At 42.5% G+C, this 72,089-nt stretch overlaps 2 protein-coding genes and 1 pseudogene across 6 annotated transcripts in view; 1 reads left to right on the top strand and 2 right to left on the bottom strand.

The window, feature by feature from the left end:
* The window catches only part of klhl7 (kelch-like family member 7), a 46,883-nt gene extending 44,966 nt beyond the window's left edge, over positions 1 to 1,917 (bottom strand). The window contains exon 1 of the mRNA XM_043689754.2: positions 1,438 to 1,917. Within this exon, the coding sequence (XP_043545689.1) occupies positions 1,438 to 1,560 (123 nt within the window). The 5' untranslated portion in view covers positions 1,561 to 1,917. The remainder of the gene's footprint in view (positions 1 to 1,437) is intronic.
* Positions 1,918 to 5,653: 3,736 nt separating this feature from the next.
* LOC148149894 (ferritin, middle subunit pseudogene) lies at positions 5,654 to 5,974 on the bottom strand (annotated as a pseudogene).
* A 13,110-nt stretch (positions 5,975 to 19,084) lies between these two features.
* Positions 19,085 to 54,191, top strand: LOC122550279 (uncharacterized). Of its 5 annotated transcripts, none has more exons than XM_087986824.1 (6): positions 30,528 to 30,623; positions 30,767 to 30,922; positions 33,867 to 33,909; positions 34,010 to 34,064; positions 44,166 to 44,366; positions 53,252 to 54,191. In XM_087986824.1, the coding sequence occupies exons 4-6, from the start codon at positions 34,022 to 34,024 to the stop codon at positions 53,620 to 53,622; spliced, it is 615 nt and encodes a 204-aa protein (XP_087842950.1). In that variant the 5' UTR covers positions 30,528 to 30,623; positions 30,767 to 30,922; positions 33,867 to 33,909; positions 34,010 to 34,021; the 3' UTR covers positions 53,623 to 54,191. The 5 variants fall into 5 exon arrangements, with proteins under 5 accessions (XP_043546959.1, XP_087842953.1, XP_087842951.1 ...); XM_087986826.1 differs by lacking the exon at positions 30,528 to 30,623 and adding an exon at positions 38,931 to 39,024; XM_087986827.1 differs by lacking the exons at positions 30,528 to 30,623; positions 30,767 to 30,922; positions 33,867 to 33,909 and adding exons at positions 19,287 to 19,348; positions 38,931 to 39,024.
* Positions 54,192 to 72,089: the final 17,898 nt, after the last annotated feature.

Genomic DNA, 72,089 nt, shown 5'->3' on the forward strand with positions numbered 1-72,089 from the left:
CTCAGTGATTTACTTCAATTCCCACTGCCACACGTGCACCTCTTTTAAGCTCAGGATCCAACAGCATTTATGATGTCTCAACCTTGTGGCCTACCATGAGTTATATATACCCGGGAGTCTAACTTTGGTGATAGATAAGTTGTTGGAAGTGATTCTGAAAGATAGGATTTGGAGAGTAAAGGAATGATTAAGGATCGTCAGCATGGTTGTGTCAGGGAAACTGTGTCTCACAAATTTGATTGAGTTTGTTGAGTAAGCAACCAAGAAGATCGATGAGGGCAGAGCTGCAGACATTGTTTACATGGACTTTAGTAAAGCTTTGACAAGGTTCTGCATGATAGACTAATTAGTGAAGCTGGATCACATGGGATTCAGGGTGAGCTTGCCGGCTGGATATAAAATTGGTTTAACAGCAGGAGACAGAGACGGTGGAGGGTGGTTTTTCGGACAGGAGGCTGTGACCAGTGATGTTCCACAGGGATCACTGCTGGTTTCACCATTGTTTGTCATTTGAACAAAATGATTTCAATGAGACTATAGAAAGCATGCTTAGTAAATTTGTGGATGATACAGATTGGTAGTATAGTGGACAGTGAAGAAGATTATCTAAGATTACAAGAGATCATGATCAATTGGATCAATGGGGTGAAGAGTGGCATGTGGATTTCAATCTGGATAAATGCAAGATATTGCATCTTGGTCAAACAAACAAAGGCAAGATTTACACATGTAAATGTAGAGACACCTTGCACAAGAGCATCCTAAATAGTTTTACAGCCAATTAAGGACTTTTAAAATTATTGAAATGCAGGAAGGATGCTCATCAATTTGTTTATAACAATGAGACAACATTCAGATTATCTGTTTTAATATGGTACTGGAGGAGGGATAGATGCTGACCAGGACACCAGGAAGACTCACCTGTTCTTCAAATGCTGGAGACAGGAGGAGACAGCTTTAACAATGACACACTAGTGCCAGCCTAGATTAATATACTTCAACATTACATCATCCTTTGACTCAGTGGTTCTCCCAGTGAACCAAGCTTAAACATCTTGCAATGCCATTAATTTAATTACACATTCCCCCACAAAAAATTGTTATTCAAGTAAATTCAACAAAATGCACAATGCGCTCTTCGTTCCTAATCATGACAGTTCATCCACATTTTCAGTACCATGTTACACGTGCTCTCCGAACCCTACCAAATCTATTCTGAAAACAGTAGACCTGAATGCATCTTCAAATAACAATTAGCATTGAAAAACGTCAACTTGCCAGTATAAACATCATTCTTACATTAAATGTTTCAAGAAAACGTGCATCACTGGACACCTTTTCTCCTTTTCCAAACATCTTGGACACGTTGGACCGAAGGGTCTGCTTCCGTGCTGTACATCTCTCTGACTCCAACATATATACACATGAAATCCTTACCTGCTTTCGCATGTTGTTCATGACCCCCATGAAAGTTGCCAGGAGCTTGGCCTCCTCCCTGGCTGCGAATTTCTTCTCACTTTTCTTCTTGATGGAGCTTTTCTCTGTGCCCACAGACGCCATGGCAACATTGAAGGGAGACTATGATTCAGGTCAGGTCGGTGCCAGGCGGCGCTGACACCCCCAGGGATCAGCAACGATTCAGACACACCGAGGGGATATTTCGAAACGTGATCCCTGAGGACGTCAAAACGTCAGCGCGGGGCCTCGGCACAGCTGCGGAGGTGCTTTGACTGCGGGGTGCATTCGCCCATGCCCCCCAGAGGAAAAATAAGGTGTGAAAGGAAACATCTAATTCTTGCCGTCCGAAGGAACAAGCCGCGCCGTGGTGCTCTGGTCTCTTCTCTTCTCTCTCTTTGGAGGGAGGTAGCTGGTAGGATTTGGACTTGCGCTGGCGACAAGCGGCAATCTGTCTCTCCGCCCCTTCACCCGGACACCAACAACAGGACAGCGACAAGACAGACCCGCGGCCACTGAAAGAAATATCCAGCCCCAAATAAAACCCCTCGTCAAGCTGCTCACTCGCGCCCTCTCAGGAGGTCCCGGCTCCGAGGGCATTGCAGCTCGGCGCGTCCGCTGGGAGTGAAGTCTGTCTCTTCAGCAATCTTGCACGAGCCCTTCTTCATTCATTCATCTACTTCTTCAAGTTCCTCCCGCAACATCTTCCAGAAATCAGTGCACTGATGTTGAAAAAATGTCGCCCACTTCTTTTTATTTGCACCTGCAGGCTGTCAAGTGACAAACACACAACCTGAGTGTGTTCTGAGGAAGAGTCACCCGACCTGAAACGTTAGCTCTGATTTCTCTCTGCAGGTGCTGCCAGACCTGCTGAGCTTTTCCAGCAACTTTTTTTTGTGTTTCTGATTTACGGAGCCCGCATTTCTTTCGGTTTTTATTTAACACACACTGCCCAAGTCGATTAACAGAAAGTGACCACAAAAAAAATTACACACAGCTTAACACAGTAAAAGCAGCTGAGATGATTTTGAGCCACAAATAGCGAGAAGAGTCAAATTGACCCCAAGCTACAGTCTTAAAAGACATTCAGCTTTCAGGTGTTGCTGAACAGGTTACAATGCCGCCACTGCCCCCCAACACTATCACCAAAAAACTACTACAAGAGGGGTTTCATTCTTGGAAAAGTTTAGCATGCCTTGGATGGACGGGTGAACACTGCTGTTTTTAAATATGAAACAAACAGATGTCAGTCGCAAGGGTGCGAATGCAGTGATACATTTGGATTATCATGGTATCTAGAGATAATAACTAAGTGCCAGGAAATTGAAGGGTTAATTTCCACAAGGTTCTCCAAAACGTCCATTCTAATTTTGGCAGTAAACCTGTCAAAACCCAGAGATGGTCTCCAAAATGAGATCACTTAAAAGTCTGTGTGAGACATTCTATGACACAGAGTTAGTATAGAAAGAGATAATACATCTGTGACCGTCTGCAGTGACAGTAGAAGATGACAGAATTGACAGGTGATATTTAATGCAGGCAAAGGGAATGACACTCACTAGCTAAAGCGCAGCAAGGTTCTCACATCGAATACAAGAGCAAAGAGGTTAACATTAGTTAAGCCACAGCTGGAGTATTGTGTACAGTTCTGTCTGCCACACTATAGGAAGGATGTGATTGCACTAGAGAGGGTGCACAAGAGGTTCACCAGGATGTTGCAAGGGTTAGAGTGATTTAACTATGGAGAGAAACTGTATAAGTTGGGATTGCTTTTCTTCTGAGCAAGCTGAAAGGGGATCTGATTGAGCTCATTGAGGTATACCAAGTTCTTGGTGGTGTAGATAGGGAGAAACGTTTCCCCTTGTAGAGGGATCAATAACCAGGGACATAGTTTTAAGGTAAAGAGAAGGAGGATTAGAGGGATTTGAGGAAATATTTTTCACCCAAACGTTCATGTTCACTCCGTAAAAAGGTAGTAGAGATAGAAACCCTCAGGACATATAAGAACTAATTCAATGAATACTTGAAACACCATAGAACAAAACTACAGGCGAAATGCTTGAAAATGGGACAAGAATAGATGGATGTTTGAGGACTAGCATAATGTGATGGGCTGTAGGATCTCTTTCCAGGCTGTTAAAACTCCAACTGTGACTATGACATCACCCTCCTTCAGGAAGGCCTGCCAAATTAAATGTCTATTAGGATGTCTCCTTTGTCACATAGCATTGTGCCCACATCTAAGAGTTGAAAATTCAAGACAAACTGGTTGAGGAGACAGAAAGTTCAAGAATTTGTTTTCTTAAGCTTTTCAGAACACAGTTTATTGCATATTAATCCTAACTATTCTTATACATGTTCATCTATAATATACCAGGCTCTGATCTTGCTGTCACATTATTAAAACTACTCCCAACATGTATTTCTCCCTATATATGTCACACATGCATACCTCTAACTAACTCTGTCTACACTGTGCTATTTATGCCTAGTGAGGAGCATCTCCATGACATCATCACACATTGCTCCTTTATGCAACATGAGCAATGTCAAACCTTTCCCAGGTTAAGATCTCAGAAATCCTACCCTTAGAAATCCCATCCATTGTCAATCACATCAAGGATATAGAGGGTAAAGGTAGTAAAATGGTTCCCTTGGTCAACAACAGGGGAACAATTTAAAAAAGGGGGTTTTCCATTTAGGACCAAGATGAGGCAAAATTATTTTACTCAGTGTTGTGAAATTTTGGAATTCTCTACTCAAAGGACTATAAAAGCTCAATCATTGAGCATATTTAATGTAGAGGTTAGTGTTTCAAAATAGCCAAATTTGTCGTCTCCTAATCAGTGATGCGCATGAATGGGATTGCCATTGTCTAGCAATTGTCTACCTACTATCTAGCAAAACTACAGCCAACAGTTTCAGGCTTGGCAGAATCAGCAGGGAAAGAAGATCCTATTGAGCTTGACTCTAGTCTGGTACTGTGATAATCAATAGTATAAAGGGTTATAGGGATAGCGGGTGATGTTGAAGTATTCAATCAGCTATGAGTGTAATAAATAGCAGAGCAGGCTCAATGAGCTGAATAATATACTCCTGTTCTATGTTCCTAAAGAATGAAGGTGGATGGGATCAGATGTGGGTGTTAGCAGGGATTTGTTAACAAAAGAACAACTTGATGATTACTCAAATTTATTCAGATAAAATATTCATTTAATTATTTTATAATAAAATAAATTATAAATCTAAACTCTACTCTGAATGCTGCTTCATGATTAATCTTGCCTGCTGAATTGCAGTCCTTGCAATTTCTCAAACAGTGCAGAACAAGTACCCTTCAACATTAAAATGACTGATTTTTGAAAAAGCGGTAATAGGTAGATTAAAGAGTGTTTCATATATATTCTTTGATCTTGATGTCATGACTTATTAAAGTAATGCAGTTAATATATTGGCACAAAGATCTATATTTGTGTAATTACTGTAATAGCTTCTATAGATGTACATTGTTATAAAACTAGAAATTCTTAAGACTATATCAGATGGTTATTATGAAGATCATATATTAAAATATGGTGATTAACTTCTAAGGTGTTCAAAAATCTTACAAGTTCCATTTGTATGCTATATAAACATTTTGCAGAAGGAATAAAGTAAAGGTCTAGATAAGGTCTTCCAGCTTGTTGAAGCTTGAAAAGGTTGTATCCTACCTTTTGCAGCTGAAAAACCTACTACATTTCAAGCACCTGTAACACTTGCAAATCTATGACCATGCTTTCATTGGAACCTTACAGTGTAGAAACAAGCCATTCAGCCCAACAAGTCCACACCAAAAGTATCCTACCTAGATTCACTCCTTCACTTTATCTCTGCATTTCCCGTGGTTAATCCACCTAGCCTGTAAATCTCTGGACACTATGGTCATTTCAGCATTGCCAATCCACCTAACCTGAACATCTTCTGATTGTGAGAGGAAATCAGAGCACCCAGAGAAAATCAGAGAAACCCAGAGAATGTGCAAACTCCATACAGACAATCATCCGAAGCTGGAATTGAACCTGGTTTGCCGGCCCTGTGAAGCAGCAGTGCTAATCACTGAGCCACTGTGCTGCCCTTTTTTTAAAAAGGATTTTCAATTCAATTTTTGGCTGCATGTTCTTGTACTCCAGGTGTCTCAGTGCAACAATATGGTACCACACTAACTGCTGTCCTCCATTGAGAGCCTGTCAAACAGGTACTCTGTCATCCCATTCTCAGGAGCTCCCAAATGCTTCAGGTTAGTCCCCAAGTTGCTTGATGATCTTGACCTGCTCATCCAAATAGCGAGTCTCCAGGAAATCACACAGATGAGGTCAGTCTGGGCACTGGCAAGTTGGTGTAAATCCAGCAAACTCTGGTTCACATTTTTCTCCAGATCCAGGGCAACCTGCATTTCTTGCAGACTGTTACCCCACTCATCCCCCTCAGGCTTCTTCATATCCTCCAGACCGACTCTGGAATTTCGGCAGCTTGTCTGCATGTTCGTGCTTCTCCTGGGACCGATCTTTGAAAAACTGGGAGAAATTGTGGAGGACAACAACATCCTGGTCAAAGTTTGACATCAAAGATTGATAAAGGTAGGAGGCAGTGAGCTCCATATTAACCCATTTGTTGACTGCAGCTTCACAATTCTAGTTCTAGTTTTGACAAACTTGGGAGTCCATTTTTGTCAGTGAAAACTTCTCCTAAGCACTCAAAAACAAAACCTACCACAGCTCAATACCTTGTAAGATTATTTTGGATTGATATTCTCTCAGATTGATATTCCTCCTATGCTGCCTTAAATCTGTCAGAAATTTATAGAATTCTATTTCAACAAACATGATTTAGTTCTAAGAATTACTTTGCATTTATCCAATTCAAACCTTTAAACATTCAACGCACCTCAGTAAGATTTACCACCTGTTTGCACTTCTGAATCTGCAGTAAATACATTTCCAAAGTTTTTCTCAAAGTTCATTTTTTGTACTTATGGAACCATTCTTTACATTCTCCCCCACAGTAATTCTAAAATTAATAATATGTTTCCTACTTAACAACAGGGTCTACATGTCAAAAGCACTTGATTGGTTGTAAATGTAATTCTATTTTTTCTTGATATTGAACATCACTTTTGTCGCATGGCAACAAGAACTAAATGCTGTGTAGTCTTACTCATGCATTGGACAGCCTGACTGAGAATAGCTTCAGTGGACTTGTAATACTTTTGGTTACATAATTATAATTCCTTAGTTACTGCATGTTTAGACAGCACTAACACTGCTGACCTTACTAAGTCCTTTTTGATGTCATCTTTTACAGATGTTTGATTTTTGCAAATGTGTCGCACAGAACTTTGCCAAACAACAAACAGCTTCTGTAAATCTAAATGAACTATAATAAGAGCAATTCCACTGTCAGCTTCATCCATAATATAGTCAGCATAGATCCCTGAAGGACTCCACTCCTCATGTGCTGACAGTGCCAACCAGAAATAGACCCATTTATGCATACTATTCATGCTAACATGTTACCCCTATTCCAAACCTCCTACTTTGTGCAATAATCTTTTTAAGTGGCATCTTATAAAGTGCTTTTCTCAAAATCCATGCAGAGCAACCTTTTTCTGGGTTTCCCTCCAATGTTCTGCCTACAGTCTTCCCTTCTGGGGCGGACTGTCCTCTGGGTTCAGGTGGAGTTTCAGCGATTTCCATCTGTGGGAAGTGCTCCAATTTTGGAAGGGAGTGAATCTGAGTGCTGATGCCAACTTTAAGACTTGCAGTCCAGGTAGCGCCGCGGGGATTCTGTCCAGAGGATCTGCCAGCGGTCTGCCCTTCTGTGGCAGAATGTCCTCCGGGTTCTGACCAAGTTTGAACAATTTCCCATCTTGGGAAGTGCTCCAATTAGGGAAAGGAGCAAATCTGAGCATTCATACCGACTTTGAGACTTCCAGGCCGGGTGGTGCTGCCGGATTCGGTCTGGAGGTTCTGCCAATGGTCTTCCCTTCTGGGGCAGACTATCCTGTGGGTTCTGGCCGAGTTTCAGCAGTTTCCATCCGTGGGAAGTGCTCCAATTTTGGAAGGGAGCAAATCCGAATACTGATGCTGACTTTGAGACTTGCAGGCCAGGTAGCGCCATCGGACTCGGTCTGGAGGATCTGTCAACAGTTTGCCCTTCTGGTCCTGACCGAGTTTGAGCGATTTCTATCTGTGGAAAGTGCTCCAACTTTGTAAGGGAGCAAATCTGGGACCTTACGCCAACTGGGTAGACGTCCGGGGTGGCGAGCAACGCCCGGACGCGGTCAGCTCGGTATGAAAACGGTATGAAAATTGTTCAAACTTGGTCAGAACCCGGAGGATATTCTGCCACAGATTCCTACAGATATACACTTCAAAAGGATTTGAGATATTTTGTGGCTGTGAAAGGCAAATTTAAATAGAAGACATTCTTGCCGACCTAATCACATTACGTATACAACGTCAGCATATGGACTTTAAGGGTTCAAGGACAGGTTAAGGAGCCTATCTGTCAGTCAGTTCTGATATAATGCAATCTGTTCCCGTGCAATCTTGCATTATAAGAAAATCATGCAATAGCTGCGCCATGCAATCTAATGGGGGTAAGAATCACGTTATAGCTAGTATGGGTAAGGAAAGTTCACGTTCTGCAAATAACAGTCTAAATTATTCAATTGCGTTAAGACCAATTCACGTTGAAGAAACGGACCTTGTAGCAGAACTAACTGTGCAGTTCAAGGAGCCCATCATCTCTGTCTCAATAAGTGCTACCTCATCAAAGTGACTCACATCCTGATAGTAAATTTTGTTTTCAGTTGACAATTTCTAAAACTTTGTCTAAAGAGTTCAACATACAGGTCATTCTGCTATAACGTGCGAATTGGCTATAATGCAATTGACAAATTGCGGATGCAGTTTGGATAACACAAACTTTCTACTGAACCAGTATAGCAATTTTCCATTAGCAATCCTCTACAGCACAAATTTCTGTAACAGTTTTCCACAAAGGGATTTTCTATAGCATGAGGTCGCAGAGGAGCACAACTGTTGCATTATAGCAGAACGAACTGTAAATCAGAGATTAATTTTCAGGTCTCAGTATCTGACCTTCCAGTCTGCCAGCACCCAGAATGATACATGCAGCATTTTCCTGATTGCATGGCAGTCACACATATAAGTGATCTTGTGAGAAACAAAAGCTCACTCACTTCAATAATTTCAGTCCGAGACCAAAAATCTGAACTAGTAGTGCCGTTTTATTTGTACACTTGCAAGTGGGTGCAATGTCTAATGCCAGGTAAGACAATGACAAATACACATCAAATCCAACAAACTCTCGAAATTTATACAGTTTGAATCCCCATATTTTTTCTTATTTCATTGTTTGCCCCCTCCTCCGCTTACGTCACTCATTTCCTTAAGACTGATCCCACAACTTCTGTTTATCCGGCCTTGTCCGTGACAAATGCCTATCTCTGGCTCCCATAAGCTTGTTTGACGTCATCCCATCCTTTGCTTACCATTATCTACTCCCTCCATCTGCGCTGCCCCTCACAGCATCTTATCACTAAGCCCTTTTAATTGGGGTTTGTTCCTGTGTCCCCATACAAGTGGGAAAACAGATGTTTATACAGGCCTCTCTTCACAGCATTTTATCTAGTGCCTGTATTTCTACCATTGTTTTGTAATCACGTCTCATGCTGACATATCATTTTTAACGGATTATATATTTCCTCATTCTTGCTAAGTCAGCTCTCGGCCGAAACAATCCCAAACTAATGTGAATTCATTTACTTTGTATCAGAACTTATAATTGCAGAAATAACGTTAATTCACCTATATCCCACAATCTGTTTTTTTTTAGCTTTTAGCACATTTATTGGCAGTAGCAAATTTGTTGTTTCAAAAGTACGGTGTGAAAATATTGAGCTTTAATTCCTGAGAGGTGAGTATATTGTGGGAAGGTGATTCTGCCAAGCTGCTACTTTTATCTGCAGTTGAGAGCAATGTTAATCCAAGTCACAATTGGATTGACAGACTTGTCATTGAAACTTTCAATTGTATGCTGATTTATAAATCATCTATTCTTCATAAATTTCTTGGAGGCCTGCTGTTTTAAGGAGTTCAAAATTTGTTTCCTTTTTTGGCCTTTGCACAATACCTTTTTGCTGCTGAAGACAAGGGTTGGGTTCAGTATTAATTTGACTAATGACTATGCAGGTTTCATAATGCAATTTAAAGATAGGATAAGCTGTTCTCTACTTCAATTATCTTTAGCTCCTAAAGGGAAACAAAATAAAAGCAAAAAGAAACTTCCTGCTTTATGTGATACTGGAAACTGGACAAGAGCAACACACAAGTACAATGCACCATTTGATTTTGACTCATTTATACTGAATTTTGAAACAAGGGGAATGACAAAGGAAACTATGGCATAAGTGGGTACTGCAGACGCTGTAGGTTAGAGTCAAGATCATAGTGGTGCTGGAAAAGCACAGCAGGTCAGGCAGCATCCGAGGAGTAGGAAAATCAAAGTTTTGGGCAAAAGCTCTAATCTTGAAAGGAAGTCCTATACAGATTGAAAGTCCTGAAAAAGGACAGGGGCAGTTTATGTGCAGCAAATCCAACCATTTCAGGCGAGGAAGCACAAAATGGGATTGATTTAATTTCAAATATTTAGTGACCTGTCCTAACCAAGAGTTTAAACTTGCATGTGAAGTAATTCAGCTTGCCAAATCACATCGTAGTAGATAGCCTTGTGACAATTAAGTGGCCAAAACAGATGATATGTGCAAACCATGAAAACCTATATGGTTTGTTTGCCATAAACTACTTCAGAAGTCATGTATTGTAGTGATTGATTGCCACAAATCAAAGTAGTGCTGTGGCACTGTGTGTTGTTTCTTTTCTTGGATGAGAGATGAATGTTTATATTTGGGATCACATTTGATGCCATGGAGAGGCACCATGAATTGTACAGGAGGAAGGTTGCTCTCCTGCAACATAAAGAGGCCAGATAGCACAAGGAGAATTTCATTGAAAAAACTGTTTAAGTATTGTTAGGTTATTGATTCTATGGAGAAAATTCCCTTCATACGAAAAGAATAAAAGCTTAAGACGTGTGCCATGCAACTCTGCAAAGTAATGAGTAGTATCAATTGGTGTGTGAAGAGTGAAGTACAGCAGAAAGTAAAATGAATGTGCAACTTTCCTTTCCTTTGCTGAAAAAGTTATGTATTCTTTGGTTATTCTATCATTCGTTGATTCAACAGAGACTTGCTGACCTTAGGTATGTTGCCTTTATATCTCTAGTGCGTTTGTAGCAGTGAAAACACCACAGAGGAAGGAGATCACATCTTTAAGTGGAATCTATACATGAGCACTTTCCAACAGGGATCACTAGATGATCATTTTGATCTCACTTGCTTTTCCTTTTATATTTAGTTGATTCTCTTGTTGCTGGTGTTTTTAATTGTTCATGTGGCAGCTCGACTTTGTGTTTTTGATTACCATATTATTGCCTGTGTGTCAAAATGTCAACAGACAGCAGAGTATTATTTGGATATATCTGGATAGATTTGTACAAAGAATGTTACTGGTTACGCATATTAGAATTCTGAGCTTCTCAAAAATCCCCTAAACTTGAAAGAAAAGTCATAGAAAGTTATTTTTCAAGTTTTTTTATTATTCACTTGTGGACATGGACGTCCCTGGCTAGCCAGCACTTTTGTTGTCGATCTCTAGTTGCCCTTGAGGAGAGGTGAGCTGCCTTCTCGAACCACTGCAGTCTATATCATAGAGTCTTAGAGTCATAAAGATGTACAGCACGGAAACAGACCTAAACTAATCTGGTCCCATTTGCCAGCACTTGGCCTATACCCCTCTAAAACCTTCATAATCATATATCATTCTTTTATTCTGTGGTTTGATCCACAGTGCCCTCTCCCTTACCACAATCTAGTTTCTGAACAGATGTTGTAACTGAATAGAGGACGTTCTGCTCAAGTCTGAATTTTGCTTCCAAAAACTGAAGCTTCCCTATGTTGGCCTTCTCAGTACCTCCACCTCTCAGATTGTCTATTCCTATCCCTTTTTCCCACATTCTATCACAGCGCTCTGCTCTGTCCTCGCCTGGAAAATTCTGCAGTTAAAATTGACAACCATAAGTTAAGAAAAATATGATGCATGATGTTGGATTTGCATGTTTGGATTTTGGTTTCAATCTAAATGAATTGTTCCTCTCTTAATACTGTATGGATTCTATGTGAAAAGTTCTTTGCAGCTTCAATTCATGTTCAAATGAAGATGAATCCATTGAACAAAATAGCAAAAGGTGTCCACACTGGGCATGAGGGGAAAAACATGTTCTATTGTCAAAGCACTGATATTCTCATTATGGAATGACCATAAAGTCTCACAGAAAAAAAACATATTGATGGTGCTTGCCTTATTAATTTGAAGCACTGAACTGGTCCCCCTAATCTATTGCTACAGTAACATTCACTCCATGTTCTTTTTGTATGGACAAACATAATTACCCCTATTAAGATAGAGCAGAAATTATGTTGAAATAAATTATTTAATTGTTACATTAGGCTGAATTTTACTAGTCCTTGAGTGACATAGGCAATGACAATCCAGTTGGGAAAATGTGGCGAGATTGGAAAAATGAGATACTTTAAATTGAGAAAAGATTTCCACCCTAGGTTTTAACAGCAAGACAAAATCCAACCGGGCTTTTTATATGATATTTTAAAATTTAGTTGCATAGAATTTACAGCACATAAACAGGCCATTCAGTCCAACAGGTCTCGGCCAAGGCAATGCTCTTTACAAGCACCCTTCAATCTTACTGCATCTTATATCACCAAGGTCTTCATCTTTGTTCTGGGCCTGAATTTTGGTTAAGAGAAAAGCCATCTAATGAAAAACATTGGAGGCTGAAACATACTTTTCTTTCAGTTAAGTCTGAGTTGTTTCAAGTTTTCTGGCAGGATTGTTTGACGCAAGGCCAAATGAGTTCTCTCAACTCAATGGGCTAAAATTTACCAAAAATCCACTAAGTGTCAATTTTGGAGGAATTTAGTCCATGAGCTCTACCAGGTTTTCTCATGCAATTCTGTGCTTCTTTCCTCATTATGTATGCACCATGCTTCTCTTCAGTGCTCTCGTGCTGTCTTGCATTCATCAGCATCAGAAGTACTTTCCAGTGCCAGGATTTCCACTGCAGGTGTCATATTTAAAACCCAGCAATGCAGCAGTTCAGTCACTGCCAGCTATGAATAGCCCTTCACAATGCACATAGTAAGAGAGAAAAGCAAAGCTTCAAGGAGGTGGCACAGGTGACATTTCATTGTAAAACAGAAACTCACATTCAAACACGTATTGCCACTTTATATCATTGACTGCCTGATCACCTGACATTGGAACTGCCAGCACAAAAATCAAGCTTCACAAGCTAGCTGCCCTTAGTGCCTAACCATATCTGAATCTTGTCTAAGAAAGTACTGCTCTTTGCCAAGCACTTAGCGAGGCATAAGATCTTGTCATTATTCAAGGCTGACCGTGGCCCACCACCTGACTGACTTGGATGGACAGCCTGAGTGAAGAGTGACCATATCGCTGACCAATTTTTGTTTAGCTGCTGACTGACTAATCACTTGTCTGGTTGCACTGGATCTGCAGGACTGACTGTGTCTCATCTCCTGAACTGCAATGACTTAGAACCTTGACCCTATACTGAATATCGGGGACTTCTGCTTTGATTGCAGTATAAGCATTTTCCTGACAACAGAACCTTTTATGGATTTTCAGTTCATACCATTTCACATGGTCCTTCTCCCATGCCAGTTGATTCCTAGCACATTGTACCACCTGATCTTGTTTCCCACATTCATTGGCATATCTCTGCAAGAATACCAATATGCTGCCTGGACTACTGGGTGACTTTGCCTTCATTGTTTGCAAGGTGAAGAGTACACTGGTGCCATGGTGAGCAAGAAATGGAAGTGAGTGATTTGTGTTGACTTGTTTGCCCTGCCGAAGCTATGGAACTACCTGCAGAAGTATTATGGAAGAGAGGGAATGGTAGACAATGAAGGTGCCATTTCTCTTCAGGCAGCACACTTGATAATTATGGTAGAATTGATGGCACAATTGTATCTTAAAGTTGTGTGGCAGACCAGGGCAATGACCCAGTTACTATAGCAGCCTTAGTTGGGACAAACAGATGGAGAACACCCATTTGTCCTATCCTTAATGTTCTCAGTGAGGACTTGAAGGTTTAACAGAGTAGTATTTCTTCTCTGTCATGATGCTCTGTCCTCTGGGCACAATGAGACTCAATTGGTTCTTGAATATTCATAATTCTGCCCATGTGTCATTAAGAAATGTGGAAACCTTGTGTGAAATAATTTGTGAAAGAAATGAAAGAACAAAGCAATGTTCCTACCTTATATTGCAGTGCTCAATGTTCTGCTGAATAGTGCAAGCTGAACAAGAGATTTTAAACACTCTAGAGATTACTGCTAGTTTAGCTATAAGCATAAGTGTTATACCATTGGGTGTGCAAACAAACATGGCCAGGAAATCAACATATATCTCCTATCAACATAATAACAGTTTAACAATGTTGTATATCATATTGAGGAAATTTTGGAATGATCAAGTTTCAGGTAAACAATGACAATGGAGAGTGGTTCTGGTTATTATGGCACCGTAGAACAAAAAAAACCCACATCCAGGAGCAGGGTGGAAGGGTGAGGGAAGAGTGGCAGTAGTGGGTGATACTCTATTTTGGAAGAAGTCTGTCTTTCATTCAATCATTGTGGAGAGTCCTGAATGCAATGGAGCATTTATGGAGAGTACAGCTGATCACCTTGATATACGACTGAACCGTTGATTTCAACCAAAAGTATGCTTGAGGTGTTGTAGAGTGAGTTCAAAATTAGGCACCAAACAGAAAAACAAAAATTCAGGGATGCTCATCTCCAGATCGTATCCTGTCCTGGAAGTGGACAGGTGCTGAAAGCTGAACAATGCAAGACTGTAGTGGAAAGGTCTGACTTTCCTGGGCACTGCAGCAAATTTTGTTACAAGGAAATGTTTCACGAGAGCAAATGTTTCTACTTAAATGAAAACAGCACAAACATTGTTGTGGACAGAGTGAAAAGCAGTGGGGTAGTATTGAAATTGCAGAGAGTGAGAATAATCTGAGTTATCAGGAGAGGCTAGACAGGCTGGGACGTCCTTCACTGGAGGGTAGGAGGTTGAGGGGTGACCTTACAGAGGTTTATAAAATAATGAGAGGCATAGATAAGGTGAATATTAAAAGTTTCCCCCCCCCCCCCCTACTTTAGGAAGTTCAAAACTAGGGGGCATATTTTTAAGGTGAAATGAGAAAGCTTTAAGAGGGACCTGAGGGACAACTTTTTCACACAGAAAAAGTAGTTTGTACATGGAACGAACTGCCAGAGGAAGTAGTCGATGTAGGTACAGTTACAACATTTAAAAGACATTTTGACAGGTATGTGAATAGGAAAGGTTTAGAAGGATATGGGCTAAATGCAGGCAAATTGGAACTAGTTTAGTTTGGGAAACCACGTCAGCATGGATGAGTTGGGCTGAAGGATCTGTTTCCATGCTGTATAATCTATGACTCTATTTAACAGCATTGCACTCACCGGAGATCCAGAACTGCTGAGTGACCTCAGGCGAAGGGTGAGTAGTGCAGGATGGGAACTGTGGCACTAGTCAGAAAATTTTAGGGCACCTAAGCTACCTCAGCTATTTCCTTTATTTTAATGTTTCTTTTTCTATTTGCTTGCTTTTCTCCTTTCATTGTATCAATTGCAATGGCATTTACAAATCTAAACATAAATGCATACAATTTTTAAATTATTCTTGTCAGATAATTTTGGTGAGTTAGTTAGCAAAAGTTCAAAATTCTTCCTTTGTTGCTTTCATATTCTGCTGTTTCTGGTAAAATTGCGAATACATGTGGCAGTATTAAGAATGCATGCAATTAAACTCAAATATTTGCAAGTCTAATAACAACCACTGTGCATCAAAATAATTGTTTGCATGTGAAGTGTTATGAAAAGTTTCTGAGTAAAGTGATTGAGGACTGTATAAATGTAAGTTTTCTTTGAAATGTATTATTTGGAAATGCTTGCTTTGAAATTATACACAGGTCCCTTCTTCCAACCCATAATAGGCCCCTAGTTTGGAACAGAATCAGCTCAGTAAGCTGCAGTAAATGTTTCTGTTCTCCATCTCCCATACTGACCTGTTTTCTCCAAAAGCTCATAGGGCACATATAATAATTGCTGCAGTTAAATAATTTTTTTTAAAAGGTATTGATGATTGAATCATTCTGTATGATAAACATACTTAGTATTATAAGCATATTTGGAAAAAGCGATAATCGTTTTCATACTTACTACCCCTGATCATTTTCTTCATTGAGTTGGCTCTGCCCTTTACAGTAACTGTACCAACTATATGTTCATCAACCACTAGGGTGACCGTAAGTATATTTTTAGAAAATTTACAATGAAAGCCAAATTGAATACTACTAAGAACAAGAAATAAAAAGAAACAGCTGAGTAAATTCACTCTCTGTTTCATAAATCAGAACTTTTTTTGTTTTGGTAAGGAAATTTTTAATTTTTTTTCTTTCTTACTGTTAAGGAATAGACCAAATCCCCTCAAAATATATTAAAATGATAGCCTATCCCCTAACGTTTTCTTATTTTAAAAGTAAGTTTAAGGCCTTGTGTTCCAAATGCAACTCGGTTGGTGAAACTACTTTAAGTAAAACACACTTTATTTTTACACTGCAGTTAAAAAACAGACAAATAAAAAAAGGGCTTAACTGTAATTGTTAACATGTTTAACAAAATAATATATATAAACTACTACAAATTAACCATTCCAATATAGTAACATTTCATAAACACATACTAGACAAAAGGCAAATTCAGTATAATAGATTATCTTACATGCAATTCTAGCAGCAGCAAGAGGACCCCAATTTTTAGCTGTAACAGAGAGATGAATACAGCCTCCACATCAATCTTCAAGACCCCAGCAACGGCAGAAAACTAAAACTAAAAATCCTGGTTCTGTGGGAGCTTGAACCCACCCGTTCAGGCTGTTTCTTTTGTTCCAACTTTTAAGAAAACCCAAGGCCTTATAAGCTGTTTACATTTTTGACATTAAGCAGGCCACTGGGTACCTCTGTCTCAACCTTTCTTCATAAAAAAAGCCATGACACCTCTTAAAGCCATAGTATCATCACACTATTCAGAGGGAGCATTAAATGGCTTAGATTTTACAGTCAAAATAACATTAAGGCTAACTGTGTTCAGAGTTATCAAACGATAAAAATGAATGCAATTTCACCTTTTCAGTAAGCATATGTGAAGTTGAAAGTGTGAATCAACACATGACTATCCTGTTGTACAAGAAATGGTATGATACTGGTGCCTCTCTGAGAGTTCTGAAAATTAAATTCCTGATGAAAATTGCAGTCTACTTACAAGATATTTGCAAAACATGCTACTGAGAAATATGATATCTCATTTCTGGAGATTTTAATCAATGTTGCAGTTTCTTTTCAAGTAAAATTTTGCTTTCTGCCTTCTTTCTTTCTCTCTGTTCATCCAGTCTTTCTTTCCCAATTTGCATTTTACTTGCTGTAATTTGACATTGAATTATATTACAGCCTAGATTTCGTGGTTTAAATAACAATGTGGCTACCAGTGCTGACTTATAATAAAGTGAAAGCATATTGGCAAATTCCGACATCCAAAAACGCACAGGTGAACACACAATTGGGGATGTAAGATATTGGGATGTGCAGCAAAGTAGACCTGAAGTTTAAATCAGATCAACCATGATCTTAATGAACAATGGACTAATGTGAAAGGAGTGACTGGAGGACACTGGTTGATATGTAGAAATCAGGAAAACGTTGTTTGAGCTGTCTTAGTTCTAAAACTTTGCTATAACAGACTCGCTTGGAAAATTAATATTCATATACATGCAATCGCATTTAAAAGTGGTTTTGTTTCTGCCTTTTATTTCTGACTGAATGCTGCTTTCTTTTTTCTTGCTTTAGTTTGCTTTCTGTACAGAGTCAACACTGAATTAATGCATCATCATCGGCGGTTCCTTGCAGATGAGCATGATTGTTGTCCACTCTCAGAATGAGTCCATAGGTGGCCATACAGATCCATGAGGCTTCTGCAGGTTCTGTTACATTTGGCGGCGGGTGGTTGCTACAGGAAGAGGTGAGGTGTTGGAGTGGCAGGGTGCTCCTTTCGCTGTTTATACTTGGCTTCTGCTTTTTCCAGATGGCAAGTCTTGAGGTGTTTGAAGCCTGCCCAGATGCTCCTCCTCCACTTGGGCGAGTGATTCCCAGGTGTATGTGGGAATGCCTTGAGGGTATCACTGAAGTGTTTCCTGTGTCCACCTGGGACTCACCTGCCATATCAGAGCACAGAATAGAGCACCTGCTTGGGGAATCTTGTGTCAGTCATGTGGACCATGTGCTCAGCCCATCATAGCTGATCAAGGGTGGTCAGTGCCTCGATGCTGGGGCTGTGGGCCTGGTCAAGGATGCTGGTGTCGGTGCGTTGTTCTTCCTGTGGATTCATAGAATCTGGCACAGGCAGCATTGCGGTACAGTCGATTCTGCTATACGCACATATCTTCAACACAAATTGGCTATAATGTGATTGAAGCATTTGGACTATTATTTGTAGAACACAAACTTTCCTTACCCTGTATTGACTATAACATGATCCCAATCCCATTAGTTTAGCTGCCTGCCATTACACAATTTTCTTATAGCCCTGGATCGCACGGGAAAGAAACTATTGTGTTATTTCAGAATGACTGTAATGCCCCCAGTGTATGCTGTAGACAGTGCACACCTCAGAACCATATAGGAAGGTGCGAACTACCACAGTTTTGTAAACCATGATCTCGGTGTCAGATCTGAGGTTGTTGTCCTTGAACACCCTTTTCCTCAGATGGCTGAAGATTGTGCTAGCACACTGGAGGTGATGCTAGATCACTTCATCAACTGCTGCTTTGGCTGACAGGACACTCCTGAGCTATTTGAAGTGGTTAATGTTCTCTAAAGCCTCACTGTGGATCTTGTTGACCCGGGGTTCACTCCACAATGCTGGACTAGCTTACGATGTACAGAATGGACTCATGTAACTTCCACATATGGATTTGGACTGTGTAGCTCTGCATGGATCTATCAAACCAGGTGGCTTTTTAAATTTAAAAAATCATGAGCAACTGTTGAATTGCAAAGTAGGGGAATGGGTCTGGGTGGGCTACTCTTTGGAGGGTCGGTGTGGGCTTGTTGGGCAAAAGGGCCTGTTTCTACGCTGTTGTGATTCTAGTTCATTGCATTTATATCTTTTTGGTATTGCCTCCTGCAGGTATTTTTTTAAGCCCAACCCTATTTTGCTAATTGGCAGGCAGTTTTGTTATTCTGTACATTCTGTGCTGACGTGCAGCTGGACAGGCACTGCCAGAGTGCTGCCAGTTTGCTGGGATGCTTCACCGCTTTCCACACTTATTGCAGGAAGAATATCCCTGAACCTGACGGATTTAACAAGACAGACCGCGCAGGGCGAGAGATATCGGTGCTAATCGATTCAAGGTTCTCAATGTACAGATTGGTCCCATAATTTTGATGTGGAGCTACTTACTTTGCGCATTCTGAGGAACGTTGGGGGAAAATTTCCAGATCTCAGAAGATGTCACACTGCTGCAGCTCCTGCTATTGTTGCTGCTGTCCCTGGCACCCAGCGCACAACAACACTGAAGCTGAGGTTGGTGCAGATGCTTAGAAAAACCTTCAATGATTAGCCAAGGGGAATGAAAAACATAAAGGAGGCCAGGTTCGCTTTTACATTCTTCCGGCAGTAAACTTAGCATAAACAAGGATTCCCCAAGAAGGGGTGGAGGACTGCAGACTGTCAAATGTTGACTTGTGTAGAAAACAGACATTGTCTTATTTGGGCTCAGTTTTGCGAGAGCATGGAATTTCTTCCAACTTTTAGTTTATCCTCTTTTTTTTGAAGAATATGCATGCAGTTAATATGTTCATTAGTTAATATTTAGTTATTTGTTGCCATGAAATTGTTTCCAATCACTGTCTGCAGGCGAACATTGTGTCAGTGTTTGGTCTGGTGCTGTCACTCCTTTAACTTTACTGCCCTAATTGATTGCAAACAAACATGTTTGCAACTGGTTTTGTGCTCAGTACTTTACTTTTCCCTTTAGGTTGTAATGAATTACAGGTCATTGGAGTCAGATTCTTTAGTACCAACAGAGCATAGCTTTGTAGACTGGCATAATACCAAAGCCGTGCAGAAAACAAGCATCGAGAGTGGGTCGCAGACTGAAAATTTGTTGGCAAAGCAATTGCTTGGGAACTTGAACTTTTCAGACCTAACAGGACATTCCACCCACCCACCCCCTCCCCCCCAACAGTTCTAACTCGACTACCTAGTCCCCTCGCAGCCATCAAACCCAAACTCTACAGAGTCAACCCCCACCCTTCCTATATCCTGCTGGACCCAGTTCCTCTCACTCACTCACTCACTCACTCACTCACTCACTCACTCTCACCTATCCTTGTCATTGTATCACTTACCTTGACAACTTGCACCATGGCATGCTACCCACATTACACCCTATCCTGTACCCAGCTGTCACCCTATTTACCTGGCAACATACCCATCATATGCCCTTCCAACTGGATACTCTACCCTTTTCTAATATGGTTTCCTATCCATGGCATCCTATCTCCTCCAGCATTGCCAATGCCCTAACGATAATCTTCCAATTTTTCTTGATTTGGAAACATTTAGTTCAGGTTGGAAAATTGCATGTCACTACTATTTTTAAGAAAGGCATGATGGTGGGAACCAAGGAATTATAGAGCAGTTGTCAGCTGTCAGGAAATGATTAGAGTCTCAGCTTAAGGAAAGGCTATTTCAACACCTTGAAAATTAAGTTATCAAGTGATTAGATAGAGCCAGCATGAATTTGGATAGTACAGGGTTTCACCAAAATGGATTTGTGATCCTCAGTGGGATGCAAGATGAGCTTTTGGGTAATGAGCTTCAAAGCAGCAATGGAAGCTGTGTGCCTCCTTTAAAATGCTCACTATTTTTTCTACTGGAAGTTATGGCCTAACCAACTGCGCAGTAGAGTCATAGAGTCATAGAGGTGTACAGCGTGGAAACAGACCCTTCGGTCCAACCCGTCCATGCTGACCAGATATAACAACCCAATCTAGTCCCACCTGCCAGCACCCGACCCATATCCCTCCAAACCCTTCCTATTCATATACCCATCCAAATGCCTCTTAAATGTTGCAATTGTACCAGCCTCCACATCTTCCTCTGGCAGCTCATTCCATACACGTACCACCCTCTGCATGAAAAAGTTGCCCCTTAGGTCTCTTTTATATCTTTCCCCTCTCACCCTAAATCTATGCCCTCTAGTTCTGGACTCCCTGACCCCAGGGAAAAGATTTTGCCTATTTATCTTTCCATGCCCCTCACAATTTTGTAAACCTCTATAAGGTCACCCTTCAGTCTCCGACGCTCCAGAGAAAACAGCCCCAGCCTGTACAGCTTCTTCCTGTAGCTCAGATCCTTCAATCCTGGCAACATCCTTGTAAATCTTTTCTGAACCCTTTCAAGTTTCACAACATCTTTCCGATAGGAAAGAGACCAGAATTGCACGCAATATTCCAACAGTGGCCTAACCAATGTCCTGTACAGCCACAACATGACCTCCCAACTCCTGTACTCAATACTCTGACCAAAAAAGGAAAGCATACCAAATGCTTTCTTCATTATCCTATCTACCTGCGACTCCACTTTCAAGGAGCTATGAATCTGCACTCCAAGGTCTCTTTGTTCAGCAACACTTCCTAGGACCTTACCATTAAGTGTATAAGTCCTGCTAAGATTTGCTTTCCCAAAATGCATGTAGATCTAAAAATGTCACAGCATCATACTTTAAAGGCCTGTCAACCATATTAATAAATTGGAGTGACAGGAGGCAGGTATTTACACCCCTAGCGTGTAGACAGACTGCCTTCAGTGTGGAATCTATTCCCTTTGTTGGCAGATTTTACTGAGCAAACTCCAATCGCTATAGTAATCTGAAATGTTACTGTCAAAATGGGGGTGCATGCTGAGCAAGTATCATGATTTTGGGGACATAAAATGCTGTACATGGTCTAGAAATCAAATAATCGTGATTTAAGATCAAACATATTTATTTAGAGTCAGAGAGATAAACAGCATGGAAACAGATCCTTCGGTCCAACTCATCCATGCTGACCAGATCTTCTAAATAAATGTGGTCCCATTTGCTAGCATTTGGCCAATATCCTTCTGAACCCTTCCTATTCATATACCCATTTTATATGTTGTAATTGTACCAGCTTCCACTACTTCTCTTTCCCCTCTCACCTTAAAACTATGCCCTCTAGTTTTGGCTACCTCATCCCTGGGAAGGGACTATTTATCCTATCCATGCCCTCATGATTTTATAAACCTCTATAAGGTCACCCCTCAGCCTCTGATGTCCAGAGAAAATAGCCCCAGTCTATTCAACCTCTCCATATTGTTGAAACCCTCCAATCCAGGCAACAACCTTGTAAATCTTTTCTGAACCATCTCAAATTCCACAATATCCTTACGCTAGTGGGGAGGCCAGAATTGCATGCAGTATTCCAATACTGGCCTAACCAAAGTCATGTACAGCTGTGACATGACCTCCCCACTCCAACACTCAATACACTGACCAATAAAGGCAAGCAGAACACCTTCTTCATTATCCTGTCTACCTGCGTCTCCACTTTCAAGGAACTATGAACCTGAACTCCAAGATCTTTTTGATGAGCAACACTCCTCTGGACCTTACCATTAAGTGTATAAGTCCTGCCCTGATTTGCCTTTCCAAAATGCAGCACCTCACATTTATCTAAATTAAATTCCATCGGCCCCGCCCAATCCCCCCCCCCCCCCCCCGCCGCCTTTGGCCCATCTGATCAAGATCCCATTGTACTCTGAGGTAACATAGAGCATTCAACATAGAAAATTACAGCGCTATACAGGCCCTTCGGCCCTCGATGTTGCGCCACCCTGTCATACTAATCTGAAGCCCATCCCACCTACACTATTCCATGTACGTCCATATGCCTATCCAATGACGACTGAAATGCACTTAAACTTGGTGAATCTACTACCGTAGCAGGCAAAGCATTCCATACCCTTACTACTCTCTGAGTAAAGATACTACTTCTGACATCTGTCTTATACCTATCTCCCCTCACTTTAAAGTTGTGTCCCCTTGTGTTTGCTGTCCCCATACTTGGAAAAAGGCTCTCCCTGTCCACCCCATCTAACCCTCTGATTATCTTATATGTCTCTATTAAGTCACCTCTCAACCTTCTTCTCTCTAACGAGAACAGCCTCAAGGCCCTCAGCCTTTCCTTGTAAGACATTCCTTCCTTACCAGGCAACATCCTAGTAAATCTCCTCTGCCCCCTTTCCAAAGCTTCCACATCCTTCTTATAATGCGGTGACCAAAACTGTACACAATACTCCAAGTGTGGCCGTACCAGAGTTTTGTACAGCTGCAGCATAACCTCCTGGTTCCGGAACTCAATCCCTCTATTAGTAAAGGCTAAAACACTGTGTGCCTTCTGAACAACCCTGTCAATCTGGGTGGCAACTTTCAGGAATCTGTGTACATGGATACCGAGATCTCTCTGCTCATCTGCACTCCCAAGAATCTTACCTTTAGCCCAGTACTTTGCATTCCGATTACTCTGTCCAAATTGTTTCACCTCACACTTGTCCACATTAAACTTCATTTGCCACCTCTCAGCCCAGCTCTGCATCCTATCTATGTTTCTCTGCAAACTACTACATCCTTCGTCACTATCCACAACTCCACCGACCTTAGTGTCATTCGCAAATTTACTAACACACCCTTCTAAGCCCTCATCCAGGACATTTATAAAAATGACGAACAGCAGTGGACCCAACACCGACCCTTGCGGTACGCCACTAGTAACTGGACACCAAGATGAACATGTTCCATCAACTACAACCCTCTGTTTTCTTTCAGCAAGCCAATTACTGATCCAAACTGCTATGTCTCCCACAATCCCATTCCTCTGCATTTTGTATAATAGCCTACTGAGGGGAACTTTATTGAACGCCTTGCTGAAATCCATATACACCACATCAACCGGTTTACTCTCATCTACCTGTTTGGTCACTTTGTCAAAAAACTCAATAAGATTCGTTAGGCACGACCTACCCTTCACAAAACCGTGCTGACTGTCCCTGATCAGATTATTCTTTTCTAGATGGTTATAGATCCTATCTCTTATAACCTTTTCCAACACTTTACCAACAACTGAAGTGAGATTCACTGGTCTGTAATTACCATGGTTGTCTCTACTGCCTTTTTTGAACAAGGGAACCAAATTTGCTATCCTCCAGTCCTTAGGCACTATTCTTATAGACAATGATGATTTGAAGATTATGCCAAAGGCTGAGCAATCTCTTCCCTTGCTTCCCAGAGGATCCTAGGATAGATCCCATCCGGCCCAGGGGGCTTGTCTATTTTCACACTCTGCAGTATTTCTCATACCTCTTCCTTGTGAACCTCAATCTCTTCTAGTCTAGATGCAAGTATCTCTGTATCTTCCTCGTCAACATTTTCATTTTCTATAGTGAACACTGTCGAAAAATATCTATTTAGTGCTTCCCCTATCTCCTCTGACTCCACACACAACTTCCCACTATTATCCTTGATTGGCCCTAATTTAACTCTCGTCACTCTTTTATTCCTGACATACCTATGGAAAGCCTTAGGGTTAACCCTGATCCTATCCTCCTGGCTCTTCTGAGCTCTCTTTTTAAGTCTTTCCTGACTTCCTTGTAACCCTCAAGCGCCCTAACTGAGTTTTCACATTTTGTCCTAACATAAGCCTTCTTCTTCTTCTTGACCAGGGATTCCACTTCCTTAGTAAACCACGACTCACGCATTCTATATCTTCCTCCCTGTCTGACAGGTGCATACTTATCTAGGACACACAGGAGCTTTTCCTTGAATAAGCTCCACATTTTTAATGTGCTCATCCCCTGCAGTTTCCTTCCCCATTCTACGCTTCCTAAATCTTTCCTAATTGCATCGTAATTTCCCTTCTCCCAGCTGTAACTCTTGCTCGGTGGAGTACACCTATGCCTTTCCATCACTAAAGTAAACCTGACAGGATTGTGATCGCTTTCTCCAAAGTGCTCACCTACTTCCAAATCTAACATCTGGCCAGGCTCGTTGCCCAGTAGTAAATCTAAAGTGGCTTCGCCCCTTGTTGGCCTGTCTACATACTGTGTCAGGAAGCCCTCCTGTACACACTGGACAAAAACTGACCCATCTATAGTACTCGTACTGTCGTGATCCCAGTCAATATTTGGATAGTTGAAGTCCTCCATGACAACTACCCTGCCTCTCTCACTCCTATCGAGAATCATCTTTGCTTTCCTTTCCTCTACATCTCTGGGACTATTTGGACGCCTATAGAAAACTCCCAGCATGGTGATTTCTCCTTTCCTGTTTCTAACCTCAGCCCATACTACCTCAGTTAACGAGTCCCCAAACATCCTTTCTACAACTGTAATATTGTCCCTGATCAACAATGCCACACCTCCCCCTCTTTTACCATCATCTCTGTTCTTATTGAAACATCTGAATCCTGGAACCTGCAACAGCCATTCCTGTCCCTGCTCTATCCATGTTTCCGTAATGGCCACAACATCGAAGTCCCAGGTACCAACCCACGCTGCCAATTCACCCACTTTATTTCGGATGCTCCTCACGTTGAAGTACACACACTCCAAACCAGGTTCTCGCTTGCCAGTGTCAGATACTTGATTTTGAAACTCCCTACTCTCATTCTCTTCTGTACCTGTCCTACAATTTTGGTTCCCATTCCCCTGCTATATTAGTTTAAATCCACCTTAATAGCTTTAGTGAATTTCCCACCCAGGATGTTGGTATCCCTCTGGTTTAGATGAAGACCATCCTGCTTGTAGAGGTCCCACCTACCCCAGAAAGAGCTCCAATTATCCAAAAACCCGAAACCCTCCCTCCTGCACCATCCCTGTAGCCACGTGTTCAACTCCTTTCTCTCCCTATTCCTCACCTCACTAGCATGTGGCACGGGCAGCAAACCAGAGAAAACAACTCTGTTTGTCCTAGCTCTAAGCTTCCATCCTAGCTCCGTGAATTTCTGCTTCAAGTCCCCATCTCCCTTCCAACCTATGTCGTTGTTGCCAATGTGGACCACAACCTTGGGCTGCTCTCCCTTCCCCCCGAAGGATCCCCAAAACATAATCAGAGACATCATGGACCCTGGCACCCAGGAGGCAACACACCAACTGTGAGTCTCTCTTGTCCCCACAGAACCTCCTATCTGTCCCTCTAACTATCAAGTCCCCAATGACTACTGCTCTGCTCCTCTTCCCCCTTCCCTTCTGAGCAGCAGGTGCCCCACTGCTTTCCCCTGGTAAGTCATCCCCCCCCAACAGTATCCAAAACGGTATACTTATTGTTGAGGGGAATGGCCACAGGGGATCCCTGCACTGCCTGCCGGTTCCCTTTCTGTCCCCTAACTGTCACCCACCTGTCTTTTTCTTTTATCTGGCGAGTGACTACCTCGCTGTAAGTCCTGTCAATAACCCCCTCTGCCTTCTGAATGATCCAAAGTTCATCCAACTCCAGCTCCAGTTCCCTAACGCGGTATTATCACTAGACTATTAATCCAGTAACTCAGGTAATGTTCTATGAAGCCATGTTCGAGTCCTGCAGATGGTGGACTTTGAATTCAATTTTAAAACATCTGGAGTTAAGAATCTACTGATGACCATGAAATCATCGTTGATTGTTGGAAAAAGCCATTTGCTTCACTAACACCCTTCAGGAAAGGGAAATCTGCCATCCTCACCTGGTCTGCCCTACATGTGACTTCAGACTCACAGCAATGTGATTTACTCTCAATTGCCCTCCGAAATGGCCTAGCATGCCATTCAGTTTTATCGATCAATAAAAAGTCTAAAGAGATGAAACTGGACAGGCCAACAGGCATTGACTGGACACTGGACAAGACAACGGCAGAAACAGCCCTGTCAACCATCCAAAGTCGTCCTTACTAATATCTGGGGGCTAGTGGAAAAATTAGGAGAGCTGTCTCACAGACCAGTCAAGCAACAGCCTGACATAGTTATACTTACGGAATCATACCTTACAGACAATGTCTCAGACACCATTATCACCATCCCTGGATATGTCCAGTCCCACTAGCAGGACAGACCCAGCAGAGATGGCGGCACAGTGGTATACAGTTGGGAGGGAGTTGCCATGGGACTCCTCAACATTGACTCCAGATCACATGGAGTCTCATGGCTCATTAAACATGGGCAAGGAAACCTCCTGTTGATTACCATATACTGCCCTCCCTCAGCTGATGAATCAGTACTTCTCCATGTTGAACAACACTTGGAAGAAGCACTGAGAATGGCAAGGGCAAAAATGTACTCTGGGTGGGTGATTTCAATGTCCACCATCAAGAGTGGCTCAGCAACAATAATATTGATAGAGCTGGCCGCATCCTAAAGGATATAGATGCTATACTGGGTCTGTGGCAGGTGGTGAGGAAACCAACAAGAGGGTAAAAACATACCTGACCTCATCCTTACCAATTTACCAGCTGCAGATGTGTCTGTCCATCAGTAACAGCGACTACCACACAGCCCTTGTAGAGACAAAGTCCTGCCTTCACATTGAGAATAACCTCCATTGTGTTGTATGGTACTATCACTGTGTTAAATGGGACAGACTTCAAACAGATCGAGCAACTCAAGACTGGGCATCCATGAGGTGCTGTGGGCCATCAGTAGCAACAGAATTGTACACCAGCACAATCTGTAATCTCATGGCCTGGCAAACTCCCCACTTAACCATTAACCATCAAGCCAGGGGATCAACCCTGATTGAATGGAGAGTGTAGGAGGGCATGCCAAGAGCAGCAGCTTAAGATGAGGTGTCAAGCTGGTGAATACACCAAACAGGATTTCAGGAAAGCCAAACAGCATAAGCAGCTAGTGATATGTAGAGCTAAGCAATCCCACAAGCAATGGATCAGATCAAAGGTCTGCAGACCTGCCACATCCAGTCATGAATGGTGGTAGACGATTAAACAACTTACTGGAGGAGGATGCTTCACAAACATTCCCAACCTCAATGATGGAAGAGCCCATCACATCAGTGCAATAGGTAAGGCTGAAGATTTTGCAGTAATCATCAGCAAGAAATGCTGAGTGGATGATCCATCTCAGCTTCATGCAGACAATATCTATGTTTGGGTTGACAAATAGCAAGTAATATTTGCGCCACACAAATGACAGACTATGACCGTCACCAATAAGAGACAATCTAACCATTGCCCCTTGACACTGTTACTATCACTGAATCCTCCACTGTCAACATCCTGAGGGTTAACATTGACCAGAAACTCAACTGTACTCACCACATAAACCCATTGGCTACAAGAGCAGCTTAGAGGCTAGGAATACTGAGGCAAATAACACACCTTCTAAACCCAAAGCCTGTCCACCATCTACAAAGCATAAGTCAGGATTGTGATGGAATACTCCCCACTTGCCTGGATGGGTGCAGCCTCAACTACACTCAAGAAACTTGTCACCATCCAGGACATAGCAGTCCACTGATTGGCAGTATATCCACCACCGATGCTCAGTAGAGATGCACTGCAGAAATTCATCAAAGATCATCAGACAGCATCTTCCAACCCATGACCATTTCCATCTAGAAGGATAAGAGCACCAGATATATAAGAATACCACTATTTTCGAGTTCCCCTCTAAGCCACTCGCCATCCTGACTTGGAAATATATTGCTGACCCTTCATTGTCACTGAGTCAAAATCCTGGAATTCCTTCCCTAACGGCATTGTGGGTTAACCCACAGGAGGTGGACTGCAGTGGTTCAAGAAAGCAGCTCATCACCACTTTCTCAAGGGCAACTAGGGATGGGCAATAAATGCGGGCCAGTCACATCCCCCAAAATGAATAAATAAAACAAAAGCCCATGCTTCTGCACCAAATTCATGAGCAGAGGGTAGGCTGCTTGCCCAGGTGTTCAACTGATGCCTTGAAGTGCTAAATAATGCCTCATCCACTGCATCACTGTTTTAATTTAATAAGTGACAGGCAGAGGTCTGCACTTGACATACAACCCAGTGAAAGTCTGAGGGACAGACTTTGAGGTTGAGATTGAGGTTTCTAAAGCTCAGGTGACAATTGGGGCTTTCCTCCTGCCCTCCAATTTTCACTTCAGTATCCACCCAATGCCTGGAGAATGATGGAAATCTCGTCTCCTAACTGTTTAATTCCCATCAGCTGTAATAGTAAAGTCAGTGCAGCAGAAGTGGACTCACACTCAACTCTTTTGCTGGGGTTTGGAGGTAGGTGGGAGCTCATCTTCACTGTGGAATCCCACTATATTTGTTCCAGCCACAAACAGTTAGTTAGCCTAATAATGTATATTTCTTATTTTTTAAAATGTGATGATTGTTTTTGTCTCTTTTATCCTTTCAGGCCATGAGTTCCAAATTCTCACAACCCTCTGCGTGAAGTCTTCCTTTCAACTTTGTTATCATCTTTTGGCCAATAAATATAAAGCCTTTGACACAAAACTTTGAATAACTGTGAGAAGTACAGTGTGGCATTCCAAAGGACATTAACAAATTGGTGGAGTGGGAGATAGGTGACAGATGAGGTTCAATGCAGAGAAGTGTGAGGTGATGCACTTTTGCAGGAAGAACATTCAAAAACTAATAAAGTGGGGTGTACAACTCTAAAGGGTTTGAAGGTGCAGAGATACCTGTGTGTATATGTGCACAGATCATTAAAGGTGACAGGTCAGGTGGAAAGCACAATAAATAAAGCACACAATATCCTCAGCTTTATTAATAGGGTCTTAGAGTACAAGAGCAAGGGGGTGATGTTAAACTTGTATAAAACATTTTTCGACTTCAGCTGGAGTATTGTATACAGCTACATTATAGGAAAAATGTGAAGGCATTGGAGAGCTTGCAGGAGTGATTTAGAAGAATGGTTCCAAGAATGGGAAATTTCAGTTATGACATTAGATTGATGAAGTTGGGACTGTTCTCCTTGAAGAGAAGAAGGTTTAGAGGAGTTTGATAGATGCTTTCAAAATCATGTGTGGACTGAACAGAGTAAAGTGGGAGAAGCTATTCTTGCTCATAAAAAGAACAAGAAAGAAAGGACATAGATTTAAAGTGATGTGCAAAAGAAGCAACGGTGATGTGAGAAAAGACTGTTTCACACAGCAAGTAATTAGGGTATGGAATGTACTGACTGGAAATGTAGTGGAGGCAGGCTCAACTGAGGTATTCAGAAGGGCATAGAAATAATATGCAAAGCTATCAGGAAAAATACAAATGTGGTCTTACTATAGAGTTGTACAGCTGTATAGTGGGCGGCACAGTGGCACAGTGGTTACCACTGCTGTCTCACAGCGCCAAGGACCCGGGTTCAATTCCCGCCTCAGGCAACCGACTGTGTGGAATTTGCACATTCTCCCTGTGTCTGTGTGGGTTTCCTCCGGGTGCTCCGGTTTCCTCCCACAGTCCAAAAAAAATGTGCAGGTGAGGTGAATTGGCCATGCTAAATTGCCTGTAGTGTGAGGTGAAGGGGTAAATGTAGGGGAATGGGTCTGGATGGGTTGCGCTTCGGCGGGTCAGTGTGGACTTGTTGGGCCAAAGGGTTTGTTTCCACACTGTAAGTAATCTAATCTAAACATGATGTCTCAACTCCTTTGCTCATTGCTCTGACTGCTGAAAGCAAATGTACCAAATGCCTTCTTCACCACAGGCAACTCCACTTTCAAGGAATTATCTACCTGCTTCCCTAGATCTCTATGTTCCACAATGCTCCCCAGGCCTGTACCATTAACTGTGTAAGTCTTGCTCTGGTTTGTCTTAACAAAATACAAAACCTTGCATTTATCTGATTAATCCATGTCTTTCTAAATGACTATCAATACTTTCTAAGAACTTTCCCAAGACTTGATGTAACGACCTGTTCTTTGGTTCCCTACAGATTGATTTTTGCAATGTTTGTGTGGCACTTATTGGGCCTGTTTGAAACAGGACCAATCTTCATCTGATGGCTGTACCTTGGCAAATGAAGTAATGCTGTCCCATTTTCTATATCAGATTCACTGTCATCTTAACTTTCACTCTAACAATCATGCTGGTAGGTTAGCATCTGTTTAAGTGTCATGCCAAGGTATTTTAAACTTGAGTCATGTGTGAGTGGTTGGCCACTAAACCAAGCATGAAGTTCTTTCAGTAATAGAGTCATAGAGATGTACAGCACGGAAACAGACCCTTCAGTCCAACTCATCCATGCCGACCAGATATCCTAAACTAATCTAGTCCCATTTGCCAGCACTTGGCCCACATTCCTCTAAACCCTTCCTATTCATATACCAATCCAGATGCTAGTACATATTGTAATTGTACCCGCATCCATCACTTCCTCTGGCAGTTCATTCCAAACATGCACCCTCTGAATGTAAAGTTGCCCCTTGGGTCCCTTTTTAATCTTTCCCCTCTAGTTCCCTCTAGTTCTGGATTCACCCAGCCCAGGAAAAAGACCTTATCTATTTATCTATCCATGCCCCTCATGATTTTATAAACTTCCGTAAGGTCACCCCTCAGCCTCCAATGTTCTAGGGAAAACAGCCCCAGCCTATTCAGCCGCTCCTTATAACTCAAACCCTCCAACCCTGGCAACATCATTGGGTTTTTTGAAGGGAAAGCCGAAATGGCAGCCTTTGCAGAATTTGGTCAAAATTACCAATCTCTCAACTAGGCTTCAAGAGAATATAAATCTTCCATTGAGTGATTTGTTAATATCCTGGAACTCTTCAGCCTCGAAAGCCAAGACCCAAGTAGTAAGAATATGAGAAGAACCATGACTTTGTGGGTATGGAGCCTATGGGTAGATGTACTGAAGAAAACCAACTCAGGATCTGATCTCTGTGAAATCCTGTTGTTGGTAATGTGGGCATAGTTGATTTGAAAGCCAAGATGCATAGAAAATTGTCAGTTGCTGATTGTGGAGTTAATTAATTGTGAGGTTTTCACACAGTAGTACTGTGCATTGACATTGTAATTGGCCTGGGATACATCAACAAATGCATGTATTATTTCTGCAATGTTGAAGCTAAATTAACTTGAGCAGTTTCCTGTGCTGGGCTACATTGAACCTGATATCCACATTGAAAACATCCCATCCCACTCAAACAACACCACTGACTGACAGCTAACAAAACACTCCGAATGACAAATAAACAAAAACGATGCGTGAATCCGATGACCTTTAGTCATTACTGTAAGTCTCTATCCCCAATGAACTGATGAAGGCCCTGCCATTTGATGACATACATCATAGTTAACTACAAATGTCACCAACTGCAAGCTGGTAACTGATCTGAGTGGCAAAGACCCAGGTTTCAACTTTCTTCAGAAAATCCAGACAACCCTCAAGTATTGAAGGACAGGCCTGGGATGATTGCTCCCCAAGTAGAAGAGCTCAAATTCGGAGTCAGACTGCTGACTGCATACTGAACCCCTGTGTGTGAGATCCGTTTTTGGTGGCGTCACAACCATGAGAGCAGAAGCTGTTGGTAACCTTGACATTGAACATTAGCTGCTTCTCCAGCCATACAAAAATATATCTCTTTGTCTACCCCTTAATTTCATGGTATAATGTTCACAGTCCTCCAGACCTCTGGCACTACACCTGTAGCCAGAATTGGAAAATGATAGTCAGAGCCTCTGCTGTTTTCTCTCTTGTTTCTCTTCGCAGCCTGGGATATGTTTCATCTTGGCATAATGAATTGCTGCTAATTGAGTCAAATAGCACAGAAACAGACCTTTGGTCCAACTTGTCCATACCAACTAAGTTTCCCAAAATAAATGAGTCCCACTTGCCTCTATTTGGCCCATGTCCCACTAACCCTTTCCTATTCATGTACCTATCCAAATGTCTTCTAAATGTTGTAACTGTACCTGCATCTACCATTTCCTCTGGCTGATCATTCCACATACAAACCACCCTCTGTGTGAAAAAGCTGCTCAGTCCCTTTAAACCTTCCTCCTTTCATATATGCTCCTTAGTTTTGAACATCCTCACCCTAGGGAAAAGACCTTTGCTATTCACCTTATCTATGCACCTCATGATTTTATAAATCTCTATAAAAATCCCCTCAATCTCCAACACTCCAGTGAAAAAAGTCCCAGCCTATGATTGATGCTAAATGCTTTAATATTCACTTCTGGACTGTGTTTGCAGCATCTGACATTTCACTCTCCTCCTCAAATACAAAGTCTGCTTTGTCTTGTTTGGGAAGACAAGGCTGCTATTCCTACTGTTCCTTAAGCCATGTTTCAGTAATCAGCATGATATCACATTTCCAAGTGTCTATCTGTGCCCTCGGCTCAACTGCCTTATTTAATATAATCCTCCCACCAAACTATACACCACTGAAGACTTTGATTTTTGTCCACATTCCAGTCTTTGTTTTCTCTGCTACTTTCTAATTTTTCATAGCTACTTTCTAATTTTCTATCATCTACTTTCAACTTTGCTCCTTTAACTCTGGTTCCTATTTTCCTGACAAAAGAGTTTCAGGAGAGAGAACAGAATTAACAAATCTCCTCACAAGGACATTGGTTCCAGCTCTGTTGAGGTGTAAGCCATTTAACTTATGCATGTGCCACCTCCTCCAGATTGTAATGCCCCAGGAATCTAAAGCTGTCCTTTACTGCACCATCACTCCAATCGTGTCTTCATCTCCGCTATTCTCCTTGAGATGATAATATTCCATGCTCGTGGTTATTCAGCACATACTTCCCACATGGCACATAAGGTGCATTCAGTGGGACCTAAATGCCCTGCCATGCTGTCCCTCTATTGTTTAGATGAGTAGCTTAACTTACAAAAATAAATTTAATATTTGATTATTTGATCTAGTTCAAGTTCAATGTGGTTAAATTAAAATTTTGAGTGTAACCTATCTCTACATAACATCTACGTGGTGCAATTTCTTCCTTATTTACTAAATTTTACTACTGCATTTACTATATTGCTTTCATAAACTTCCTTGGTGTTTGTTTTATTCATTCTGCAGATTCAATGCAGTTATTAGGATTCAATCTGAGCCCTTTTATGAAGTGAGTTGTGTTGTGTTCCAAGAAGTAATTTTTTTTCTGCATGGAAATTAAGGATAAGTGATAATATTATGTGGTAAAGATTTGTCTTCTTTCTTTGCAGCAAGAGCCTCTGATGATTCCACAGTCTGCACGACAATTGCGACGTCCAACAGAAGGTACATTTTGTTACTACCTTATTTGTGTTGTTCAGCCTTGTTACTTTCCCATGCCCTCTGTCTGGTTACTAAACAACATGCGTGATTATTTAGTAGACTAGCCAACAAGCTGAGGTCATGTTTCCATTTTTAGCTTTTCAATACTACTGGATTTCATCTTTCTTTCTCCTTAAAGCCAAATTAAGAATAATAAACTTGGCTTTGTGGAATGCTTCAATCTGTGGTTATATTTTCTGGAGTGAGGCAAATTGAGTGGATTATTTTAGGGAAACAATATGATTTCACGTCAGGCAAATGTAATCTTCGAATGTGTAAATTTTTCTGTCATTTAATTTGGAAACCTTTAGACATAATTACTTGGATTTTGAGACGGAGTAATGTTGACACAATGAGTAGACACCATTATTATGGAACAGTTTGGACAGCCCATTCCATACATTTGCAGTTCAACACACAACTCCGGAAGGTGCTGCCTGATTTGCTCTGCTCCTTCACATGTTTTGTTAGGCTAGTACCTTATTACCTTGGAATTGAAAACATGAAGGTGTGACGTTGTAGTTGAACTTACTCACTGGTTACCATTGAAAGATCCTCAGATGGGAATCTGCAATTTGTGGCTCACAGATAGATCTTGAAAGACTCACTTGCATCACTCAATCTTTTGCATTTGAATAGCATTATAATGGGAAAGGACTAAAAATAATTAGTCAAGTAAGGTAAGAGCTATGTTCTCATTGTGGAGATAAAACTCTGATCATCATGCTGCACTTTATGTTTTCAATAGATTATTTGAATGAAAAGCATCATAGATTGCTAAATTAACCTGTTCATGTGAAATAGCTATGTCATGATCATTGATAATAGGCAGAATGTTATGGAATGGAAATGTGTTGCTGGAGAAGCGCAGCAGGTCAGGCAGCATCTAGGGAACAGGAGAATCGACGTTTCGGACATTAGCCCTTCTTCAGGAATGTTATGGAAGTCTGAGCAATGTAGGCTATGGAGGAATTTGTGGCAGAATTGGGTGAGAGGTTTGGCAAGGTCTCTCTCCACACCGGGAGCATCTTGCTCCACCTTTAATGATTTGGACAAATGGCATGGCACTTTTCTTGCTGGGCAGTGGCAAGTTGTCAATGAGGGGAATTATTGCCTGTCAAATGCCGGTTAATAGCACAGTTTGCCTCATTAATATTCAGCTCCCTATCTTTCCAAAGATACCAAACAAGTTAGACATAGAGAAGATTCAACATGGAAATCAGATCAAGTGGATACCCATCAAATTCAGCTTGTTGCTTGTTTTGGGACCTCTATGTTGAAGTCCGGGTACCAACATCTCAGGGCATTCACCATGGATACTGGCCACACACACGGACCAACTCCATGGATATTGATATCCAATATGCTTCTAAGGACCATAACAGGAAATTTCAAGCAATATATTTCTGCACTTCAATGCTTCACCAACTACTGTCATTTTAATGCTGATGCAAGGATTCTGTGTGCTGAGGGATATACACTCAACTTACAGACTGGACCAGGCTGTATCTTGGGCTCTTTGCTTGGTGTTACAGCACTCACTCTAATTACCTGAATGCTTGCAGCTTCCCTGACTTGCACTGCCTTGCATCATCTTTTACAGTTTTGCTCAGGCACCCTGGCATAGTAAGTCAAGGACAATCTCCAATGTCAGACCACAGCTTGGACAGAGTCAGTCAGTCATACAGGGTAGTCAGAGTCATGGCGGCACGGTGGCTCAGTGGTTAGTACTGCTGCCTCACAGCACCAGGGACCCAGGTTTGATTCCAGTGTCGGGTGTCTGTCTGTGCACAGTTTGCATATTCTCCATGTCTGTGTGGGTTTCTTCCGGTTGCTCCGATTTTCTCTACAATCCAAAGATGTGCAGGTTAGGTTAATTGGCCGTGCGAAATTGCCCATAGTGTTCATAGTGTAAGTTAGGTGCATGAGTCAGGAGTGCATGTAGACTAATAGGGTCGGGGATTGAGTCTGGGAGGGTTACTCTTCGGAGGATCGGTGTGGGGCTGTTGGGCCAAATGGCTTGTTTCCACACTGTAGGGATTCTAGGACATTTCTATGAAAGGATCCTCTCTGCATGAAGGGTGGGGAGTCAAATGATGGACAGCATGCCACCTGTCTTGACTTTTTTTTCTCCTATTATGAGCTAAATTCCTTCTGGAAAGAGAAAAGGCAGGAATTAAGGGAGCTGAAAGTGTGTGGTGCAGGTGTTACTTTTGGTACAGGTGGGCAGATGTCCTGAATGAGTGAATAGACAATACCGAGGATATGCTGAAAACGTGTTGCTGGAAAAGCGCAGCAGGTCAGGCAGCATCCAAGGAGCAGGAGAATCGACGTTTCGGGCATGAGCCCTTCTTCAGGAATCTGAAGAAGGGCTCATGCCCGAAACGTCGATTCTCCTGCTCCTTTGATGCTGCCTGACCTGCTGCACTTTTCCAGCAATGCATTTTCAGCTCTGATCTCCAGCATCTGCAGTTCTCACTTTCTTCAATACAGAGGATATGCAGGGGTAGTGGCCTTGGGGGTTGGATGGGTGACACCGAGTGAAGAAAGATGATGCCAGCAATATTGACAGTGGTAGAGCATGAGCCTTGGTGAGTGGTGGGTACAGCAGCAGAAATAGAGTTAGTATGAAGTATTGAAGAGAAGATGGTGATACCCACGCTGACAGAGTGGAAGAGGTCATTGACCTTTTTGCTAAATTGCTGGACACCCCTTCAGTCAACTGCAACTGTTCTAACCCAGGTGGCAGCCTCAGACCAGGCTGGCATGGTCTGGTGTTATGGTCTTGCCTGCTGGTTCAGCAGGACCTCCAGAATCCTATCCACAAATTGGGGTGCCAATATCCTCTGGCCTGTCATGTCCAGGAAAAATCTAGAAGGGCAGCTCTGGACTGAGAGTGCTTTTGCAGATGCAATTAGGCTTTTAAGGATGAGAATTGCAAGAAATGACAGGATATTTTAACAGTGTTGAGTTCTTTCAGGACCAGTGTGTGATAAATTGGGGTTACAATCTGACACAATTGATCCCCTTCCCCCACCTCACCCCATTCCAACCTTCCAGCTCAGCACCATCCCCATGACCTGTCCTACCTGCCTATCTTCTTTTCCACCTATCCACTCCACCCTCCTCTCTGACCTATCACATTCATCCCCACCCCCATTGTACTCTTTGCTACCTTCCCCCACCCTCCTCTCTGACCTATCACCTCCATCCCTACCCCCATTCACCTATTGTATTCTATGCTACTTTCTCCACACCCCCACACCTCTCTCATTTATCTCTCCACTCTGCAGGTAGCCTGCCTCTATTCCTGATGAAGTGCTTTTGCCTGAAACATCAATTTTCCTGCTCTTCGATGCTGCCTGACCTGCTGTGCTTTTCCAGCGCCACTCTAATCTAGACTCTGGCTTCCAGCATCTGCAGACCTCATTTTTACCTAGTTGATTATACATGTAGGCAGGTAATTAATGAGGTGAGTTTGGTAAGATAGTGAGAAATTTCATTAGGCCTTGAGATGAAAAACCAACAAATAAAACTTGACACAACTCTCATTTCGCCAAAAAAGGTGTGTAAGATTCCCCATTTCTTTTTGAGCACCAGGTTTTATAGTTGTGATAATCATTTCTCATGTAGCTGAGATGCTAGATTATTTTGAATGTACTACTGGAAGGTTTCTTCCATAATAAGACTCAATAGCTGAACAAGTTGTTATAATTCTACACATCTTAAGTTAAAACTTGTTGAGAAGATGAGTTTTGACAACACTGTAGTAAAGAAAAACATCAAAAAACAGATTAATTCAGTCAGCTTGATTTTGTTTGCAATACATTATTCAACACAAGTTTTATTTATTTATTATATAAGTTGTAGATTTTTAAGAATCCCACTAGAGAACACTTGGCAATTTGTCAATTATTTGGTTTTGAACAGCTACATTTCTATCTTGCAGCTCTCAATTGTTTCTACTTTGGGTACTTTTTATTTAAATGGCTATTCTAGTAAAACAGTTTGTCAATCCATATGGTAAGTTTTGGAATACTCTGATACACCTACGACCTAATAAGCGGAATTTTGCTTTGGCATTGGGAGACTTGCCTCCTGGATGGACAGGTAAAAGTGCTTCTTTTGGCAGGGGGACCTACTAAGCAGCACACAAGTCAATCGATGGCAAGCCCAGCAATGGCCCTTTCCCAAGAATTAAGTCCCCGGGGCAAAAGTTCCACCTGTGAACTATCAGCCTACCAAAATCTGGTAGCTCTTCCATTCAATTGTGTGTTTGAGGAGGTGATAGCTGCCATCAAAGAAACTATACCCTGCACTTCCTGCAATCTCAGGACTGCTGAGGATCCAGGCTACATATGCATAATGTGTGGGGAGGGATTCTAGGTTAGGGTTGCAGGAAGAAGAGAGCAGGACGGTTGGAAGCAATGACGGAATTTGGAGTGTGGGGTGGGGGCTGTGGCGGGGTTCAATGGTGGCTGTCATTGAGACCCTCACCACCACCTTCCCAATGTCCAGACCCCCTAGTTAAGCATTAATTACCTTTGATGGAGGGACACCACCTCCCCTAATCTGAGGTGACAAGTGGCCTGTAAAACTTTGCCTTGCCATCCATGGCAACAGATCCTGGTTGCAGCTGGGTTAGTGCCAGTAGTGCGGGATAAGGCCCTTGAATGGTCTTTACTTGGCTACTTAGGAGGGCTCAGTTGGTGATAATGCAGGTCAACCTTCGGCCTTTCCACCTTGAATTCAATTTTGGTTGAAGCAGGAAGACAGTAGATGCAGGTAGAATACAGCTCCATCCAATTAAGTATCCCTCTTGTTTCTCAGCTCCCCACCAGCAGTATTGAAGTACTGTGTCCAGTTCTGATTGTCCTGTCATAGGAAGGACAGGTTCAGAAGAGATTTACCAGAATGTTGCCAGGTATGGAAGATTTGAGTTATAAATAAAGACTGGAACTTTTTCACTGGACTGTGGGAGTTTAAGAGGTGACTTTATAGAGGTTTATAAAATCATGAGGGGTATTGATAGGGTTAATGGTACGTGTTTTGGCCTGAGGACGGGGGTTTCATTTTTAAGGTGAGAGAAGAGAGATTTTTAAAAAAACATGAGGGGCAATTTTTTTTTACACAGAGGGTGATCTGCATGTGGAATGAACTTCCTAAATAAGTGGTGGATGAGGGCACAACAGGTACAACATTTAAAAGACACTTAGATAAGTATATGAATAGGAAAGGTTTGGAGGGATACGGGCCAGGAGTAGGCAGGTGGGTTAGTTGGGATTATGTTCAGCATGGACTGGTTGTTTTGTGCTGTATGACTCTATTGCACTAAAGGTGCTATATAAATATAAGTTTTATTTTTTAAAAATGCACTAATGAATTGTAGGCATTATTGGCTGGGCCAGCATGAATTGCCCATCCCTAGTTGTCCCTGAGAAGGTGTTGGCTTATGCAGGTATACTCACAGTGCCATTAGGGAAGTAAAGCCAGGATCTTGACCCAATGATATTGAAGGAATGGCAAAATACTTCTAAGTCAGGATTGAGAGTGGTGTCAAGGGAAATATGTAGATGGTATTGTTCCCATATATCAGCTGCCCTTATCCCATGTTGTAAACACATCAAATAGAAAGAACTTGAGCATTCAGGCGTAAATTCAATTTTTAATATTGAATATTTAATTAAGATTTTAAAAATGTATTAAAATGTTTTCAGACTTTTCCTGTTTCTTATTCTCAATGTCATCTTTAATTTCTCCTCCTATTTTGCTTTTTGTAAATTATATGACAATGCAATAAAGACTTAAATTTATATTTCTTGGATTAAACTCTAATTCCTCGGTGATGAATTTTTAATCTAAATGATTGAAGGGATATGTTACTGCCTCAAATTCATATGTGCTGCAGATCAGAGGCAACGTTGTGGGTCAGTGGTTAGCACTGCTGCCTCACAGCATTAGGGACCTGGGTTCGATTCCAGCCTCAGGGGATTGCCTGGGTGGAATGTATGCATTCTCCCTGTCTGTGTTTGGGTTTTCTCCAGGTGGTTTGGTTTCTAAAGCTGTGCCAGTTAGATGGATTGACCAGGCTAAGTTGCCCATCATGTCCAGCGACATGCAGCTGAGTTGAATTAATCACAGGGAAATGCAGGGTTATAGGGATATGGTAGGGGGATGGGTCTGGATGGGTGCTCCGGAGGGTCTGTGTGGACTTGATAACCAGGGGCCTGTTTCCACACGATAGGGATTCTACTTTAGAGGGCTATGTGCTGAAAAAGATCTCTCTGAATATTGAAAGTTGACATTTAAAGAGGTTACCAAAAATGTTTGGGCAGCTGTAAGCATTATGAATGCCTTTCTTTTGCTAATAATAGGAAAATTTGCTTTAAAAGGAGTTATTACTTTAAAATAATTCTTTAGAAGTAGGGATTCCAAGACAGGAAAACTTTGTAACTGCAAGAACTGCTCCTTTTCTGAGGTACTTTCAGTATTGGAGCTGATTTCCTTGAATTCTAAGAATAGTAATTACTGTTTTATCAGCATATTTTGGGGGAAAAAGATCAAAACAACAGCACTTTAAAATGGAGAAAGAGAGATAAAGGCAGTAACCACATGGGAATTGATTCAAATGAAGAAAAATACCTACATAGGTGGGGATACCTACATAGACTGTAATGGTTCAAGAAGGCAGCTTACCATCACCTTCTAGAGGACAACTTGGGATGGGCAATTCATGCTGGCCCAGCCAATGATGCCTACAATTCATAATTGCATTTTTAAAAATAAAACAATTTAAGAAAGGTGGTAAAGAAAAGCCAGGGAACTATAGACCAGTGAGCCTGACGTTGGAGGGGATCCTGAGGGATATGATTCACGTGTATTTGGAAAGGCAATGGATTATGGGTAGTCAACATGGCTTTGTGCGTGGGAAGTAGTGTATCACTAACTTAATTGAGTTTTTTGAAGAAGTAGCAAAGAGGATTGAAGAGGGCAGAGTGGTGGATGTGATGTATATAGACTTTAGTAAGGTGTTCAACCTTGTAGACTGTTTAGCTATGTTGGATAACATGGAATATAAGGAAAATTAGCCATTTGGATACAGAACAGGCTTGAAGGTAGAAGACAGAGGGTGGTGGTGGAGGGTTGCTTTTTAGACTGGAGGACTGTGATTAGTGGTGTGCCACAGGATTGGTGCTGGGTCCACTGCATTTCATCATTTACATAAATGATTTGGATCTGAACTGAGGAGGTATGGATAGTAAGCTTACAGATGACACCAAAATGGGAGGTGTAATGGACAGCAAAGAAGGTTATCTCAGAGTACAACAGGATCTTAATTAGATGGGCCAATGATACGTTTGAGCAATAGGGAGAGGCTGAATAGGCTGGGGCTATTTTCCTTGGAACATCGGAGGCTGAGGGTGACCTTATAGAGGTTTTTAAAATCATGAGGGGAATGAATAGGGTAAATAGACAAGGTATTTTGCCATGGGTGGGGGAGTCCAAAATTAGAGGGCATAGATTTAAGGTGAGAGGACAAGATTGAAAAGTGATCAAGGAGCAACTTTTTCATGCAAAGTGTGATGCGTATGTGGAATAAGCTGCCAGAGGAAATGGTGGAGGCTGATACAATTACAACATTTAAAAGGTTTCTAGGTAGGTATATATGAATAGGACCTGGACCCAATATACTGGCCACTACAGCGGACAGCTGAAACTGACAACCGGAAGCGGCAGGGACAGGCCACTATAAATGCCGGAGGAAACACCACAGAAGCGCTTCACAGGAGGCTCCCAAGCACTGAGGATGTCACCTAGACAGGGGACGAAACGTTTGCAACAAAAATTTCCAGCTCGGCGAACAGAACCACAACAGAATAGGAAGGGTTTAGAGGAATATGGGCCAAATAGTGGCAAATGGGACTAGATTTATTTAGGATATCTGGTTGACATGGATGATTAGATTAGATTACATTACAATGTGGAAACAGGCCCTTCGGCCCAACAAGTCCACACCGACCCGCCGAAGCGCAACCCACCCATACCCCTACATTTACCCCTTACCTAACACTACGGGCAATTTAGCATGGCCAATTCACCTAACCTGCACATCTTTGGACTGTGGGAGGAAACCGGAGCACCCGGAGGAAACCCACGCAGACATGGGGAGGACGTGCAAACTCTACACAGTCAGTCGCCTGAGGCGGGAATTGAACCCGGGTCTCTGGCGCTGTGAGGCAACAGTGCTAACTGCTGTGCCACCGTGCCGCCCACGATGACTGAAGAGTCTGTTTTTGTGCTGTATATCTTTCTGACTCTACTGATGAGTCTTGACATTTCAGACAGTATTAAGAGTTCTTTGTGAGATTTGTTTCCCTGTAAATAAACCAGGAGTTTATGCAGAAGCATGTATTTATGAACTCCCTTATACTATGGAGCTAAGTTATAATCTTGGTTTACAATATTTTTCTGCACAAATGGTAAACTTCTCATGAAGGCATAAAGAGATAAAGTGCAAGAATATGCTCCAGCCCAATTAGTTTTCAAATGGCAGGCCTCTTCCAGAATGCTCCTAGTACCATAGGGCACTGCATATTCCTTTTTTAAAATTCCATTATCAATTTAGCTTTGAAGCAGGAAGTTGGTTTTGGAGGTACGCAAGCACGTTGAGATGATTTGTTATTCTAACTAAAGATGCAAATGGTTTTAGATTGGTACTTCACTCATCCTGTCAACACATTCCACCCATTCAATAATATAAAATAGTTGCTACCTTGTTAACTTGGTTTAGAAATAACACAATTGGAGTATTTTGTCTATTTCTGAACATCATACCTAGAAAGGATATAAAGTCTTTAGAGATTTTTATAAAACATATAGAAGAATAGTTTCAGGAATGGGGATCGAAGGGTTATGGATAGTTGGAGCAGTTGGAATGGTTCTCTTTTGAAAAAAAGGCTGAAGACAATTTGATAGAGAGGATCAAAATTGTATGTGGCAAAAGTGAAGACTGCAGATGCTGGAGATTAGAGTTGCGAATGTGATGCTGAAAAAGTACAGCAGGTCAGGCAGCATCTGAGGAGCAGGAGAATCAACGTTTTAGGCAAAAGTCTTTCTTTAAGAATTTCCTGATGAAGGGCTTATGCCCGAAACGTCGATTCTCCTGCTCCTCAGATGCTGCCTGACCTGCTGTGCTTTTCTAGCATTACACTCTCGACTCTGATCTCCAGCATCTGCAGTTCTCACTTTCTCCTAGAAAGGAACTATCCATACTGGCAGAAGTTCTAGAACCAGCGGACAATGATTTTTAGGTAATTAGCAAAGGAATTAGCAATGGTGAAACAATAAAAAATCATTTTAATCCATTAAAATCTGAAATGCAGTGCATGGGATTGTGGAGGCATTTGATCGTGGTTTTCAAGAGGGCACTGAATAATTTTCTGAACAGAAAACATATTAGAGCGATGTAGGGGAATAGGAGGTTCTCTTGACACAGAAGTTGAGTCCCTGCCTGTGGGCCAGTTCAAGACCTGTCTGTCCTGGAGGTGCATCTGGTTTGAACAGTTGATTTGAATTAATTACAGGAAATGGAACTGACTGAAATGTTTTTGCAGAAAGTCAGCATGGACCCAATGGGATGAATGCCTCCTTTGGTAACGTAACCATTCCATGATTAATTGTGTGTGGAATATGGAATAGTACTACATGCCACAGTGTAAAATATTGAAGTAAGCAACTCTAATCAAGTTAATTATGGTTGTGAATATAACCTATTCCATTATATTCACAGCCGTAACTAACTTGATTAGAGCAGCTTACGCCAATATCTTACATTGTGGCATGTAGTAGTATCCCATATTCAATAATCAAGTTATTTATGGTTGTGAATATAATGGAATAGGGAAGCTGTACTTTTATTTCACTTTCATATTATGGTGGGACATTGGTGAGATTATCACTGGATTCTAAATCAGTTCTGAAGTTCTGAAAATTTTGTTTGATGTTCATTGTTAGAAAGCCACGCACATTTATTTTTAAAATATTGAATAACAATTTTTCTTACAGTTATGTCTGGAAAGGATGGAAGGATTTCTGCAAAGATTGTAAATGTGGCTGAACTTGATCAGTGTTTTGCAAATATTGTGGATACATTCAATCATCAACACAGCAACTACATAACTCTCTGTGAGTTCATAAGACTGTTGAAAGAATGTTGTCAGTGTAACGTACTCACGGATTGTTTTCAGACACTTCAACATGAACACAGTAAGTACTTGGACAATGGGATAAAATTGACATGGGGGTTCTGTTCATTGCCACAAACATTACTGGGAGTTCTTAAATTGTTATAGAGAGGAATGTTTCTTAATACCTGATTTTGTGAGGGATTCACAATATTAGACTTATAATTAAAAATATGCTAAAATGAAATATATATTTATATGGTCTTGTACAGAAAATATTTGTCTTTTTACAGATCCTGAAATATTTGTTGCATAAACCTAGCATTTTCAGTTCTTATTTCAGATATCCAGGCATTATCTTCTCATATTTTGTACATTGAATCCATAGCATTTGGCAAGTGTTAAATTTAATAGGAAAATGTGTTGCACTTCCTAAGTTCACGTTTTGCTTAATTTTACTGCTGTTGAGCATTACTCATATCCAGTACTACTATATACCAATACATATTTGTATCAGACATGGAAAAAACCCTTTTTTTAACATAGTTGAGCAGAGTTCAAAAATATATTTGTTTGTGTCTTACCTATTTTTTGGGATCTGAACACTGGTTCGATAGATGAAAACATGATATAATAATTCACTGTCGCAACAATCCAAAATTAAGTTGGAGTGGTTTGAAACATTATTGTGTGTTGACCCGATGAAGGTGGATGACCAAAACAACTGATATTGACAACCTCCCGGCTGCAGGTCTGCCACCTCTATAACCAACCCTGTCAATGTTCGTGAAGGTGGGAAGGTTAAGTTACGGCAAAAACGCATTGTTAAATAGGTGCATTATGTAATTTAATCTGCTTATTGAGAGTTTGCTTACTAGCGGCCTGAGATGTCTGCAGGGGAGATTGGCTTGTGGGAGCTATTTGATAGCTGAACAATTTCAGCCTGTCAAGGAACAGGGTTGTCAACACTGAAAAAATTTGATAGGTTTTTTCTAAAAATTAAGAATGGACAAAAATTTGTTCCACAGCAATGGGGAATTTAATCACCCTAACGTTACCGTGCTCTAACCCAGGTTCTAGCTCTTTATCTGCCCTGCCTATATGAAAACACATATTCTTTCCTTTGTTTAAGGGAGGACAATCAGAACATGACCTGCTTCCATAGGATTTTGCCTCCAATCTCACAACTGTGGTCAATAGTTAGTTGCTACTTCCATTTCCTCACCAATTACATGCTTGCCTGCACCAAAGTAGGGAGCCTTGTCTCCTTACCTTGCAACCTGGCCCTTCAGCCAAAATCTAGTCTTTAGAATGTCACATGGGGTGCATGTGGTAAGCTCAACATTTCACCAGAGACCATGAAGACAAATCTGTAAAATTTTAGCAACTTAGTGAGGGGATGTGGGAAGAGTATTAATGAATTAATTACAGCCATCTTGTGGGTATGGAACTGTTGGAGATGAGGGCCAATTTGAAGGACTAATGTGCCCCAAATATACTTGGAAGATACTGAATCTAAAAGTGGCTAAGATGACTTTTCAAGTGCCCTGGAACTTCTGCAATTACCTTCTCAAGGGCAAGTAGGGCTGAGAAGTAAATACTTGTCCAGCCAGTGACCACTACATTGCATGAACAAATTTTAAAAAAGGCAATAGAGGGCTTTCATATTTAAATAAGATACTTTATTTTGGACCCCTCTGCCAAACAGCATCCACAGGGTTTAGGCCTGTCGTGCTGAAGATTCTTCTTGGCAGCTGTATAGACTAAACAACAGCCACAATGCAAAGGCAAATTTTATAATTAAAGGAAAATAAAATGTTCCTGTGGAAAAGTATTACTTTACCTCAAGCAAGGCAAGCACTGGAAATTAATCATTTCAAAATGTGCAAGCAACCTTTGGAGGTATGACAGGTATCAGTGGTCCACCCTGAGAATGGGAATGAATCCTAGTACCCAATTTCAGGCCAGACTTGGGCTTGCCTGTTGGGATACATGCTTCATGCATGTTACACTTTCAGGTCTGAAAACAGACCTGATGCACTTTAACCCCGGAGGATTACTAGGGTCAGCATTTATTGCTCATCCTTCGTTGCCCTTGAGAGGTAGTGATAAGCTGCCTTCTTGAACTGCCGTTGTCCATCTGCTGTAGGTTGACCCATGGTGCTATTAGGAAAGCACTTCCAGGATTTTTACCCTCACCATACTTGAGGAATGGTGATACATTTCCAACTCAGGAAGGTGAGTGGCTTAAAGGGGAACTTGCAGATTGTGGTGCTTCCATGTATCTGCAGCCCTTGTCCTTCTTGTTGATGTGGTCATGGGTTTGGGAGGTGTTGTCTAAGGATCTTTGGTGATCGTCGCTTAATGTCAGTACTGAACTTACATTCAACAATTCGTCCATTAAAATGATTATTGTTGTCAATTCTAATCAAGATTTCTTTATTCGAATTGAGTTTTATTGCAAAAAATTGTCATTTTGAGGTGTTATGATATTATTTAATAAATCAGTCCTTTGTACCAAAAGCTATTTTGTATTGCAAGAAGTCACCCATGACTGATAAATATGAAAGTTTCAACCTCTGAGTTTGTCAATAATTTTTTCAATCAGGAACTCAAAATCTTTCCAGTGTGCAGTAGTTTTGGTCATTTTAAATTTTATTTACTTGGTTGGCTTTGTACCTATCTTGATTTTAATCCACTGTTTGGGTTTTGCTGTTCTCCACTTCTTACCTGATGATGCTTATACATAATGTCGATCTTGCATCTGGAAGTCTGCGCAAGTCATACTGTCATTTCATTTCCCCCTCAGTCAAAGGAAAACACTCAGAGACACTGTATAGTTTTACCTCCTTCATCTTTATTCTGGGCCCTGGAAGGAGAGAGAATGATCGCCCATGGACACAAGGACATGAGTTCTCGATCTTCTCTGGAATAGCAGTTTCTTAATGAATTATATAGTCATTTTACAGGGTGGAGCATCCAGATAAGGCAACATACATATTGATTGGGTGACTGTTACAATCAGCGAGCGTCAATAGCAAAGATTAAGCCATCTGCTGTTACACAATGAATGTTCTTAACCTTAACTGGCTTCACATAATGAATGAGGTAAAAACAATGACTGCAGATGCTGGAAACCAGATTCTGGATTAGTGGTGCTGGAAGAGCACAGCAGTTCAGGCAGCATCCAAGGAGCTTTGAAATTGACGTTTCGGGCAAGAGCCCTTCATCAAGAATAAAGGTAGTGAGCCTGGAGTGTGGAGAGATAAGCTGGAGGAGGGTGGGGGTGGGGAGAAAGTAGCATAGAGTACAATGGGTGAGTGGGGGAGGGGATGAAGGTGATAGGTCAGGGAGGAGAGGGTGGAGTGGATAGATGGAAAACGAGATAGGCAGGTAGGACAAGTCCGGACAAGTCATGGGGACAGTGCTGAGCTGCAAGTTTAGATCTAGGGTGAGGTGGGGGAAGGGGAAATGAGGAAACTGTTGAAGTCCACATAGATGCCCTGGGGTTGAAGTGTTACGAGGCAGAAGATGAGGCATTCTTCCTCCAGGCGTCTGGTGGTGAGGGAGCGGCGGTGAAGGAGGCCCAGGACCTCCATGTCCTCGGTAGAGTGGGAGGGGGAGTTGAAATGTTGGGCCACGGGGCGGTGTGGTTGATTGGTGCGGGTGTCCCAGAGATGTTTCCTAAAGCGCTCTGCTAGGAGGCGCCCAGTCTCCCCAATGTAGAGGAGACCGCATCGGGAGCAACGGATAAAACAAATGATATTAGTGGATGTGCAAGTAAAACTTTGATGGGTGTGGAAGTCTCCTTTAGGGCCTTGGATAGAGGTGAGGGAGGAGGTGTGGGCGCAGGTTTTATAGTTCCTGCGGTGGCAGGGGAAAGTGCCAGGATGGGAGGGTGGGTTGTAGGGGGGCGTGGACCTGACCAGGTAGTCACGGAGGGAACGGTCTTTGCGGAAGGCGGAAAGGGGTGGGGAGGGAAATATATCCCTGGTGGTGGGGTCTGTTTAGAGGTGGCGGAAATGTCGGCGGATGATTTGGTTTATGCGAAGGTTAGTAGGGTGGAAGGTGAGCACCAGAGGTTTCATTTCCAACTGCCGCCGGGACATTAACCGCCTCAACCTGTCTACCTCCCTCCCCCACTCCAACCTCTCACCCTCACAACGCGCAGCTCTCCAATCCCTCTGCTCCAATCCCAACCTCACCATCAAGCCAGCGGATAAAGGGGGCGCAGTGGTAGTCTGGCGCACTGACCTCTACACCACTGAAGCCAAACGTCAACTCGAGGACACCTCTTCCTACTGCCCCCTCAACCATGACGCCACCCCCCATCACAAACCATTATCTCCCAGACCATACAGAACCTCATCACCTCAGGAGATCTCCCATCCACAACTTCCAACCTCATAGTTCGGGAACCCCGCACCGCCTGATTCTACCTCCTTCCCAACATCCACAAGCCTGACCACCCTGGCCGACCCATTGTCTCAGCATGCTCCTGCCCCACTGAACTCATCTCTACCTACCTGGACACTGTCCTATCCCCCCTAGTCCAGGAACTCCCTACATACGTTCGAGACACCACCCACGCCCCCCACCTCCTCCAAGACTTCCGTTTCCCCGGCCCCCAACGCCTCATCTTCACCATGGATATCCAATCCCTCTACACCTCCATCCGCCATGACCAGGGCCACCAAACCCTCCGTTTTTTCCCCTCCAGACGTCCAGAAGTACCCTTCCACCAACACTCTCATTCGTTTGGCCGAACTGGTCCTCACCCTTAACAATTTCTCCTTTGAATCCTCCCACTTCCTCCAGACCAAAGGGGTAGCCATGGGCACACGTATGGCCCCCAGCCAGGCCTGTCTCTTTGTTGGCTACGTAGAGCAGTTGATCTTCCGTAATTACACCGGCACCACTCCCCACCTCTTCCTCCGCTACATTGATGACTGCATTGGCGCCACCTCGTGCTCCCGCGAGGAGGTTGAGCAATTCATCAACTTCACCAACACATTCCACCCTGACCTTAAATTTACTCTGACACCTCCCTCCCCTTCCTGGACCTCTCCATCTCCTTTAATGATGACCGACTTGACACTGACATTTTTTACAAACCCACCGACTCCCACAGCTACCTGGATTACACCTCTTCCCACCCTACCTCTTGCAAAATTGCCATCCCGTATTCCCAATTCCTCCACCTCCGCCGGGTCTGCTCTCAGGAGGACCAGTTCCACCACAGAACACACCAGATGGCCTCCTTCTTTAGAGACCGCAATTTCCCTTCCCACGTGGTTAAAGATGCCCTCCAACGCATCTCGTCTACATCCCGCACCTCCGCCCTCAGACCCCACCCCTCCAACCATAACAAGGACAGAACGCCCCTGGTGCTCACCTTCCACCCTACTAACCTTCGCATAAACCAAATCATCCGCCGACATTTCCGCCACCTCCAAACAGACCCCACCACCAGGGATATATTTCCCTCCCCACCCCTTTCCGCCTTCCGCAAAGACCGTTCCCTCCGTGACTACCTGGTCAGGTCCACGCCCCCCTACAACCCACCCTCCCATCCTGGCACTTTCCCCTGCCACCGCAGGAACTGTAAAACCTGCGCCCACACCTCCTCCCTCACCTCTATCCAAGGCCCTAAAGGAGACTTCCACACCCATCAAAGTTTTACTTGCACATCCACTAATATCATTTATTGTATCCGTTGCTCCCGATGCGGTCTCCTCTACATTGGGGAGACTGGGTGCCTCCTCGCAGAGCGCTTTAGGGAACATCTCCGAGACACCCGCACCAATCAACCACACCGCCCCGTGGCCCAACATTTCAACCTCCCCTCCAACTCTGCCGAGGACATGGAGGTCCTGGGCCTCCTTCACTGCCGCTCCCTCACCACCAGACACCTGGAGGAAGAACGCCTCATCTTCCGCCTCGGAACACTTCAACCCCAGGGCATCAATGTGGACTTCAACAGTTTCCTCATTTCCCCTTCCCCCACCTCACCCTAGTTCTAAACTTGCAGCTCAGCACTGTCCCCATGACTTGTCCGGACTTGTCCTACCTGCCTATATCCTTTTCCACCTATCCACTCCACCCTCTCCTCCCTGACCTATCATCTTCATCCCCTCCCCCACTCACCCATTGTACTCTATGCTACTTTCTCCCCACCCTCCTCCAGCTTATCTCTCCACACTCCAGGCTCACTGCCTTTATTCCTGATGAAGGGCTCTTGCCCGAAACGTCGATTTCAAAGCTCCTTGGATGCTGCCTGAACTGCTGTGCTCTTCCAGCACCAGTAATCCAGAATTCACATAATGAATACTTATCACTTGTTATACTGACTTTACATGCTGAATGCTTCTATTATTGTTGAATGGCTCTAAATAATGAATGCTTTTCCACATTGTTAACCGATTACACTTGCCTCCAGCACCCCATTCTTAACTGCAAGTTCTTATCTGATCTAAGGCATGCTCAGCTGAACCTCCTGCTTCACATAACTCAGAACTTAACTCTTTCCCTGCCTGCTTATACCCTATACACATTCTCATTAGAAGTTAAGAACAATGCAACATTGGTTAATACATTAAATGTGTTAGTTCCTCAGAGGTCCTCCTGTTCACCTGCTATTTATGACCTTTCTGTCTTAGATTTCTGTGGAGTCTTTGTTGAAATTGTGGACAAGTGGAAGAGTCCTTAAGAAATTTACATCCTGTATTAATGAACTCCTCTCTGCTATCTAGAAAGTGTCATGCATGCACTGCCTCGCAAGTACATATTCATATGGTCATCTGGAGATTGCGACTTTGTATTGTGTCTTCTTGCATTTTCTGTGAGCAGAACTGTATGGTTTGGCACAAATAAAATAAATATTTAAAAAGAACATGTGGGGATAATCAGTATCTGATTTCCCAAGCAACAGCCACAGAAATAGAATTTTAGCTTGGTTCAGCACACTTCAGTAGCCTTGTTGTTCTATACAATTGTTCGCAGTTCTCTGTCTATCTGAGATCCTTGGCAATTACTTGCCGAGTTGTGGTGAAGTGTCGCAGTCTTGTCACTATGGATAAGGTGTGGAAGTAAAGCATGAGTCAATACCACAATTTAATAACATTTTCTGATAAAAGATCATGACCTAATTTTTTTTTATCCACAGATGGTGAAAAACCTGTTGAGTATTGTCTGTTGATTAAAAGATTGAATTGCCACTTGTGAGATTTTAGAGAAAAAGTTAATGTTGGAAACAGAGCTGTTGCGAAAGCAGGGAGGTTGCTTCTCTTGGGGACTCTCCAGTAGCAACTCTCCACTTTTATGCCACACCTCTGGCCTCTAAAATCCTCATTACCCACCAGTGCCCTCTCTCTCTCTCTCACACACACACACACACACACACATGTAGACATATCTTCAAGTCATAGTGTAGAGTCAGAGATGTACAGCATGGAAACAGAACCTTCAGTCCAACTTCATGCTGACCAGATATCCTAAACAAATCAAGTCCCATTTGCCCATCCTTGCAACATATTCTTCCTGTTTGTGGTTCCAGCAGTGGTCACCAATCTCTTCTGCTAAGACTACAGAGCCAATAACCAAGTAGATTGACTGGCAACTCTCTTGGCTGAGACTTCTGTTCATGAGAGTTGGAATTGTCATTGTCAAGTAATCAAGGGCACCCTCTGTGTACTATTATTATGGGCGATTGGATGTCTGGTCTGTGTGGTTCTGACTGACCTTGTGCCAGGTAGGCTATCCATCCACTGTATTCCTCCTCCACATTAATTGAAACATTTGGACTGAAGTCATGCTGTTACTGATGCATCAGTTCAAAGTCAAACTACTTTACATCAATTCTACCATTATATTGTAAAAGCAAAATGTGAAGAAGATGGTCTTGCATTAGTAAATGTGCCTTTCGCAACCACAGGAGGTCTCAAAGAACTTTTTAGACAGTGAATTATTTTTAAAATGTAGTCACTTTCATTATGTTTCATCCTTCTTTCCCGTTTGATATAATCAGGATCTAAAGTTAAGATGTGGTATCCATTTAGAAGCAATACATGCATGTGCATTGGATATGGACCTTTGTAACATTGACCAACCTGGCCTGTAGTTTCCCCACCTGTGACTGACATTGAGTCTATTATTTTTGTATATCCATTGTCTAATACCTGTGTCAGACCCGTTGCTAAATTGGGTCACAATTAAATTCATACTCTATTTGGTTTTCATGGGTGTCCAGGGATTGAAATAGATGTCCCTCAAGGGGAACCAGAAGACTGCCAGCTGAAGTATAATTTTTTTTACATGAATCCAGAGCCATGTGGAGCGGAGGTGTTCCAATTGACTCTGTATCAAAACAGTAGGCTGCTAACTTCCTGTATGTGCCACGCCCTTTCTTTTGGTCCACTGCTTGACAATTTTCTTTTATCCAGCCCTGTGCTAAGATTAACAATCTGTCTCTGGGACTACAATAGACATTTGTAGTTCCTCAGCAACATACAAGTGAGGTCAGCTGAACATTTTGACTTAGTCCTTCCTTAAGTCTGTTTGTGTGCCTGTAGTTTGCTCTGCATCCAGATTACATCCTGATTGGACACAATGAAATTTTTATCCATTAATCACCATCCCAGGTTGCTGGACCCACAGTAATTAAATCGGCTGCTGATTACATTTCTGCGAAGGATCTCCTGACTATCATTCCCTATTTCAGGAGATCAGCATCTTGAAACCCTGGGAAAACATCAGAAACAGTTTTCTGCAGACCTACCACGGAAGATATGATGGAAAATTGGAAAGCACAACTTATCCTATTTTCAGAACATATTAGGGTTACTGAAGTAGTTGGTGGAGTGTTATGGAGAATGTGTTAATGCTTGCTAGTCATGTGACATTTAGGCAGTTAAAAACATTAAGTCTTAATTATGAAAGAGCTCACCGCATTTTCTCTGTTTTCTTCAGGAGATTTTACAGTCAAGCTCGACATGCGGGGATACAATTTTTCTCTTTCTGTGCAGCCCAATCAATCAATCCCAAGGCAACTTCTGCTTGCACAGCAGTATACAAAGGAACTGTGTACTTCAACAAAATCCATATTAGCAGCTGACCCTAAACTCCAGGAGATGATCAACTCCATGCTACAGACTGAAGATCAGCATCTTGAAATGGTGAAGCATGTGAATGAATCCTATCAAGCGCGGACTCGATGTTTGTCGAATGCCAAAGACAATTTCATGGAATTAAGGCGAGCCAAACAGTTTTCAAATCTACACAAGGAATTAGCCGATAGGGTACTTAAAGACATTGTGGAAATAGTGGGCATAAATGTATAAAAGTTTGGAACTAATGTACGATCATACTTCTGCGAGCTCATGACTTCAAAAACAAAACACTGTGGAATTTAGTAACCATTGGGATGTTGCCTCCTATAACTATTACTATTATTTTCTTGCCCAAGCAATTTCCTTTGTTATTATGAATGGCTGGCATATCACACTGATACAAGTTGATTGAAAATGGTGTTAGATTTCAAATATAACCCACATGAAAATAATTCTTTAATTCCTATGTATAGTATTTCATATCCTGAACACATCAGGGATGGGGTGGAGAGTAAATTTCTTTATAAGCTCACTAAGTGATCTGTCACAACTTTGGATGATGTGTTGTAGTCGCCTATAAAAATACTTGCGGTAAATTCTCACGTAAAATCATGATTGCATTACTGAAAATTGCAACTTTAAGTGAACGATGATTTCCCATAGGAATAAATGTTAAAGCCAGAAATAGGCTCCTTCAGACATTATTTGCCTGGAATAAATAATGTACAAGTTGAAATACTGTACCACACATGCTGTACTGTGCACTCCTAGCTAAAATAACTTGCAAAATAAATTCCTAAATGTAACAAATATTGTATACATTCAAATTAAACAAAATCCAGCAGTCCCTTGTAAGCAATATCTGTGGATTGGGGATAGTTTGTATCCACTCTGACTGAAGAGTTTAGAAATGGCTGACAAATCCAAGAGGGCGAAAGTGAGGACTGCAGATGTTGGAGATTAGAATCAAGATTAGAGTGGTGTTGGAAAAGCACAGCAGATCAACCAGCATCCAAGGAGCAGGATAGTTTTCTTGCTCCTCGGATGCTGCCTGACCTGCTGTGCTTTTCCAGCACCACACTAATCTAGATACATCCAAGAGCCAATCTCCAGATTCTACTCTGTGTGGCTAGATATTTGTTAGATGAGTTACTTGGAGATTCTTGCATTCTCTTCATTGCCTTGTCTTGATCTCTTGCTCCCAAATGAACATTCTCCCATTTTGGTCGGTCACCATGATATTGTTTCTCGATTGGCTCACCCTGCTAGCACTTAAGGGGGTAACATTTTGTGCATTTTGTTTTAAGTTGTCGGTTTTACCAGGGATTATTCTCCCTGTTGTAAGGGGTAATCTAGACAGTCTATCAGTCAGCAATATTTACTACTTATTCTCCTGCCTGACATCATCTTAAATCACCTCAGTTCATTGTTGATTTCCTTGAATGGCCTTGCAGCCGCAAGTTCATTGCCACCATTTACTGAGGCTTGTGGCCTTGTACAAAAGGTTTTGCAGCAATAATCACAAACATGAAATAAGGGGCTTAGAGGTCTCAGGCAGAGGTTTGAAAATAAAATAAGAGTGCATTGGATTGGTCATGATTTAGACATGCCGGTGTTGGACTGGGGTGTACCAAGTTAAAAATCACACAACACCAGGTTATATTCCAACAGATTTAATTGGAAGCACTAGCTTTTGGGGCACTGCTCCTTCCACCTGATGAAGGAGCAGCGCTCTGAAAGCTAGTGCTTCCATTGGATTGGTGATAATATACTGATATGGACTGAGAATTAGTTGATGCACAGAAAACAGAGAGTAGGAATAAATAGATCATTCTCTGGATAGCAGGCTGTTACTAGTACAGTACTGCAAAGATCACCACTAAATCAAAGCTGTTAAAAGTCTATGCAAATTATGTGGTGCCGGACCCAACTTTATGTCATATTTCTAAACTTGTTGGTGACTCAAAACTGGAATCTAAGTTGTGAGGAGAATACAAGGAGGCTTCACGTGGTCAGGCTAAGTGAAATGGCTAGAACCTAGCAGGTGGAATATTAACATAAAATATGAAGTTATTTACTTCGGCAGAAGAACAGACAGATTATTTCTGAAAATGATGAGAAGTTGGGAAGTGCAGGTGTCCAAAGAGACTTGGGTGTCCACATTATCAAGCAAATGCAGCAAGTAATTAGGAAGACAAATGGTGTCATTCATTACAAGGGGATCAGAGTACAAAAGATAACTTGGTGCAATTGTGTAGAGGCACGGTGAGATGTTTACTGACATCAGCACATGTACGCTATGTGCCACATTAATTTGTGCATGCATATTTAAATGATTCCAGGAGGACAGGACCTATGGGCTGGGGTTGGAGTTGGGGTAGGACCTGGGAGGTTGGGGGAATAGCACCCAAATCCCCTCGTCAGTAGCCCCTGTTCCTCATTCTCCCCCATTCTTACTCTTCCACCTTCTATCCTCATTCTTCTGCCATCCTCACTCTTCCTCTGCCATTTCCACTCTCCCCTCCCAACCTCAACATTTTACATGGGTCTGGAATTATGCATATGTGCAATTCTATAGTCGCACATAGGCATAGTTTCCTGTGGTTTCAAGTGTCAGCAGACACTGCTTCTCAGTTCTGGTCTCTTTATCAATGGAATGATTATAATTGAAGATCACCAGATTATTCCTAAGGATGCTGGGATTATTTTGTGAGGAACCTGTATTCCTCGAGCTTTGAAGAACTAGAAATTATCACCTTGAAAATTCAGATAGGATGTGAAAGGGTAGATATTGGTAAAATTTGCGAAGCTTAGTAAGTTTTCTTGCTGTATCTTACCAAATTTGCCTCAATAATTGTCCCTTAATATGGTGCCTCTTTTGTCCAGTTTCTGCTTCATCTTATCATGTGCTGTTCCTGAAACAATTCACCACTCAACAGATGTCCTGGATTCATCAGCATCTCTTGCACTCGTACATCTTTAAAAAGCTGTTGTGCACCCAGGCAAGCACTGTCAGTCTGGATGTGCCCCGCAGGGTTGCTGATATTTGCTTCAAACATAGGGGACAGAGAAAATTGGTGCCGTGCTTTGCGGTAGATCTTGCAGGTCCTGCAGGAATGAGCTGGTACAAAAGCAGGACTTCCTCTTCCCTCAGGACCAGCAGTGGGGGACATATCATCAGATCATATCAGGTTGCCACCCAAATTAAAGCAGTATTAATCATCTGGAAGCATTGTAGGAAGAAGGTCAATCTCCTTCTCTACTGCGCCAGGGTAAGTGCCATCATTTTCTTCAATACCTCACACTCACTCTATCTCTGGTAATGTATCCACCTCCCACCAAGGTTCATGTGCACTACTCTCACTAATGCCTACAACATCACCTCCAACTGCCCTTACCCAACCCTGACATCACTAACACTGCATACCCTCTGTGTTGCCTACTTACTTGCTCAGGACACCATCTCACCCACACCAACAGCAATATCTGAGCCATCCACTTTTATCTTCCATAATACCCATTTCTCTTTCAGGAGGAAAATATACAGAAAACGTCAAGATACATAGTGTGCTGCCTATCATTCAACTCTTCATCCCTTGTGGAGAACATGATCCTGACTCTGCTCAGGGCCTGTACTGATATAGGAAGCTGCCCTAGATTTACTGTACTGGCAACCCTTGATATGGCCATGTGCCAGTCTTTGTCTCTGTGATAAATAGCATGGCAATATGAGACTGGTACCTAGAGCTGAGGGGCAAAGCATAAAAAGGCAAGACAACACAAGGCAGAGATGCTGTGACATCTGGGTATGGGTTAAAATTTGTGAGTGCCATGGCAGCGAGCAAAGAGCTGCAAGATGCAGCCTGGTCCAATTCATGAGCTGGTTGTGAGTCCTTGAGCATAGTGTTCTTCCTGCAGCAATACAATGGTAGTGGCCAGTGCAGCCCAAAGTATAGAAATGTCTTGTAAGTAGATTGGAATTGTGACATGACGGTTCTTAGAGGCTGTCCATGGGTGTGGAGTGGGTGTGGCTGGTGCCCACCAAGCCTGCCCTGAAATGTTGATGCCCAGTTTCCAAAATGGAGATCATTCAGAGCAAGTAGTGAGCTGAATGTTCTAGGTACTTGCTCTGGTTTTCTTGTAGAGTTTTCCCAATGTCTAGCTTGTTTGGTGTGTTTGTTAGATAAAAGGCTGAATATTATTGAGGCACGGTAAAGAAAGATTTCCCGTTGATTGGCAACTCAGTGCTGCCTTGTGAGAATCTCACCACTCTGCTTGTGAAAGGCATAGAATATTGAGTTGCTCTTAACGTCAAGTTGGGCCTTCCTACAGGTGTTGCCCAATTCTGTTACAGATCCTGCCATTCCCATGGTGCTCAGAAATCTCTAAGATTCCAACCCAAAGATATCAACTGAATTATGGGACCTGATGGCACAATTGCTCCTGATGACAGCATGCCCCTTGCACAATGTCACATGGTCATGATGATACGTTCACAACCCGTAAGTGCTAAATGCTCAAGCAGAACACAGATTAAAGCTCCATGGTGCCAATATTAAAGTGAAGATGGTAATCTTATCTGAGAGGCATGGCCTGACAAAATACACATTCAAGCAAAACAATGTTCAGAGCCACAACTAAAAGCTGGTTTGTATATTTATGTAAGAGGTAATTATGTAACTTCTTTGGTTTCAACTCCTTCTTTAATTGTTGCATTTGCAAAGCTCAGAAGTCAGTTTATTGGGCAATGCAGAATTGATTCTTAATTACAAAGTTGTAAATCAGTGATTTATTGATTGGACTTTACTCAGCCCACAGCACCAACAGTGTTTGCAAATCCAGATGGAGCAATTGCTCTTTGTTTTTAAAGCGACCAGGGAGCACAATATGGGGATAGGTCTGACAGTTGAATCTCCGGAAGTAGCAATCAGTTTATTGGGAGGAGGTTGAATAAAATTGGCTGAAAGTAACACATGTCTCAATGCAGGAAGATGGTGTTGAGTCAATGAGGAGGTGGGTGAGTGCTAATGTTATGCAAAGTTAGGAGGTGGAGCCCTTCTGCCTCTATATTCAGGCGAGTATAAAACTTTGGACTTAATTTTCACAGCAACCCTGAGTGTGCTGTTTGATCATAAGAATTCAAAGGACGGGAGCAGGAGAAAAACATTTGGACTCTTGAGCTACATTACCATTCAGTAAGACTATGGTTGATCTGATTGTGGTCTGGATTCCACTTTCCCTCCCCGCTCTCGTAACTCTTAACTCCCTTGTAGATCAAGAAAATCTGTCTGCCTCAGCTTTGACAGTGACGACTCAACCTCTATTGTTCTCTGCAAAGGAGAACTCCAAAGACAAATGACCTCCTGAGAGAAAAAATTCCTTCTCATCTCTGTCTTAAATTAGAAACTCTATTTTTGAACTATGCACACGTGTTCTAGATTTCCCTGTGAAAGGAAACATTCTCTCAGCTTTTACCACGTCAATTCACCCAGAATATTTTATGTTTCAAAAAGAACATCCCTCATTCTTTGAAAATCCAATGAGCATAGGCTCCAACCTTCATAAGACATCATTCTATAAATCAGTCTTGTGAACTTTAACGGAACTACTTCCAATGCAAGTATATCTATGTTTCTATATTTCTGTAGCGGTTAAATTAAAGATATGTTTTCAAGAAGGAGTTGGATATAGTTCTGAGGACTAAAGCAATCAAAGGAAGGCAATGTCCTGGTTATATTATTGCTGGGCTGTCAGAGACCCAGGTAATGTTCTGGGGACCTGGGTTTGACTCCAGCAATGGTAGATAGTGGAATTTGAATTCAATAAATATCTGGAATTAAGAGGCTAATGATGACAATGAATCCATTATTGATTGTCAGGAAAATCTTATCTGGTTCACTAATGTCCTTGAGGGAAGGAAACTGCCATCTTTACCTGGCATGTGACTCCAAACACACAGCAATGTAGTTGACTCTGGGCAATTAGGGATTGGCAATAAATACTGGCTGAGGAAGTGATGTCCTCATCCCATGAATTAATTTTAAAAAGGGGTATCAGGAGAAAATGGGAACAGCATACTAAGTTGGATGATTAAGTGTGATCATATTGAATGGTGGTACAATCTGGGAGGGCTGAATGGCTTAGTCCTGCTCCTATTTTCGATGTTTCTATCTTTTGTTTTCAGTAAGGGAACCAGAACTATGTCCAATAGTCTAGATATGGTCTCACCTGGACAGATTTACAGTTGTAGCAAAACTTCCCTAATTTTATACTACATCCTCCTTGCAATAATGGGTAACATTCCATTTTCCTTCCTAATTTCTTTCTAAAGCTGAATGCTAACTTTTTGTGATCATATACAAAGATTCCCAGATCCATCTGTACCACAGGATCTGTCCATTGAATTAATATTCTGCTTTTCCTCCCAAAATGAACTTCACATTTCCCCATATGACAAAGACCAAATTTTTGCCCATTCTCTTTACCTATCTGTATCCTTTTGTTGGTTCTTTGAATTCTCACAACTAGTTTCCTACCTATTTTAACTAGTTCAATCATGTCATGATACACCTCCAGTGCAGAATAAGACTGGAACCTGGACTTTCATGCCCAGAAGTAGGGTTACAAACATTGTGCCACAATGCCTATTTGCCTTTCTATTTATTTTATTCCACTTGCTCAGAGATGATATTACATAACTCTGAAGAAGGTGGGACCTGAACCTGGGCCTCTTCACTCAGAAATAGGGGCATTACCACTGCACATTGGGGCCCTCCTGATCTCTGAATAATTAGAAAATTTAGATCTAATACAAGCCTTCATTTGAGTCACCCGTGCAGTTTGTATATATTTGAGGCCCTAGCACCTACCCCTTTGTTACAGTTGAGATTGATTGTTGCATTTGCAACAAATCAGAGCACAGTGTGCATTGTTCCTACTGCATTTACTCATGGTCTAATTTGGCAATGAGGTCTGAAACAGATATTATGCTCCTGATTTTCATAGACGATTTTTTTCAATAAGTTTTTAACTGCCAGACTGCTTCACAGTTCCAGGTATTTTCTAAACAATCTGTTCAGAGATATTATTAAAAACCTCTGGAACAGGGGAAACTTGAACCTGGGCCTCTTGGCTCAAAGGCAGGGATGTTAATTTAGTTCCATGGTTGCCACTTTAAAATACATCACGTGTTTGTGCTAAAAATAATTGTCCTGTTTTCCTCAACTTTCTATCTAAAAGTACAAACATTTCCTAAATACTTCCATTCACATCCTGAATCAGAGACACCAGGGCCTATATTAAATAAATAACGATAGTCAGTATTCCACGGACGAAGTTGGCTAATCTATACATAGGCAGCTACTCACAATGCTAAATTGGAAATGAACCCTGGTCTATTTTAATACTCAGATGAGGCCTCTGCTCTCATTTCAGACTGGAACTTGTTTGTTTAGTTGCATCTTGCAATGCAAAAACTTTGATAAGTTGTTTCAGATGTTGAATTGTTTAACAAGTCATTAAAGTGAACACTAGAGGCTGGTCACATCAAAACGTTGCAAAATAATTATTGCAAAGGAACAACTGCAGAGGGTAGAAACCCACAGGCGATTTGGTGATGGGGGACAAAACAAAAATCAGTTGTGTGCAAGAGAACTTCTGGATATTAAAAAAAATCAAAAAAAAATCACAGCTATCCTCTTCCCACACTGGTTTACTAGCATTCCCAATTCCCATCCAATTCCCAAAGGTTCTGTAAAATTTTAGTCACTTACTTAATTATAATGCTAATATCAAATAGGTACTGTGAAAGTGGAAAGTGAGTTTCTTTCAAAATTAACATATTATTTTTTGATGAATAAACAAATGAGGTAGAATTCATAACATGGTAAATTAACATGGTTGATGGAAGAGACAAGCCTAATGGACAAAAAGAATGTGTGTTTTATTCCTACTACCTGCAAGTGTAAATCTATCAATTAAGCAACAATATACAGAGAGGAAAGATTGAGCATATGGAGATCAAAAGAGCAAAGAAAGGGTCAGAAAATTAACAAAGGGCATAATTTTCCCCTCCTGAGGTAGCAAGAATAAGTCAAGAAGCTAAAGTAAGAATTGCAAAATGTTTGAAATAAATTAACTTCAGATAAATGCTCAGGCTAGAGACTGGGCTGACATGAAGATATCAAAGGAGCAGTAAAATCGACGTTTCGGGCAAAAGCCCTTCATCAGGAATAAAGGCAGAGAGCCTGAAGGGTGGAGAGATAAGCTAGCGGAGGGTGGGGGTGGGGAGAAAGTAGCATAGAGTACAATAGCTGAGTGGGGGAGGGGATGAAGGTGATAGGTCAGGGAGGAGGGTGGAGTGGATAGGCGGAAAAGAAGATAGGCAGGTAGGACAAGTCATGGGGACAGTGCTGAGCTGGAAGTTTGGAACTAGGGTGAGGTGGGGGAAGGGGAAATGAGGAAACTGTTGAAGTCCACATTGATGCCCTGGGGTTGAAGTGTTCCGAGGCGGAAGATGAGGTGTTCTTCCTCCAGGCGTCTGGTGGTGAGGGAGCGGCGGTGACGGAGGCCCTGGACCTCCATATCCTCGGCAGAGTAGGAGGGGGAGTTGAAATGTTGGGCCACAGGGCGATGTGGTTGATTGGTGCGGGTATCCCGGAGATGTTCCTTAAAGCGCTCTGCTAGGAGGCGTCCAGTCTCCCCAATGTAGAGGAGACCGCATCGGGAGCAACGGATACAATAAATGATATAGATGGATGTACAGGTAAAACTTTGATGGATGTGGAAGGCTCCTTTAGGGATTTGGATGGAGGTGAGGGCACAGGTTTTGCAATTCCTGCGGTGGCAGGGGAATGTGCCAGGATGGGAGGGTGGGTTGTAGGGGGGTGGGGACTTGACCAGGTAGTCACGGAGGGAACATCTTTGCGGAAGGCAGAAAGGGGTGGGGAGGGAAATATATCCCTGGTGATGGGGTCTTTTTGGAGGTGGTGGAAATGTTGGCGGATGATTTGGTTTATGCAAAGGTTGGTAGGGTGGAAGGTGAGCACCAGGGGCATTCTGTCCTTGTTACGGTTGGAGGGCTGGGGTCTGAGGGCGGAGGTGCGGGATGTGGACGAGATGCATTGGAGGGCATCTTTAACCACGTGGGAAGGGAAATTGCGGTCTCTAACGACGGAGGCTATCTGGTGTGTTCTGTGGTGGAACTGGTCCTCCTGGTGTTTTTACCATGAAGATTTTAAAATCAATTACATGTTGATCAATGTGCTAAAATATTTTGGGGGTAAAAAAAAATGAAATCGGAGAGTTAACTTCATGGAATGATGCTAAAGACTGTAAGTTAACAGAATGATCTTTGGCATTAAACATGTAACTCAAAGTGTGGCTCCAGGTAGAAAGAAGCTGAAAATTAACACCAACAATATTTTGTGTTTTATAAGCACAAGAATAAAGAAGGAATGAACCATTATAGAATGGTGTCGTTGGGTTGTCATTGGAGATACTGGCCTAGAAATTGCTTCATTTCAGCTTCCTGAATAAACTGAACTCAGGAAACAATCTTTGCATAAGAATAAACATACCCTAACGACACTCAAAATTAGACATCTGGTGTGACATAAATTAAACCACTGAAGTGTAGTTGCATGTGAGACATCCTCAGGCCTCTTTGCTGGCAAATGAAGATCAACTTTGAGGTCCCTGTGTGGCTAGCCATGGCTCTCAGCTATGTTTTAGACTGTAGTGAACGTGTGGAAGAACAGGGGGAGAAGATCAGGAGGGGCCCAAGTGGGAGACAGTGATGGTATTCGGTACCTTGATGGGGCCACAAGTTGTCAAGTTGGAGTAATTTGCAGAGTGAGGGAAAAGCAAGGCTACGAATGGAATTAAATAACAGCACAGCAATTTTGATGTTGAGAGATGCTTTATTTGTAACATTCTAAAGCAGTATGAAAGGATTAAATTGCAATGGGATGTTTTTCATGCTGGGCTCTATAAAAGTGTTCCTTGTGAACAAATTTAAAATTGCTGTGAATTTTAAAAGTAATATTGCAGTAATTTTAAAAGTAATAAGACAAAAGGAGCCCAACTCATTTCAATTGATTATAAGTCTAATAAGTAAATTAGAATTAAGTAATGTAGATCTATGATATTCAAATCCCTGTATGCATGGTTTCAAGCCACATTCTGATTTACAGCCGTCAAATTCATTGCCCCACTGATATGCCAGATTTCAGTTCAGACCAGTTAATACATTCCTAAAGGAGAAGAATTTTTTACCTTTTATCAACTTAGAATCAATAATGGTAGCTGAAAGATCCTTAAAAAAATTGATAATGCTTTATAGATGTTAAATTTGTTTTCTCAATTGTTAGAGTGAAGGTATTATTGAATGACTCAGTGGTACAGTTTCTTAATTGATATTCAAATGAATGGTGAATAAAAATAACTAGAATAAAAATGTAGACACTGTGAATAAGACCTTACATAAGAGGAAACAAAACTGTTCTTATCCATATTAATTGTCAGCAAGGATGATGAAAATCTGGGGAATTAAATTAAAATTGATTCATTTAAGTGTACAGAAGAAAGCGTGTCGCAAGGAGGCATTGAAGTGAGGAAACAGAAGGGACAGGGAAGAAAAGAGGCAGTCGCAAAAAATTCATCAGGTAAAGTGGAATTTACATGTATAAGTAGAAAAATGTAATTTAAAAGGCTAATTAAGTTTTAACCTTCAACTTAAATGAACTAGAATACAAAGGGGAGGAAGTTGTTTCGATCATTGATGTGGAAATTTGGTTAATGCAAAACAGATTTTCCTCAAAATATTCTTATTTAGGGAACAGTGTTACAACAAGGAAGGAAGCAGTGTTCATTCTTGGGAATGAAATAAAGCAGGTGGTTTATTATCATAAAGTAGGAGATGACAAGATTAACAATGACCACAATTCTGTTTATAGTAATAATGAACAGAGACAAGAAAATATCAAAGGTAAAATGCTCAATTGGGCAAGAACTAATTTCCGTGTCTTAAGAAAGGATCTAATACATATTGGAAAAAAATACTTGTACTGAAAAGCAGAAGCAGAGCAGTGGAGGGCAATCAGGGAAGGGATATTTCAGGTGCAATCTGGACATATTTCTCAGAAGGGATAAGGTACACCATCTAAAGCTAATGACAAAGGATAGAAGAGTAAAAGAAAAATAAAGGATAAGGGGGCATACGACAACAGTCAGGAACAGAATTCTGTTAAATAACTAGGAAAATTATGGAAAATACATGGAAGAATTGAGAATGTTAATGTGAGAGGTGAAGAAAGGTGATAAGAAGACTACTGTTAACAGTGAAGTGAACTCTAAAAACATTTTTGAGACATGTAGAATTAGATTTTTCCTTCCTACTGTAGGTCTGAAGGAGGTTGGACAGGCTTAAAGTTTTGCAGGACTTGAATCCAGGATTCCCACTTGTATTTCCAATGCTGGCAATTTTTACTGGAGTGCAATATGGGGGCAGATTAGAGAACAGCTTGTATGCTTGATGCTGCCAAACATTGCAGAAATGGACATTTGAGATCTTCTGCAGTTTCAATCAAGTTTAGCTACTTTTTGTAAGTAATGTGAATCATACTAACACAGAACATTGTGCACATTGTAAATTAACTTAAACTGGTCTGTTCCTAACATAATTGCTATTTTAAGAAATGCTTTAGAAAAACCCATCAAAAGCACCCTCACCTATCAAACACACCCTCAGATTTTCCATCACGTATTTTGACAATTTCTCGCATCGCTCCCGTTATCAATGCTATTATTTTTTTCTGTTAATCTGTCTTGCATACCCAAAGTCATTTTAATTTCCTATTTTACTTAAGAATTGCTCAACATACATTTAACTACATGCTAAGATTGCTGCTTCTCAGCTTCTTAAAGTTAAAGTCGAGAAGTGTGGCGCTGGATAAAGCACAGCAGGTCAGGCAGCATCCGAGCAGAAGGAGAGTTTCAGGCATAAGCCTTTCGTCAGGAATGTGGAGGGGGAAGGGGGCTGGGAGATAAATAGGGGGTGGGGGTGGGACTGGGTGGGAAGGTAAGGGGGATGGCAATAGGTGGATGCAGGTAGGGGGGTGATTGTGATAGGTCGGTGAAGAAGGTGGATTGGACAGGTGGGAAAGAAAATGGACAGATAGGTCAGGTCAAGAGGGCAGTGCCGAGTTGAAGGAATGGATCTAGGATGAAGTGGGGGGGTTGGGAGATTTGGAAACTGGTCTCCCTGTGCTCACACCTCCCACCTCATCTCTAAGGCCCTCAAGGGTAATTTCAAATCTGGCAGAGATTTCAAGCACATCCTCCCACGTCATTTACTGCATCAGTTGCTCTCAGTGTGGTGTCCTCTCCATCAGGGAAACCAAGTGCCAACTTGTGGAATGGTTCAGGCAACATCTCTGGTCTGCACACAGCAAACAACCCCACCACCCTCTGGCCAACCACTTCAACTCCCCCTCCCACCCCTCCAGGACATGCAAATCCTGGGCCTCCTTCACTGCCAAGTCAAAGCCACCCACGAACTGGAGGAAGAACACTTCATCTTCTGCCTTGGGACCCGACAACCACACAACATGAACATTGACTTCACTAGTTTCCCACCTCATCCCAGACCCAACCCTCCAACTCGTCACCACCCTTGTGACCTGATCCATCTGTCCATCTTCCTTCTCACCTATCCGCTCCACCCTCCCTACTGATCCATCACAATCTCCTCCTACCTACATCCACCTATCGCCATCCCTCCTATCTTCCCCCAACCCCATCCCCACCACCCCTTATCTATCTCTCAACTCCCTTCCCCCTCCACATTCCTGATGAAGGGCTTATCCGAAACATTGACTCTCCTGTTCCTTGGATGCTGCCTGACCTGCTGTGCTTTTTCCAGCGCCACACTTTTCTACTCTGACTCTATAGCATCTGCTATCCTCACTTTTTTCTTAAATTTAAAGCCAATTAAATCACGACTTTTGTGATATCACACTTCTGACACTACTATTAGATTTTATGGTTAATTAGGGTTTTGCCTGACTGTGTTTCATCGTGGACAGTTTTGATTCATTATATGTGGGTGGGCCTGCCTTCTGCCCATACTCTGCTGTTTCCACTTTTGAGTTTCCTGCGTTAATATCTCTCTCACCTTCACCGTTATCAACACTTACTATAAGCATTGACTTTTTTCTTTCCTTATTTTGTTAGTTATTCGTATTAACTTGTGGTGATGAGCATTATTCCTATTTGTTCTTTCTTTCTTTTGACCCTCTATGAACTTTTATTCTATTTTATTCTCCCTATAGGTTCCACCTATCCTTTTGCACACTCACACATGCACCCTCTCACAGACCTATACCCCTTTTACACTCACACTCACATACATACATACATATACACACACACTCTCGCAGACACTCATAGCCCCGCTCCCCCCACATGCACACCCACATGCGCACATACACATGTAAGTTTGTGGGGTGAATTTGTACTTGTAGAATTATATTTTAATTTGCTCAAAAACTGCATGAATCCATGTAAGATTCTATAAATTTCTTTTTTAGAAACAGCATCAGTCTGAACTTTGGGGCACAGACAGCCTCACACAGGGCACCTCACACCTTCAATGCACTATCTGAGACGACGTGGCACCTATTGTTAAAGTTCACTTGAGAATGTAACTTTTAAAAAGAGTTCTGGGATTTACATATGAAATAACTGAACCCAACATGGTCATTCTAAAAGATGCGAGACTTAACAAATAATCCTGGTCTTTTTCAATACACAATTTCAGTTACATCACAAAGTAAACGTTTGCTATAAATTCTGTGTCTTATGATCTTGTATTCTACAACCACCTCCACAACGCAGCCAAGCAGCGCTCTGAAAGCTAGTGTTTCCAAATAAACCTGTTGGACTATAACCTGGTGTTGTGTGATTTTTAACTTTGTCCACCCCAGTCCAATACCGGCATCTCCAAATCATGCCTACCATCAACATCACTAACTGCTGTTTCAAAATGGAGAGGATCGCCAAGAAGATCACGCATATTGACACAGACATCAAGTTTCTGCAGAAATGCAGAAAAGCAGGGAAGATCCCAAAAGGATTAGGCATCACAAACCAATTCAAGTCAACCTACAACACAGGCTATGTGGAGAGATTTTGCCACCACACCTCTCGTAACCTCCTCAATTATCTCGTACACCAACTCTACAGCAGGCGCCACAACCTTGAAAGTGAGATGGAGTCCACACTCTCATCCTGAGCTCAGGATACAGCAGTACAGTTATGACAAATTGCCAAACAGGCAAGGTGACAAAACTACACTACATACAAACCAAGAACAAGAAACTGGAGAAACTTGGCATCACCACCAGCAGTAGCCAAGTCCGCCCTGGCACCACAGTGGAAAACATTATCATCGTGGGGAGGTCAATTGTCAACTTATTGGACCACACCCTTCAACCGGAAGAGATTGAAGTTCCTAGCAGGGGTCTCAAATTCTGCCCCACCACCAAGATGGACCCCATGGGTCTTATAGCAGACATGAAGGAATTCATCAGATGAATGAGACCCTGGGAAATCTTTCAAGATGCCGGCAAAGATTCCACTGAGGAAGTCATAACTGGGATCTGTAGAGGGGCAACCAAAGAAGGAGATGACTTAGATCCCATTGGAGGACCGCTGCCGTAGGCTTGACATAGACACGAAGGACTCAAAGCCCTCCGCTTCTTTCTTTCCCGCCGTACCGACCAGTACCCTTCCACAGACACCCTCCTTCGACTGACTGAACTGGTCCTCACCCTGAACAACTTCTCTTTCCAATCCTCCCACTTCCTCCAAACGAAAGGAGTAGCCGTGGGCACCCGCATGGGCCCCAGCTATGCCTGCCTCTTCGTAGGATATGTGGAACAATCCATCTTCCGCAACTACACTGGCCCCACCCCCCACCTTTTCCTCCGCTACATCGATGACTGTATCGGCGCCGCCTCGTGCTCCCACGAGGAGGTTGAACAGTTCATCCACTTCACCAACACCTTCCACCCCGACCTCAAATTCACCTGGACAGTCTCAGATTCCTCCCTCCCCTTCCTCGACCTTTCTATTTCTATCTCAGGCGACCGAATCAACACGGACATCTACTACAAACCAACCGACTCCCACAGCTACCTGGACTACACCTCCTCCCATCCTGCCCCCTGTAAAAATGCCATCCCATTCTCCCAATTCCTTCGACTCCGCCGCATCTGCTCCCAGGAGGACCAGTTCCAAAAACGCACATCCCAGATGGCCTCCTTCTTCAAGGACCGCAATTTCCCCCCCGACGTGGTCGACGATGCCCTCCACAGCATCTCTTCCACTTCCCGATCCTCCGCCCTTGAACCCCGCCCCTCCAACCGCCACCAGGACAGAACCCCACTGGTCCTCACCTACCACCCCACTAACCTCCATGTACAGCGCGTCATCCGCCGTCATTTCCGCCACCTCCAAACGGACCCCACCACCAAGGATATATTTCCCTCCCCTCCCCTATCAGCATTCCGTAAAGACCACTCCCTCCGTGACTCCCTCGTCAGATCCACACCCCCCACCAACCCAACCTCCACTCCCGGCACCTTCCCCTGCAACCGCAGGAGGTGCAAGACTTGCGCCCACACCTCCCCCCTCACCTCCCTCCAAGGCCCCAAAGGAAACTTCCATATCCGCCACAGATTCACCTGCACCTCCACACATATCATCTATTGCATCCTTTGCACCCGATGTGGTCTCCTCTATATTGGGGAGACAGGCCGCCTACTTGCGGAGCGTTTCAGAGAACACCTCTGGGACACCCGGACCAACCAACCCAACCACCCTGTAGCTCAACATTTCAATTCCCCCTCCCACTCCACCAAGGATATGCAGGTCTTTGGACTCCTCCATCGTCAGACCACAGCGAAACGACGGTTGGAGGAAGAACGCCTCATCTTCCGGCTAGGAACCCTCCAACCACAAGGGATGAACTCGGATTTCACCAGTTTCCTCATTTCCCCTCCCCCCAGCCTGTCTCAGTCAAATCCATCAAATTCAGCACCGCCTTCCTAACCTGCAATCTTCTTCCCGACCTCTCCGCCCCCACCCCAGTCTGACCTATCACCCTCACCTTGACCTCTTTCCACCTATCACATTTCCGACGCCCCTCCCCCAAGTCCCTCCTCCCTATCTTTTATCTTAGCCTGCTGGACCAACTTTCCTCATTCCTGAAGAAGGGCTAATGCCCGAAACGTCGATTCTACTGTTCCCTAGATGCTGCCTGACCTGCTGCGCTTTTCCAGCAACACATTTCCATCTCTGATCTCCAGCATCTGCAGACCTCACTTTCTCCTCATAGATGATTAGATTCCCTACAGTGTGGAAACAGGCTCTTTGGGGCCATCTGAGTCCACACCGACCCTCCGAAGAGTATCCCACCCAAACTCATTTCTCTCTGACTAATGCACCCAACACTACGGGCAATTTAGCATGGCCAATTCACCAGACCTGCACATTTTTGGACTGTGGGAGGAAACCGGAGCACCCGGAGGAAACCCACGCAGACACAGGGAGAATGTGCTAACTCCACACAGACAGTCGCCCGAGGCTGGAATTGAACCTGGGACCCTGGTGCTGTGGAGCATCAATGCTAACCACTGAGCCACTATGCCACCCTCAACGTATGCTCAAACCGTCAAGAAATACATAAATGCCAGATTCATCAGCCGCACCCACAAGGTAGAGCAGAACATCACCTGATCACAACACAATGCCATCCTGGCTCTCAAGACCAATCACAACATTGTCATCAAAACAGCAGATAAAGGAGGAGCCATCATCATTCAGAATAGAACTGCTTACAGCAAGGAAGTGTACTGACAACTGAACAACCAGGAACACTACAGGCCGATCAGACCAAAGAGCACACCCGTGAACTAAACACATTGATCAGGACTTTCGATCCACTCCTTCAGATTTCCCTATGCACCCTCATCCCACGTACTTCTCGCATGGACGACTTCTACTGCCTTCCAAAGATACACAAAGCCAATACACCAGGACGTCCCATCGTATGGGGCAATGGGACCCTGTGTGAGAACCTCTCTGGCTACATTGAAGGCATCTATAAACCCACTATACAGGGGACTACAGATTTCTTACATAAACTCAGCACCCATAGACCAGTCGAACCTGGAACATTCCTCATTGCAATGGACGTTTCTGCACTCTACACCAGCATCCCCCACAATGACAGCATTGCGGCAACAGCCTCAGTACGCAACACCAACAACTGCCAATCTCCGAGCACCATCCTACAACTCATCTGCTTTATCCTCGACCACAACATTTTCACCTTTGACAACCAGTTTCTCAACCAGACATACGGAAGAGCCATGAGGACAAAATTTGCACCCCAGTATATCAACATTTTCATGCACAGGTTTGAACAAGACCTCTTCTCTATGCAGGACCTCTGCCAACACTAAACACCAGGTATATTGACAACATTTTCTTCCTCTGGACCCATGGTGAGGAGTAACTGAAAGAACTACACAGTGATATCAATGAGTTTCAACCCACCATCAAACACACCATGGACTACTCTTTAGTATCTGTCTCATTCTTGGGCACATGTATCTCCATCAAAGATGGGCACCTCAGCACTTCACTCTACTACAAACCCATGGATAACTTCACAATGCTACACTTCTCCAGCTTCCACCTGAAACATATTCAAACAGACACCCTAATGGACAAGCCCTCCACATACACAGGATCTGTTCAGATGAAGAGGAACATGACGGTCACTTGGATATACTCAAGGATGCCCTCATAAGAACAGGATAAAATGCTCAACTCATTGACCAACAGTTCTGACGGGCCACAGCAAGAAATCGTAATGACCTCCTCAGGAGACAGATATGAGCTGCAACCAACAGGGCACCCTTCATTGTGCAGTATTTCCCAGGAGCCAAACAACTACGCCATGTTCTTTGCAGCTGCAACACATTTTCAATGAGGATGAGCACCTCGCCAAGCACCCACGCCTCCACTCTCACCTTTAAACCACCACCAATCGTCAAACAGATCATTGTTCGCAGCAAACTGCCCAGCTTTCAGGACAGCACCATACAAGTCTGTCATGGCAGTCACTACAAGATGTGTCAGAGTGTCGACACGGATACCACCATTAGATGTGGGGACACCACCCACCATGTATGCGGCAGGTATTTATGTGACTTGGCTAACATTGTCTACCTCACACGCTGCAGGCAAGGATGCCCTGAGGCATGGTACATTGGTAAGATAGAGCAGTGGCTATGGCAACGGATGAATGGAGACTGCACAACAATCAACAGACAGGAGTGTTCCCTCCCAGTCAGAGAACACTTCAACGATCTGGGACATTTGACCTCAGACCTTTGGGTGACCATCCTCCAAGACGGACTTCAGGACAGGCAACAATGCAAAGTGGTCGAGCAGAGGCTGATAGCTATGTTCAGTACCCATGGGGATAGCCTCAACCAGGACCGTGGGTTCATGTCACACTACAGGTGACTCCATTGCATTACGCATACTCTCTCTCTCTCTCACACACACACATACACACTCACGCAGACCCTCTCTCCCACACAAGCTCTCTCAGACGCTCAAAC

Source organism: Chiloscyllium plagiosum, unplaced genomic scaffold, assembly GCF_037043375.1.
Source record: "Chiloscyllium plagiosum isolate Xiang-an unplaced genomic scaffold, Cpla_swu_hap1 HiC_scaffold_5, whole genome shotgun sequence".
In the NCBI taxonomy this organism is placed as follows: Eukaryota; Metazoa; Chordata; class Chondrichthyes; order Orectolobiformes; family Hemiscylliidae; genus Chiloscyllium; species Chiloscyllium plagiosum.

Excerpts from the sequence above, each read along its gene's own strand:
- LOC122550279 (XM_043691024.2), top strand. The coding sequence starts at position 19,274 with ATGTCACACTGCTGCAGCTCCTGCTATTGTTGCTGCTGTCCCTGGCAC. Across the intron at positions 34,065-44,165 it reads ATTGCGACGTCCAACAGAAG|TTATGTCTGGAAAGGATGGA; the intron begins GTACATTTTGTT and ends TTTTTCTTACAG. Across the intron at positions 44,367-53,251 it reads GACACTTCAACATGAACACA|GAGATTTTACAGTCAAGCTC; the intron begins GTAAGTACTTGG and ends TGTTTTCTTCAG.